Here is a 72,089-nt window from a genome sequence, read left to right on the forward strand (position 1 = left end):
TCTGTCTTCTACAGGAAGTATTTACCTTCTCCTCTTAATTTTAATATCTTTGCTCTGTTCATTATTTCCTATTTATCTAGTATATAGCTGGCTTTTTATATATTTATATAGCTGTTGTTTCCCCCAGTAGATTGTGGGTTTCTTGAGGGAAGGGACTGTCTTGTTCCTCTTTTTATATCTCCAAACCTTAGCATAATTACTGGCACATAGTAGATGCTTAATAGATATTGATTGATTGATTTCTTCTCCCCTCCTTTTCTGCTTGTCCAAGTTTTATGCCTATCATTTACGATCCAGCTCAAATATTATATCCCTTATGCAACTTTTCTCTGACCCTTCCTATGAACATTAATAGCACTTTGCACCAAAGTTTACACAAAAAAAATCAAACACCATATTATATTGTATTTATTTGTCCATAATTTATCTTCTTCAGTGGATGATAAACTCCTCGATGTTTAAGGCAACTAGGTGGTACAGTGAATTCGGTGCTAAACCTGGAGTTAGGAAAGCCTGAGTTTAACTACTGCCTCAGACACTTAGTAGCTGTGGCATATTGGGCAAGCCATTTGACCCCTCTTAGGCTTCAATTTCATCATTTGCAAAATGAGGATAATAATAGCATATATTTCACAGGGTTGCTATGAGGATCAAGTGAGATAGCATATGTAAAGTGTTATGCAAACTTTGAAGTCCTATATAAATATTAGCTTCTGTTGTGATGTTGTATTCATTTTGGTAGGGCATCTAGGTGGCATCATGGAGTTCCAGGCCTGAAGTCAGGAAGAGTCATCAAACACAGCCTCAGACCCTTAATGACTGTGTGACCCTGGGTAAATCACTTAACCCTGTTTGCCTCAGTTTCCTCATCTATAAAATGAGTTGGATAAGGAAATGGCAAATCACTTTAGTATCTTTGAGAAGAAAACCCCAAAAAGGTCATGAAGAGTTGTTTCAATGACTGACACAACTGAACAAACACAAATTCATCTTAGTACCTTGTCATAGTGCCTGTCATAGTGAAATCCAGGCATATTTTTTGTATAATTTTCTCTGTTTTTGAATCTAGAAACTCTGTCAAAAACAAACAACATTTACCTGGTTTAACTTCTATAATGTTTTCGAAATGTCTTAGAGCAATTTTAAGCTACTTAAGTTTAAATCTACTCTAAGACTTTTGGGACATACTAAACTGGATGAACTCATGCACCGTAGCAATGTTCCCAAGTACAGAAAAAATGTGTGTGTGTGTTTGATTGCTAAGGCACTGGTAGGGATCTTTAAAAATTGTGGAGAGTATGATTTGTGCCACAGAATTCAAAAGATGGTTATGGTTTCTTGTTTATTAAAAAAAACCACAACAAACTAAAAAAGCGGAATCTTTAAATGGAGTTGAAAGTGAAGTCTTCAAACTATGAGCTTGACTTTAATTGCTGATGAAATTCTAGAACATGCTATTAAAGTTTGGTTGAGAAATCTTACAGAGATTTTATAAGGAAGCCGTGGCTACTACAAGCCTGCATGGTTTCAAGTTGTGTGTGTCCCCAAAGACTTAGAGTAGATTTAAACTTTAGTAACTTAAAATTGCCCTAGTTCTTTTGTAACACCCTATAGAAGTTATACCAGGTGAACTTTATTTCTGTTTTTGACAAAGATATTAGACTCATAGACAGAGAAAAGCTATACACAAAATAAACCTGGATTTCAGCAAACCTTTTGAAAAAAGTCAAAACATACTTTTAGGCAATATTGAGTGAAAAGTGGTCCAGGAAAAAGTAAAAATAGGTTTATTGAGATTGACTGATTATGTTGAAAAACATAATATGTATCAGTGTCAATTTTAGTGCCCCATCCTTGGTATTGTTAAGTTGACCATTTTAATCAATAAATTGGAGGACAGCATAGATGGCACATTAACCAAATTTGCAGATGACATGAGTCAGGACTAGTTAGCTTATATATCCAACAACAGAATCAATGACCAAAATTTTCTGGACCTTAAACTGACAGTCTGAATCTATTAAGATAAATATTGATAGGGATAAATATGAAGCTGCTTTTGGCATGTTAAATTTAAAGCATTAAAGAGATATCCAATTCAAAAGGTCTAAAAATTGATGACATGGGAATGAAGCTCTGAAGAATGATTAGGGGTGGATATATGGATCTGGGAATCATATGCATGGATAATTAAACCTGTGAGCTCAGTGAAATAATACAGACAATAAAGAGAAAAGGATTAAATGGCTTGGAGTAGACAGTACAATGAACAGGGAAAATGAAATTGATCAGGGAGGTGTAAACAGTTACCTTGCTTCATTGGGTATCCAGTTGAGATTATATAGCATAAATTTGAAGGAGAGTTTCACGATTTCCTGTAGTTCCGTTTAAGAGCACATGAATAGGAGTTAATGTGGTAGGTTCTGTGAGTAAGATAGAATTGGGGTTTGCAAGGTATATTAGAAAACATACAAGGGGGCAAAGGATTATAGTGTAGAAGCTAGTGTCAGGTTGAACTGATTCATCAAGGAATTGAGAGACCAGGGAAAGATAGAATAGCCAGTATAGAGGTGATGGCCTGGAAAATAACTTAGAGGTAGGGTGACTGTAAGTCAATGTGAGGACGAAGAACAGGGTTAGGGGTCATACAGCGTAAGGACAGATGGAATGAGAAAAAAAATGATCAAATAAAGGTGTTATAGAATTCATAAACAAAGAAGCTGAACAATTTCTGTGTGATGGCAAGATCAAGGGTATGATCATTTTAATGGATTGTGGTTCCATCAAAGAAGTCATGAGAATTGTATAGATTAAGGAACTGGGAAGTCAGGGTAGTTAAGGGAGCATCAATATGTGTGCTAAAGTTCCCTACTGCAGTGGCAAGGAGTTCAGATAGAAAGAAAGACTGTGATCCAGACCCCAAAATCATTGAGGAAGGAAGAATGTATTTTTATAGATTATAGATTTTTTTAATAGATTATAACCCCCCAAATCTGGGTTGTGTGGTAAATACAGATAGCACAATCAGCAGAAGAATAGAGGTGGCTGCATGATGGTGGTACAGGATGGCGGCAATAGAGAGCAAAGAATATCCTGACTCCCTTCTACAACCAGTGAGTCTAGGAGCAGAAGTAAAAATGCAAATAATTCTGCAAAAGGTAACCTGAGATGCCATGTCATTAGAAAGGAGCCAGGTCTCAGCGAATGCCAGAAGATGGAAAGAATGAGAAAGGGAAATGTTTAAAATGAAAGGAAGTTTGTTAATTACGTATGTATTTAGGAGAACCAAGTAAATGGGACAGGTAGATATAGAATAGAACACTGGATGGCTGGCTGTCTGGCAGTCAAAACAAGCTAATATATCTTAGCTTGCATTAATTCCATTTTTTGAGAAAATTAAGAATTGCAAATTATTTGTTATTGGTAGTAATAAATACATAATATCCACAGAAAGAGAGACTGCAGTCCTACTATGCGCTAGCATCTATAATCACTATAACTTGTGGTTATAATCATTCCTGGAGTATCTTATTAAGATTTCAAAGCCAACTTTTAGGAAGAGCACGGGCATGCTTTAATGAGCAAAGAAAACAGCAATAGGAATACTTACAAGAATCAAAACTATCATATACATAATTGGTTTAAGAAACTGGAGAATTTAACTTGGAGAGAAGACTGAAAGGGATCTAATTGTTCTTATCAATAATTTAAAGTCCAGTTTATGGCAGGAGAATTGTTTTGCTTGAATTTAGCAGTTAAGAACTAGAAACAATAATCATTAAAAGTTTCAGAAGTGGAATTTTGCTCAATAAAAAACAAAATGAACAAACAAATTCCTGAGAATTAGAGCTGCCTAAAAGTAGAATGAACCACTTCATTAGATAGTGAGCACTTCTGCACTGAAATTCTAAAAATAGATGCTGGATCTTCCTTATTAGTGAAGTCATAAGATGGAATTTCTGCTCAGATTTGGACTAATACAATTGATAGTGTCAAGCCCCTGTACCAAAAAAAACCCAAAAAGACAAAAACACACAAAAACACACAAAACAAAACAAAACAAAAACTCTCAAGTGCACCTAAAGTAGATCAAAAAGTAATTGAGAAACATTTAATGAAATAAATAAAAATAATATCAAACAGATAATGTTAACTTGTGGTTTTCTAGGTGAATATGTGGCCTGCAGAGATCCATTTCTAATTTTTACACCACTAATACAAATGATCTTTTGCATTCTTTATAATTCTGATATTTTTATCATTCTATGATTCCATTTTTTTAGTTGAACTCATCTTAAAATTTTACAACTATGGTCTCTTATGTTATATATATATATATATGCATATATATATGTATATATATATATATATATAATTAAATTGCACTTGTCTAGGAAATATTTAATTTACTCATAAAGTCACATTTGACAAAATGTATGAATTTGCATTAATTTCCATCTTGAATTTAGAGAGAATGGAAGAGCATTTGTATATTGTATTTAGTCTTCGTTATTTAGACAGTTTGATTAGTGTTAGGAATATAATGCTTTGAAAATAATGTAAATGAGACACTGAGGTCTAAGGAACTTAACTGGTTCTCTCCAGTTTAAGAATTAAGAAAAAGGGAGCCTTCGCTGAAAGATAATTGGACAACCAAAGGGAACCATATGGTTAACTTGAAAATAATTTGTTAATTTGAAAAGCTACTAATAATCTCTCATAGGAGCAAGCTGTGCATGTCTTGAGTCAACCAGGCAGATATACCTTGATGTCTGATCCCATATGGACTCACAAGGATGTACTAGATAGATGACTCTTAAAGAGCCTTCTAGCCCTAGAAATATAGGGATAGGAATGAAATTTGAGATCTATAGTTGCATATCTGGAATTTTCATTGAGTAAGAAAGAAAATGCAAGTACATTAAATTTGGAAATTAACCAGATTCAGAATTCATCTGCCAAACTACTGACAGAAATTTATTTGCATTCACATCATGTTACTGAATAACATTACCTAGTAGTTAAATATAGTACCTTTCTTCCAAAAAGCTGAAAGTGCTTTACCAAAGTAGGTGGCAAGCATCATTATCTGTATTGTGTAGATAATTTAGTCAGTCAAAGATTTTATTGCTGTTCTAGATCTTGTGACTCCCAGTCTATCACCCCATCCAATAGCTCAACTTTTTTGGCCATTTATAAAATAAAAGGAAGCTGATTTATTGCAAATGTAGCCAAGTAAGTTCAAAACTTGTAACTTGAAACATCAGTTATTGTCCACAAAGTGATGCTAGGGACTATTCTCCCTTCAAGGAGGAGGGCTTTGTACGAGCCTTCTTCAGCACGGAGTGAGGACTCAATGACACTTGTTCATTTTAATGTGTGAAGAGTCTAGAACAAAAAATCCCCACACAAACAGGCAAGTGAATATGTGCTATGGAGCAGGAAGAAGATGTGTTTTGAGAATTTGCGTATCTCTTTTTTTCCTACTCAATTATTTTCAAATCCAGTTCTCTGTCCAAAGAAGTTTTAGGAAGCTCTCAGCGCCATGCAACTGATGGGAAAGAAGTCTCAGGAATACTCTGGTACTATTAAGAAGGAAAACTTCTAAGATAAGAAAAGACTGAAGCAGTCAAAGACAAACATTTCTAAGAGATTCAGAGAGAATTAAAGAAATTAGAAGCTCTTCCATTTCTGAAGAATCAGAGTCCTGGAAGGTTTTCCACTGAGTCAATCCTTATCCTCAGTGATTCTCATTTGTGTGCCAAGCTTGTGCAGGATGCTATGACTACTGCAATTTTGAGAAGAATATGAACATCTTTTAATCTTAACAGATGTTTTATCAATGAGAGGTGAGTGGGAACTTCCTTTCTCCTTTTCAATCATCTATTTGATCCTCTTTTGTGGTTCCACAAGTGAATGACCCTGGGGGTTATGTTTGTACTAGCAGGGTCTATTGAAAATAGGAGTTTCTCATGACCACAGGACATTAGACATTTAAGGTCAAACAGGTATATAGTTAGCACATTTCTTCCCAATTTTTATAAGTTAATTCAATACCAATCTTAAGTTTGAAGACTTCGTTCCACCTATACAATGTTTCTTACTTTATTGCGCTTACCAAGTGAAGCAATATCATTTAATCCCATGGGAATTGCCCTGTTCCCACACTCCAGCTCATAAGGTCAACATGGTCACATCTGCCTACATCTGTGAACTGTAGTAGATAAGCAACAGCTGCTAAACGCTGGCTTGAGATACATCATATCCTGTCCACAGGAAAACAGTCTTTGGTAAAACCACAAATTCCACATCTAGAATACCAGTTTTGTATTTTATAAAACTTCCCCAAAGATAGGCAAGAGATATGATCATAAGTTAGTGGGAATACAACTTGAATACTTCTAAAGAGTTCAACTTAAGAGAGACAATAGGACTTTTGTTTATGGCTAGATAACTTTAGCTAGAAAGTTTGTGTTTCTTTCTTACTCTATATTATGGGAGTTCCTGAGAAGGTCTTGAACAGTGTACATCTACCAGGCGGGCAAAAACTACCAAAGGAAACATTACATTGTAATCATCCATTGCTTTCTATCTATTTGTCTCCTAGTCAAGTTGCCCACTTCACTGTAGGGAATTAAGTGAAGTGTGGCAAAAACCTTACAATGCACTCCTGCCCTGACTCTGATTCTTTAGGGAGAAAAGTTTTCCAGGGATGTTCTGTCTTCAGGTCAGCTTAACTCACCACCTATTTGTAAGGGAAACACATTTCATAATCATACTGACATAAAGTTTCATTAAACAATGTTATATTCACCTATGAGGGCCATCAGCACACCAATAAGTTATAAGGAATTATGTCTACTGTGAATAATCAGAACAAGGAGGGTCAAATATCCATTAAAATGATATATCTTCATATTGAAGTCATCAATAAGCATTTATTAAGTGCCATGACCTGTCCCTAAGTTCCATGATGCTTTGTCTTCTAGTCATGTAAACTGAGAGGAAAACAAGCCTGAAGAAGTTTTTGTGTGAGACCCAGCTAAGCTAGATCATTCTAAGATCATTTATAGATGAAAACGGAAGGATAACGAATAGAAAGATGAAATGCCTGGCATTCACAGAATCATAGAACTCAGAGTTCAGGTGACCCCAGAAGCCATTTTGTCTAATTTTTTACTTGAGCAAGAGTCCCTTTAGCAGCTCATCTGGCAAAAGACTCATAGTAAATGATAAATGTTGGTTTATTGACTGATTGAAGACCGCCTGTGCCAGGGAACCAACTATTTCCTAAGGAATTATATTCCAATTTCATATAACTCTAATTGTTATGAATTTTTTTTCTCTTACATCAAACCTAAATTTTTCTCTTAAAGGTCCTACATAACAAGTCTGTATCCTACCCTTCCAATCATACAGCTTATTTTCCCCCTCCAAAAATCTAACCATATTTCTAAACAAAATAATTCTCTGTATCCATGAACATACGTCATTCTCCCATAACTCCCTCCTTTGCTCAGCCTGTTTCCTAAGCTTTAAAATGCACCCCATCACTCTTTAACTATTGAATTCCTACCTAGCCTTTTGAGTCTCAAGGGCCATGCTTTCCATCCCATTCCATTCATGCATGCAGGTCATCTTGGCATACTCTCTGACATTATTGCTTCCCTACCCTCAACTTGTTTTTTTGTTTTGTTTTGTTTTGTTTTTGTTTTGGGCAAGCCTCAAATCCATCAGTCAGCTAGCTAGAGGAATGTCTACCCCAAGTATATTAAGATGCTCCCTTGTGGAATGGGCAGAAGAGAACATTTGTTCCAAAGGCCATGAAAGTGGCTGAAGAAGGCATTGCAGAGGGCTTAGAGCTTGTTAAGACATCAAAGACAGCAAAGACATTCACGGCATCCTGGGCCATCGCTAGTCATTTTGACTTTTGTCTTGCCACTGGACTTCGATGACTCTGAAAGAAAGAGTGAGTCTGATGACTTTATGCAATTCTGTCTCGCTTAAATCCAATTCATGCACAAATGAAGACATCACCCTGTGATGCTATCAATCCTCTTTGAAAATGGACAAACAACCACATTGCTTGCCTGCTTCTCTTTACCTGGATCTATTATCCTGTGAACCAGACCTTTGGAAACTATACCCCAGTCCATGGAGACACTCAACTACTTAGCTTTAGAAATCCCATTGTGAGGCTAAAAATCATAACTGATTATTGAGCAAGTGCAAACTTGCCTAGCTCAATATACTCAGGCAGCCTCAGACCAGTGGATACTATGGTCCACATCCCTTCACTCCATTCTCTCAGTCTACTTTGCCATATGCCCTGCCACCCCAAATCTATCCTTTTCTCCTGCTGTCCAGCTATTGTTCTGTATGCACACACACATGTCCACAGCACCCTTGCCTTTGGAAAAAGCAGGCCAATTGATAATTGATTGCCTAATGAATCAATTGTATATCTGTGATTCTGCAGACAAAAATTCCCCAACCTGGTCATCATTCCTCTAAATGTATTATTTCATCCTATTAGAATGCAAACTCTTTCAGGATAGGGACTATCTCACATTTTTGTATTTGTGTCCCCAGCACTTATTATAGTGCGTGGTATACATAGTAAGAATTTAATTTTCGTTATTCATTCATTTGTCTTCTCCAGAATGCCTTATGTGATTCTGTGTTTGGTAATGTCCTTTCCTCGCAATTTTCACAAAATACAATTTTGTTACTCTCTTATACATTTAACATGAAACATTTTAAATTATAGCTATTTGTTTATTCTGTGGTTTCTACAAGACTGTTAGCTTGTTGAGGGCAAAGACTATGCCTTACCTTAATTTTGTATCTTCATCAGTGTCCTGCATTCAGGATATATTTAATGAATATTTGTTGATTTTCGTGGAAATGTAATAGAACTTCCAGTTTTTTCCAGAGTGATCTCTTTTAATCAACAATGACAGTGGGGGTACCACATTTGGATTCAAATACCTTACTAATCGGAATATACTATGTGAAGAAGTGACAACAAGACTTAGGAATGAAATCGGCATGAATGATTAGACCTGAATTATCCTTAATAGAAGAAAGTTTCCCTGATAGGACAATATTTTAAAAGTACTTGACACTATGCTTTTCTTTTAATAAATTTATTTTTATTTTTAATTTATGAAATAAAACAAGTATTTCCATAACATAGTATAATAAAAATATGATTGCACATGAAACTGAAAATCTATTATGTACAACTTGCTATTCCTTTTAAATGCATTAAAAATGATTTTGAAGCTCTGTGGTGTCGAGGAAGATTACAAAAGAATGGAAAAGATCATCTACCCAACAGCACAATTTTATATACTATTGATTCAGAATTGGAAGGGACCCTAAAGATTCTTCAGTTCAACCCACTCATTGTACTGACAGCTATTGCAGAGGAATAATTAACTTGAAGTTGTTTTGAACATGTAAGAACTGCAAGGTGACTTATTTCCTTGCTAAAAGTAACTCTCAAATACAATGCTGCCCAATCAGGTATGGAGCCTGGATTACTTCTTGGGGGAAGGTATACTGTACAGCATCAACCAGGGAAGGGAATGGATCAGAAATTAGGGCAGGGAAGACAATCAGAGAAGCAGAATTACATATTTTCAAAGAATCAGGAGATTGAAGATTATGCAGAGTTTCTGTAAGTTGAGGAATGCCTCTGTAGATAGTTGTAAACCCTAAGTTGGGAGAAAAGAAAAAGAAAGAATGCAAAAAAAAAAGCTAGAATAGGACAGTCTGGTTACTTTTTTTGGTTGGTCAGGGAGATGAAAAGGGAAGAGAAAGATGGAATGACAATGACAATTTTTATCACTGCTTATTTTTATTCTTAATCTTTACTGAATTGTATTTTTAAAAAGTGATGTCCAAGAAAACATTTGAAGTTACCAACCCACAGGTCTATTTTCTCACCTCATCAAAGCAGTCTGTGCCTGTTTTGAGCTTCTTTTTGATAAAACTAGGAGAAAGGGATAGGCAAGCTTTTATAGATAGTTTTCCTTTTTTTCCCAAGAAAAATGTTCTTATGTATTATTTAAAAATGTATCTTTAAAAATACCAAACAAACAAGCATTTATTGCCTCTTCCTTCCATTGCCTTGACCAGTTGAACAAAAGCAACAAAAGTCATTCCTCCCAATAAACATACACAGTCCAGCAAAAAGATTCCCACACTGGCTATGTTTAAATACGCATGTCTTGTTCTGGCTTTAAATTCATCACCTCTCTGGCAGAAGGTGAAACTTTTTTATAAAAGAGGACACTTTCTTAATTATAAACTGAGAGGACTAGAGAATGTAAAACCTGCTGTATCTATTTTTTAATTGATTCAAAAAATACAACCCCGTAGAAGTAATACAAACTTAAAGACTTTCTTCAGGTAAGGTATCTCCCACACACAAAATGATAAGAGATTCAATGACCAGGATATGACCAATTTGTTCAACAATCTGCCACTTATCAACATCAAACAAGACATCAAACATCAGGACATATGCTCACCAAAGGCATTTGCTGGTGTCATGGAAGACATCAAGCCCTCATTTCTTTGGCTATCTTCTCTTTGCATGGAGGAAGGGAGACAATGCCATCTGTGAAGAGGCCCACCTTACCTGGAACTGACATGTAGAGACTGATTGTGGACTTCACTTATTGAGTTCAGTTTTCATTCTTTCAGTTTAGGGAGGTTGGATGTGGCTATGACATTGTGGGCTTTGAGAGGGAAGGAGACAAATTATGTGGTTTTATCAGCTTCTATGGTTTCTATTATCATCTCTAAGCAGATGATTCACAAATCAATATTTTTCCATTTATTCAGTCCATTTATTTGGGTACCAGAACTATGTGCCAGGTCCTGTGCTTTTTTTTGTTAGTCATTTCAGTTGTGTCCAACTCTTTGTGACCCCATTTGGAATTTTCTTGGCAGAGATAGTGGAGTGGTTTGCCCTAATATATAATTATTGATGACATTTTCATTTCTCATCTTTTCTCCAACTCTAGTTCCTTGTCACTAACTACCCACAATATATCTCTATCCAAATGTCCTATAGGCATCTCAAATTCAATGTATCCAAAATAGCATTGATCACCTCATCCCTGCTTCAATTCATCTCTTCCTAACTAAACAATTTCTGTTAAAGTATCACAATGTTTCCAATGACTGGCTCATAAACTTGGAGCTACTCCACATGTCCAAAAAGTTGCAATAGAAACCTCATTGATGCTATTTTCACAACATATCTTGTGTTCTTCCCCTTCTCTCTACTCAAAAACCACCACACTAATTCAGACCCTCTTTATCTCTTACCCAAATTCTTTCAAAAACCTCCAAATCAGGCTCCTTGCCTACATTCTCTCTTCTTTCTTCATCCTTCAAACAACCACCAAGTTAGAAGGACAAACCACCTGGGGGTAGTCTGAGTGGCTGACTGGGGACCCAACTGGCCAGTTGCAGTTGGGCAACTCAGCTCCTCTCATCTCCTCTCTTTTCTCCTTTTCTCTCATTTGCTCTCCTCTCCTCTCTCCATGTGGGGAATCATGCCTTTACCTGAGGTTGCTCTGCCCAAAGGAAGGTAAATTTTGAAGGCTGAAGCCTACCTAGATATCTTGGGGGTTACTGGCTAGATTTCTTTGTTAAAGACCATGCCTTAAGCCCAATTCACTCTGGTACTTTAGAATTGGCCAACAATAGATCCCTACCAACCCATCCACCACTTAATGGTTATTATTTGGGCCCTGATGGCTCAGAGTGAATGTAAATAATAATTGTTTCTCTTTTGTCCAGAAACCCCGAGGGTCTTCCCCTCCCAGTTTGAGTCATTCCTTAGCTCACTTCTTAAACAGTCCTAATCACCAAGTGGGCATTGCCTCACTCAAAGTGAGGACTTGGAAAGACCTTAGCTTTGAAAGGCCAAGGTCTCCCACTGGCATTTGGGCCATCTCCAGTTGTCCTGATTGATATCTGTCCACTGGACCCAGATAGCTCTGGAAGAGAAAGTGGGGGCTGGAGATTCTGCACAGCGCTTCCTCACTTAGATCCAACTTACTTGTAAGTCATGGCATTACTGTCCTGATGTCATGACCCTCTTCAAGAATGAAGGATGAACTACGACCGCCAAGTGGAGATTCCTGAAGCACAGGTCTCTCCTTGTCATTCTTCTGCTCATGAAGCATCAATGGTTTCCTATCACCTCAATGATCAAATAAAAACTTGTCTATTTAGTTTTTAAAGCCCTTCACAATCTGGCTCCTCCTCATCTCTTCAGACTGATTTACTGTTATATCTCACCTTATACATCATTTCTGCTGACCTGGCTTACTTGTTCTTCAATGTGACATTCTATTTCCCATCTCAATCCATTGTTTTTAGTCTCCGCTTCTGCCTCTTGGACTGCCTCCCTTCTTCCAAGGCTCATCTCGAGTTCATTTACTTACAGGTTTTAATTCCCTTGGCTAACAACTCCAAATATAGGGCTCTTCCCATGGCACCACACACCTCTATGCGATTCTCTTTTAAGCTCTTTAGAACTCAGTATTATGTTTCCATAAGGAAAAGATTCTTTTTTTAATCTTTTTTTTGGGGGGCAATTGGGGTTAAGTGACTTGCCCAGGGTCACACAGCTAGTAAAAGATTCTTGAACTATGTCTATATGGAATTTTTACCTCATTGGAGGAAGTCACTAAATAAATGCCAGTTCAATTAATCTCATTAGATATAATGTACTCTTTTAACAAGGTAGGCTATTGATAGCTTTTTTTTTTTGATACATAGGTATTTGTTTTCAGTCATGTCCAACTCTTCATGACCCCATTTGGGTCATCTTGGCAAAGATACTGGAATGGTTTTCCATTTCCTTCTTGAGCTCATTTTTGACAGATGAGGAACCTGAAGCAAACAGGATTAAGTGACTTGCCCAGGGCCACACAGCTAGTGAGGGTCTGTGGTTGGAGTTGAACTTAGGAAGATGAGTCTTCCTGACTACAGGCTTGGCACTGTATCCGCTGCATCACCTAGCTGCCCATGTAGAGCAATAACAGTAGTGTTTTGCATAGATTAAAAGTGATTTCCTAGGGGCTTTGCTGCTTTTTGCAACAGGAAATTATGGGAGCAGGCCTTTCTTCTATTCCCATTGCTAAACTCTCAGTCCCAGTCCATATAAAAGAAATGTACAACTCCAGGAAGAGCTAATCTTTCAAGTGCCTTGCAAATTACTGATCTGCTTCACCAGTGATCAATGTGGCTAGCAATCAATACCAATGGAAAAGATGCCTGAAATGAACAGAACTGCCAAGGTGAGGCTTGCTTTGCCTATGGTACAGAGACATAGCCTTCACGCAAAATCATTAAAAGAAAAAAGTCATTATCCAGTATGCTCTTAGACGACCACTGTTTACAGCCATCATGACTTATTTCCTATTCTAACGAATAACTTTGTGGCTTCACTTGGAGAAAGTGAAGTCTTTTCTTTCTCCCTGAGGTTGTCCACCAACAACAATTATTTAGCTCTAATTGGTCTACAGGAGGTCAGAAGCAGTAGCTGAAAATGTACTTTAAGGATTTCAGATTTCAGCTTAGTGATTAAATAATAGCATACACTCTCTCCTTATAGTAATATTGTGAAAATGTCTGAATTAGACCCACTGCATTTTCCCCATTTTTTTTCTGAGGAGTTCCAGTCCATTAATAAGGAACAAACTGCAGTGTATGAGTATGCTGGCATTAAAAATGATTTTCCCTTCCATTTCCTTGGATTTCTCTACTTTCAACTCCTTGTTTCTGGACTTGAAACAACACTCCTTTTCTCCTTTCAAAAGCATCTTATAGGTTTTGTAGAATCTTTTATTGTTCCCCTCAGTTCTGGCAAAAGAAAATCCTAAAGGAACTAAAATAAGCTTAAATCCTTGATTGCCTTATGGTCATATAACTGGCTCTTTGTTTTTATAAAAATAGTTTTTGTGTATTTTTCAGTTCAACAAGCATTTATGGAGTTCACTCCATGTTCAAAGCATGGTGCTAGGTGCAAGGGATCCAAAGATGAAAGAGAGAGAGAGAGAGAGAGAGAGAGAGAGAGAGAGAGAGAGAGAGAGAGAGATCATTGACCTCAGGGAGCTTATATTCTGGGGTGGAGAACCAGGGGGAGGAGGGAGAAATGGAATACAACTAATAGACTAGGAATTCTTTTTTTTTTTAATTGAGTCATTTGCTCTTGAAGTAGGACACTCAGGAAAAAGGCTGCATGGGAGTAGCACCAGAACTGATTATTAAAGGAAGCAAAAGATTCAAAAGGAGCAGGTAGGTGGTGCAGTGAATAGAGTGCTGGGCCTGGAATCAGGAAGACTCATCTTTGTAGGTTCAAATCTTGCCTCAGATAGCTACTATCTGTGTGACCCTGGGCAAATCACTTCACACTGTTTGCCTCAGTTTCCTTATCCATGAAAAGAACTGGGGAAGGACATGGCAAACCAGTCCAGTATCTTTGCCAAGAAACCTCAAAAGGGGTCATGAAGAGTCAGACATCACTGAAATGACCCAACAACAAAAAAGATTCAGATTATCAAGCAAGATGAAAGGGAGTTTATGACAGATAGGAACATGGTATAATTCATTCAAAAGTACAGAGAAAGGAGCAAAACATTGAGTTTGAGGGTCAATCAGTAAATCATTTTGTCCAAAACAGAAGTTCACTTATTTTGTGTCATGGCCTCCTTGCATTCTGGTGAAACCTATGGACCTCTTTTTCAGCATGTTTTTAAAATAATGGAATGAAATGTTAAATTTCAATTAGAGATTAGTGAAAACAAAGATGTATTTTGTTCATCTAAATTGGTGGACCCCCTGAAATTTCTTGCTGAGCACTCTTTTATAATCCATTAACTTAGATTCATAAGGGTAAATGTTTAACAATCTGCTTTCTGAAGACACACAACTCACTTTCAAATGTAATCTGCATTAACAACATTTTCTCCCTCATTTCTTAAGTTTTAGATAATCAACAAGATAATAAATCAGGCCCTGGTTTATAGTGTTTGCCAATGTCTGAATTGCTGGGCTCACACTGAAAATGTAACAAGTGACTCTCTCCAGCAAATAAAAACATGTTCCAATCCACCCTTGTATAGATCTGGGGGCAAAACTCCCTGGTCTAGAGTTCGTGGAGTAATATGAAGTAAGATTGGAAAGGTAGGCCAGAACCAGGTTATGGAAAGTTTTAAATATAATAGATATCACATAGTCAAAAGAAATTGTTTAATGTTGGCAGCAGGAAAAAAAAATTGGAAATGTAGATCCATAAGCAACAAATACATTTGATTTTGTAACAGGTATGTGAGATACCATAAAGTGTAATGGATAGAGAGGGCTCTCAGCCTGAGTGCATCCCTATTCTGACACCTATGGCCCAGGTGGCCCTGGGTAAATCCTTTAAGTTTTAGTGCCTTAAGCAACTAAGACTCTAAATTAAAAAAAAAAAGTGCCCAACTAAAGTGGTAGTAAGAGAGCATTTCCTTATACTCATTTAAATGAAAAAAATCATAGGTCCAGTCTTCATCTTTATGTAGGCCTTTCATGAGTATGTTATTTCACAGTAGAACCTGAGGCTTTTCCTCTGTTTCTCATGAACTGTATCAAATTCTGATATTTCAAGAAAAATTTTAAAACAATTTCAAAACAAAATTACAAGGAAAATTATAATTAAGTAATATTATATTTTGTCTTTATCTTTTCAGGGGATGATTGGTTCACTGATCATTACCATATAAGAATTGGGTTATATGGTTTAATGGATAAAGTGCTTGCCTGGGAGTTGGGAAGACCTGGATTCAAATCTCATCTTCTGAACATACTACCTGTTTGAATTTCACGGGATGCTTAAATTCTCTGAACTTTGATTTCCCCCTTTAGAAAATTGGGAATGATAATACCTGTAATGAGGCAGCTAGGTGGCTCAGTGAATAGACCACTGGGCCTGCAGTCAAAAAGACCTGAGTTCAAATCCGACCTCAGATATTTAGTAGCTGTGTGATCTTATGCAAATTGCTTAACCCTATTTGGCCCAGTTTCCTCATCTGTAAATTGAGCTGGTTAAGGATATAGCAAAACTACACTAATATCTTTGTCAAGAAAATCCCAAATGGGGTCATGAAGAGTCAGACAAGACTGATATAACTGAACAACAATAAAATATCTGTAATTGGTAGTTCACAGGCTTCTTGTGAGGTCTAAATGAGATAATCTATGAAAAGTACTTTGGATACAAACAGGCAGTTTTCTAATGAAGAAATAAAAATAATTCATAGTTGTATGAAAAAAAATGCTCTAAATCATCATCAGAGAAATACAAATTAAAACAAGCTTGAAATATCATTTTATACTTATTAAATTGGCTAAAATGACAGAAGGGGAAAGCAACAAATATTGGAGGGGATGTGGAAAAATTGGGACACTAACTCATTGTTGGTGGAATTGTGAATTGATCCAACTGTTTTGGAGAGCAATCTGGAATTATGCCCAAAGAGTTATTAAACTGCCTATACCTTTTGACCCAGCAATGCCACTACTAAGTCTATTTCCAGAGATGATTAGGGAATAAGAAAAAGAACCTATATTTTATAAAATGTTTATAGCAACTCTCTTTGTGGTGGCAAAGAACTGGAAATTGCAGGGAGGCCCACCATTTGGGGAATGGCTGAACAAGTTGTGGTATATGATTGTGATGGAATACCACTGTGCTATAAGAAATGATGAGCTTGATGATCTTAGAAAAACATGGAAAGGTTTGTATGAAATAATGAAGAATGAAATGAGTATTACCAAGAGAACGTTGTATACAGTAACAGCAATATTTTTTTCAGAATGACTTTCAGTGAATAAGTCATTTTGACTAGTATAAACACCCAAATTAATGATAAAAGACAAATGAAGAAAGATACTAACTGTATCCAGAGAAAGAACTGATAAATAGACATGGTTCTAGAATAGTTTTACATATTTATCTGTATCCATATCTATATCTATATATCCATGTCTAATGGTAGCCATTTCTAGGCCACGGAGGGAGGAAGGAAAGAAAAAAAAGAAATTTGCACAATAACTTCATTATATATTTAAAAACATAGCAAGTTGTACATAATAGATTTATAGTTTCATGTACAATCTTTTTTTTATTATACTATCTTACAGAAATGCTTGCTTTATTCCATAAGTTAAAAAAATAAAAATTAAATTAAAAAAGGAAAGGTACTTTGCCAACTTTAAAATATTATATAAGTAATAGTTATTGTTGTAATTACTAATACCAATAATTATGTGAGTATGTCTTGGTTGGTTTTGTTGTACTGAGTAGTTTTTGTTTAAGCTGTTTCCGTCCTTTTGTTAAAAGTCAGACTTTTCCATATGTTGCCGTAGGGTGATATCTCTGATTCTTTTTTTTTTTTTTTGCAACCTCATGATCTATTAACCTGAACTCTCTGTATGTAATTCAGGAAGCGGCTTTCTCAAAGCTGAACTTTTCCCATTTAATCCCTAGTTAACATGAAGTTCACTCAGAATAACTTTATTACAAAGAAGATTACCCTTTGGGAGAATCTTGATCCCAGAAGCTTACATAGCATAGTAGATTTGAAGTTAAAGGACTTGTGTTCAAACCCTGACTTCTACTTGCTTAACCACGTTACCAATCCATACTTTGATGATGTTACAATGCGTACCTTTTATTATTTATCAGAACAAGTATTAGAATTATTGATTGAATAATCAACTGTACACGGAAAATTCTTTCATTAAACATTTATATTTTTAAAAAGTAGAAACAAACTTACTAACTATAAATATACAGTGAATTGCTAGTTGAATTTTGTGGAGTATATGCAGTATTCAAGGGCTAGTATGGCTGGTGTGAGGGCTTGCCAAGCTCTTTTCAGGGCTGCTCATTCACCTTTGGTGTCCCTCTGCCACCCAACTCTCACCTATGGCTCCAAGAAGTTGTTGCATGCCCAGCGGCCACACCCTTGCAAAACCATCTCAGCATATGGGCTAAACCAGGTTGAGTGTAATTGACAGGCCTCAAACCTATCTGTGAGTTAGGGGATGTCTACCCTAAACAGATGAAGATTTTCCCTGACAGAATGTGCTGAAGGGAACAATTTGTTGCAATGGCCATTGAAGGGAGCTGAAGCAGGTGCTGTGAAGAGCTTAGCGCTTCATCAGGCATCAAAGACACCAAAGTCATCCACCACATCCCAGGCCATTGCCAGTCATCCTGACTTTTGTCTTGCCAGTGGTCTTCAGTGACTCTGGAAGAGAGAGTGAGGCTGATGAATTTGCACAACTCTCCCTCATTTCAATCCAATTCACTCACAAGTCAAGCCATGAGCCTGTGATGTCATTGATCCTCTTTGAAAATGAAGAATTAACAACAGTTGACTTTGTGCATGTGAGAATGGAGAGAGAGAGAGAGAGAGAGAGCAAGAGACAGACAATTGGACAGACAGAACTAGCTCTGTGTTCCCTTTTTTCTCTCCTCATTCAGACCTAGCTAATCCACATTCACACAAACTCTTTGTTTAATTAAGCACCCATTGGATAGGATAGGAAATGTAATCAGAGTACAATGGAAAACAAAACCAAACATATTTAGAACAATTGTCATTTCAAACCCCAAATTTCTTGCTACTCTTTTGTGTCCTGTTATCCACATCTGTCAATTAGCTCACCACATACCACTTAACCAGACCTGGAACGCAAGCCCACCTGCATCTGAATGGTATTATCTGTTGTACAATCTAGAAATAACTTAAGATGTGGAATGGAGAAAGAATTTCGATGGGTCAGAGCCCACAGACTTGAAAAATGAAACCCAGCCAAAACACTGGGGCTAACACTCTGCTCTTGCTAAGAAAATGCCAACGGATCTTTTCGCAAGAGTAACTCGCAGATTGCAGCACAGTTACCTTAGCAGGCTCCTGATGTGCTGTATCACACCACATTTAAATTTCCATCTGTGGTGTCTGGAACTACTGTTCTTACTGTGAAAATGTTTGTGCTGGAGTAAGTGTACAGGATTTCAGAGACCATGGGATGAACCTCCTTTAGGGGGACAAACAACTGGATATAAAGAACTTGCAAATAAAGATTCTAGTGTTTTCATAAACCACAGGCTATCATCTTTTAGCCAAGGCAGCAAATTAATGTGTACAAAAATATTGATAGAAGATGAGACACTTTAAAGGAAGCAAAAGCTCCTACTTTGTGTAGAATGAAGTTTCTATTTTGAAAAGATAAGTGTGACCTTATTCCTTTCACTTTGGATCCTGCGAGGATATCACTTTTCTGAGGATGATTCTCAACTCATCAATGACATATATTTCCTAAAATATTACTTGATGAATTATTTTTTAGAGATAGATAGATAGAAAGATAGATGATAGATGGATAGATGGATGGATGGATGGATGGATGGATGGATGGAAAGAAGGATGGATGTATAGCTAGCTAGATAGATAGATGGATAGACAGGTTTATTTTCCTATAAGATATCTGATTAATTTTTTGTATGCTTTCTTTTTATGCTTGGGAGAGGAAAACACCTCAGTGCTACAGTACAGTTCTCTAATATCACTGAATGAGAAGCAGAAAGTACATTGGCCTAAATTATGTCGACCCAATCCTATAGGAGGATCCTATGAACACAGATTTAGAGCTGGAAGGGACATGAGAGACCAGCTAGTCCAATCTTCTTTTTCAGATGAGGAAACTGAGGCTAAATAAATTTCCTAAGGTCACACAGTAGTCAATGTCTGAGGTGGAATTTGATGTATCACTGGCCTCCTGTGTGGACAAATCAGTTGCCACTATTATGCTTTAGCTTGCCCTTCTTTAAAAAAGAAAGAGAGGAACCTTTCCTCTATATGATTTGCAGGGAAATTAGTGGGCAAAACACTTTAATATAATACAAAAAAATGCTTTGAGATTTTTGAAGAGAAGTGTGATGTATTCATATATATATACATACATTGCTTCATAATACATTCTTTACATATATGAAATATAGATATCATATATATTTGTATTCAAAAAATTAGATAAAATTGTCCTCTTTTTTCTCTGTCTTCATAGCACTGTGATCTCAAACCATATTCTCCTCATTTCTTTATTTCTGTAGGTATTATTCTCTTCTCCTTTACATTTCCTACTCTTCCACATTATCTTTTCTAGCTAATTTTAAAATGCCAATCTTGGCCTTCTTCTAGGTCAGGATGTATATTAAAAAGTGGATTTGGTGATGTGGGAGTGTTATATTATATGGGAGGCCCTTGAAATCATTAGCCCAGGAAATAAAAGGAAAGAAGTCCTACCACTACATTCCATAGCTTGTTGCTAAGCTACCAAGCTTGCCCATCTCTCTCTGTTGTCAGAGTGGTGGGGTGAAGACAGTTTGACAGAACTTTCTTGATAAAGCCACTTGGCTTCGTGAGTAGGCATTAGAATGGAAATTCTCTGGCTTTGCTTTATAATCACACTTTGTCACAAATCAGTTGCATTGCTGATCAAGCAAATTATTTAACTTCCTTGCAATTTTTGTCTTTTGTCTTCCAATAAGGATTATGTAACAGTGCAGTTATTAATATGCCTGGATTCTATGATAGAGACAAGTAACTGGCAAAGCAAATTATTTTAAGGCCATTGCTTTAAATGGATGTAATAAAGGTGAAGAGGAAAAAAAGCAAGGCTCTTTAGCCACACAAGGTTGAATTTGTATTTTGCTGGTTTATCTTCCAGTTCTTTTGAGAAAAGAATGGCGGATGTGATTAACAAGGAACTATATACATTTTCAAAGCCAATACTTATAGTTATGACATAATGCATTTCTACAAATAAAAATGTCTATAAAGATGCATGTTATTTCTGTAGGGATAGAAAGGATGAGTTTCATACTATGCCGTTTTGATGAACTTGAATCTAGTTTCTAATCAACAAGATTGCCCTATACAATAAACTACTGATTGTGACTGCTGGCGTTAACAGTAATAGGACAAGAAGATGTGTAGCACAATTTTCTCCATTCAGTCATTTATTTTCCTACAGCTTCTAAGGAGTCTTCATATCCGTATGCTAGTTTTCAAAGTTAGCCTTATCAATTGTGCAAGTAAATGTAACCAGTGCAGTATAGGAATTCACGAAAAGTTTTGTGGATAGTCAAGCAATGCACATTTGACCTCCTCCATTCCTCAATTCTTTTCATGTTCTGGAAATATGTTAGGATACAGGTTGTTTGGGTAGCAATTAAAAACAGTGATCTCTACTGAGATCCCTCTTAGTTATCTGCTCACTAGTGTAACATGAAATAGATGTACACAGAAGCTGATGTCCCCAAGCCATATTATCTCTATTTCATGTTTCTGAACCCCGCAATTCATTTTTTCTTTGCCAGTGCTAATTAGAGACCATATGATGTGTTGTGTTCTATTGGAATGAAAATCTTCTGAAGAACAAGGAACAGGAAGGAAAGCAGCAACAAACCCTTTACTTTTGTAATCTTTTCATACTTTGTATTTCACTAGCTCTGACGTTTGGACTTAAGGCTCAGAGAATCTATTAAGCTGCAGTGAGAGTTGTTTATCAACTTCAAAAAGGCTTTCATTGGAGGACTCAGAGTTGCCATTTTCTTAGCAAGTTTATAACGTGACATAAATGTCAAGGCTGCAGAACATTGAAATACAGTATGGATATGTATTTGACAAACAAAAAAGCACTTTACAAATTTCAAAACGTGCTGCTTTACTCCTTTTTAAAGAATCTGTCAGCCAAGGTTGTTGGATTGACTAAATAATACAAAGTTTTCTTGTGATAGATTGCTATGTTCATCAAAGATGCTTATATGTTCTTCCCACATTCCTCTTTATTATGGTAGCAGTTGTTTGTGTGACTGATATTATTTTAAGATTGTTTTTGCTGACATTCTGTTGAGAGTACAGTAGGGCTGGCTGTCCTCAGAACTATATTAATTATCTATAATCTGTCTAAGGTACTTCAACTACATCTCACTGAAATTGCCACATATGCACAAACACACTCTTTCTTTCTTTCCCACAGCAATAGTTGCAGAATGCTCCTTGCTTTTCTAAATCTCAATGATGGAGACACTGTCAAGTATCAGGTACCACTTTCTAAGGATGAAAAGTGAGATGTTTTTTTAAAAAATCATAAACTAACTAGTTTTTCCTCCCCTTGCATTCTCTCCCCCGCCCTTACACAGTTCCTTGAAACCATGGCAAACAATGCGGGAACTAGAATTAACTCTTATGAAAGCTTTCACTTTTGTCTTCATCTGAACATGGTGTAGTGGGAAAGAATTCTAAAAGTGGAGTTAGAAAACCTGGGTTTAAATTCTGTCTTTTCTATACTTCCTAGCTTTTTTTTTTTACTTTGGGCCAGCAACTTTCCCTCAGTTTTCTCAACTGCAAAATAAGAGCAATCCACTGCATGGTCTTTAAGGTCACTTCAAATTCTGCATGCATTAAAAATGTAATGATACTTCTTAAAATCTAGCCTTTCCTGTCTTCCCTTTCTAGGTATAGAAGCAGGGAATATGCAGTATAACCTGATATTTTTTCCCAGTCTCAGCCACTGAAAAGATTGTATTTGGTTGAATGTCATGATCCTAACTTTGCAGAAAATGAACTATAACATTATTGGAAAATCCTCTTGAGAAACTATTTGCCTCTCACTGGAAGCCAGAATGTTTTGATGGGGAAAGTAAGTAGATGTCTTAGATGTGGGTTTTAGATATTTACAGATTCCATTGAAAAATGTCACTGAGAGCATTTCTGCAGATATTTGGGGGGAGGGATGGTAGGTTGCTATGTTTTATCAAAAATATGATCTGCATTCCCTCCCACTTTTGTTTTCTATGGAAACAATTGTTTGAGTGACTGATATTATTTCAAGATTGTTTTTGCTGAGATTTTTGTGGAGATTACAGAAGGAATGAGATTTTATGTAATTCTATTTATTATAGCAATAATAGCTAACATTTCTTGCCATATTTGCCATTTAATAATAGGACTAGGTATTATATTTTACAGTTTAAAAATGCTTTCTTCACAACAACCCTTTAAGGTAGATAGTGAAGGTACTATCATTATCTCCAGTTTGGAGGTAAGAAATATGAAATGTTGAGAGGTAAAGTGATTTGCCCGAGGTCCCATAGTTACTGTAGTTTGTGGCAAGGCCATGATTTAAATTCATGTCTTCTAACTCCAAATCCTGGATCCTTTTCTTCCACCTCAGTTATTCTTGTGGATTACTCAAGATCTTTTTAGAAGATGCACATTTTATAGACACTACATTGAGCATAGGACTTTACAAGTAGTGCTGGCATCCTTTTTACCAGTAACCAATGTATTCTGGTCACATGTATAATTGTAAACTAATAATACTTTGTTAGTTTAATTTAACAGCAATGGTAAAATTTCCACTGGAGAATTTGTCTTCCTCATCAATTTAATGAAAGATTTGAGGAAGTACTTTCAATTACCCACCAAAATCCTATAACATAGAAAGGATCCATGGTACTGGTGAGATATGAGCAATTCTTTTTACTATGGATACATTTTGTTGTAACCTCAAGTTTGATCCTGTCCAGTAAATAATATCCTTTCCCTAAAAAAATGCCTAATACTTTCTTCTCTCTCTCTCTCTCACACACACACACACACACACACACACACACACACACACAGAGTAGCAAAGTATTAATTAGGACTGATGATTTCTTTTAATAACATTCTACTCTCAGATAGCTTAACGGAATGAAAGGAAATGTGTTCTAACACCAATCATCTGGAATCAAAATTAGTCATTTAAGTGGTATTTTATTATCTTTTAGCTATGTCTTTATTCTCAACATTGTATTCATTTTGTAGACTATTATTTTGCTTTGGCTTCATTAATTCTTCATCAGTCAGTCAAAATCTTCCTAAATTTCTTTTCATTCTTTATATTTGCCACTGAATAATATTCCATGGCATTTGTATATTATAATGTGTATAGCTATTCTCCACTTTTTTGGCCAGGATCTATGATTTTGTTGTTATAAGGAATGTTTGGTAAGGAAACTACCTCAACCAATGTAGATTGTCCCCTGCTCCTTAACATATAATATTGTTTGCCTGAGGCACTGTGATGTTAAGTGACTTTTCTTATAGAGAGTTTTGCTTTTTGTCACATAATTCTAAATAATTTAACAAAATAGTTACACTAATCCTCTGTCTCAAACAGTAGTACAGCAATATATACATCTTTCTTTCCATGGACCCTCCAGCATTGACTCTGGCCACTGTTATCTTTGTTGATTTGATGATTTTGAAGTAGTAGCTCAATGTTATTTAAATTTGCATTTCTCTTCTTAGTGTTTTAGAGCATTTTTATAAGATTGTTAATATCTTGAATCTTTTTTCTTGGCAAACTTTCTTTCCCTAACTTTTTTTAAACTTTTTATCCATTGGAGAATGTTCATAAATCTGATTTTTTTTTACTAATCTCATATATTATGGGTGCTATACTTTCATTAGATAGCCTTGATGCAAAATTTCCCAATAAGTTACTTTTCTTCTTAATACAGTAACTGATTCAGTCTATATAAAAGCTTTTTGATATTATATAATCAAAACTATCTGTTTTGATTTTTATTAATTCTTTTTTCTTTTTGGCTAGGCAATGGGTTTAAGTGATTTGCCCAGGGTCACACAGCTAGTAAGTGTTATGTGTCTGAGGATGGACTTGAACTCAGGTCCTCCTGAATCCAGGGCATAAATTCTTCTATAACTTTTCCAGTAATACATTTTTCTGCTAACTATGCTGAGAAACCTATGACCCCCCCCATACTCTTCTATTTCTTTTAATATGACCATTTTGTTTAGATACCATTTCTACATTGGTACATGTAGTATAAGTTGTTCATCTAAACTAATTTGCCACCAAATTGCTTTTCAATTTCCCCTTGTCATATTAGGAGCCCCTCCACTAGTCCTTTGCAACCTTAAATATAAAAATTTCTGGACTGCTGTAATCATTTGCTTCTAAAGTTTTCTTACCTAGTCTATTCCATGGTTATTATTTTCTATTTTTAATTAGTACCAAATAGTTTTGATGATTACTCTTTTATAATGTAATTTGAGATCTTTTCCTATTAGGTTCTCATTTTCCTTTTTTTTTCTTCTTTTTTCATCATTTTCAATGAAATTCTTGTTTTTTCTTCTGCCAAGTGAATTTCCCTATTTTTTACATAGTTCAGTCAAATATTCCCTAGTGTGATGTCAAATGCAAAATATGTAGATTGATTTAAGTAATATTATCATTTTATTATATTGGCATGGACCAGCTATATCTCTCCAATTATATAAATACTCATACATTACTGAAGAAACTGTTTTGTGGTAGCAATTACATAGGTCCTGTGCGTAGCATAGCAGAGTAACTCACAGATATTTTATGCATATAGTTATCATTGTAAATGGAATTGTTTTCTATTTTTTCCTGTTTTTTATTAGCAACATATAGAAATATTATTGATTTTATGGGCTTGTTGGAGAAGTTATTAATCTTCTCAATGAGTTTCTTCATCGATTACCTAGCATTTTCAATGTGCACCACGGTGTACACAAATAGAGACAATTTTAAATCTTCTTTATTTGTTCAGCCAGTGAATGGGCACTTATGTGCTTATTATATGACAGGCACTGTGATAAGAGCTGGGGTAACAAAAAATGATAAAAATCAAGGTGCCTATTTTCAATGTTTTTATTCTCTTAGGGCAGAGGGGAGGGGAGGAAGATAATATGACTTATATACGTAGAAAACTTATACATACATAGTACACAGGAAGTACTCTGAAAAGAGAAGGATTTAGAAATTAAGAGGTTGGGAAAGGCCTCTTATTGAAGGTAAGGTTTGAGCTGAGACTTGAAGATAGGCAGGAAACCAAAGAGGTAAAGGTGAGGGGACAAAGAGTTCCAGGCAAGGGGGACAGATGTCCAGTGTAGTTACAGAGGTGAGAAATAGAATGTCATGTTCAAGGATGTACAAAGTAGCTATGTTATACACTGGATATAAGGGAATAAAGTAAAAATAAAGGTAGGAAAAGTAGTAATGGTTTAGCTTTAAGTGATAGAAAAGGAGTTTTTATTTGATTCTGGAGATAGTAAAATATTGCTAAGTGAGCAGGATTTGAGGGTGATGTGATCAGATTTACACTTTAGAAAAACCACCTCATTATGTTGAGGATAGGCAAGGGAAGAGACATGAATTAGTGAGATAAATTAGGAGGCAACATGTGATGAGGTCCAGAATTAGTGTTGTGCCTGCATGATTGAATAAAAGGGGACATATGAGAGACAATGTGTGACCTTGGGTAAATCACTCTATCTGTCTCAGTTCCCTCAACTGTAAAGTGATGTTTATAATAATAATCTCCCAAGGTTGTTGGGAGAATAAAATGAGAAAATATTTGTTAATGCACTTAGTACATTGTCTGGTATACAGTAGATGCTTAATAAATGCTTATTCCTTTCCACCTTGATGCACATGTTGTCAGTACCAGTAACTGTTCAATTTGCTTTCATTGCTTTTATTTTAATTATTTTTATAAGAAAAGAGTCTATTGAAGTAGGATATTAGAGAATGACAGCAATATTTCAAACTCCTCATGAAAACATTTTAAAAGTTTTTGTCATTTAATGTTGAAGTTCTTGAGCTTATCGTGACATTTTGGGAGTGAATTGAACATGAAAATTTTCTGTTAGTGATATATAGACTTTTTTAGTCTCTACCTTACCTTCTTACTCAAATAATATTTTCTAAATTATGATATTGTCTTCTTTTTAAAATTGTTTTTCTGACAGATTTCTTTCAGAATTCTTCAGAAAAAGCTCCTTAGATTGTTTCTGCAATTTATCTTCAGGATCGGTTCCTTTGGCTTACAGAGATTTCAGGTATTTTTCCAATTTTATTGTCCTGTGAAATTTTTTGTCACATTTTTTCTTCCATCTCCGCATTTTGAATGTCAGGTCTCTTTTTAAGTGAATCTATTGTTAAATAAGTTATCTGTTTCTTCTAAGTAACATATCCTGGTTTTTACTTTCAATTTTTTTTTGAGAGCCCAAATTTTCACCCTAATCTCTTCTTAATTATTTATTTTTGTAATTTTCAAAATAATCCTGGATTTCATAGCAATTGTTTGGGGGACTTTTTTGTTTTGTGGATTTAGTATTTTTCTCTTTTCTCTTGTCTTCTGCACTGTTTTACTCTGTAGTATTTATTTATTATATTGGGCAAGTCATTTCTCCTTTCTGGGCTTTATTTTTCTCAAATCTGAAATACAGTTGCCTTAATCTTTAATGACCCTTCTATGTCTATACATTATGATCAGAAATGTATCCTGTGGCCCAGGCAGGAATGAGACTCAGCTGATTTGCATGGCCTCCAAAAAAGGAGGTTCTGAGAGGAACCATCCAATCAGAGGCAGAGGCTACCTGGCAGAAGGTACTTCCAATGAGTCAATTCCATGGCTAGAATGAAGCTTTAGGATGTTGAGTTGGGACATGGTAGAGGAAGTCAGCAGTTCAGGCAGAAGAGGAATATTTTCCTTGCCCTTAAGAGAAAAAAAAAAGTAATGTAATTCATCATGATAAACCATTTTCTCCAATTACTTTTTCTGCTGCAGATTTTTTAAATGATAAACATTTCTTAATTCTCAAAGTTCTAATGGTTTATACTGGAAAATTAATAGATTCTATGACTGTTCTCTTGTACCCACTAATAATTGTCTTGTAATCCTTAATCATAAAAATCTTTAAAACATTTGCAGTTTTGTGATTAGACAAAATGACTAGTGAGCCATGTCAAAATTATCTTTTTATGACCCAGAGCACTTATCAGGGTCTCACACAGGATAGCTGTTCAGTAAATATTTGTACAATAAATAAATGATAGACTGCACGAAAAATGTCAAGTTTGACTGGAAAGAAAACACCACTGAGGCAAAAATGGAATTTTCAATCCTGGCCTGGTGAGAGGATTCCACATAATGGAAGCAAGACTTTTATAAGACACTTTTTTTTCAGACCAGTATTCTTTATTATTCTTTACCACTATCAGAAGCAGGAAAAATGCCAGAATCAAGATCCCTGGAATAAATTTGAAAGGCACAATTTCATTTGATGGAATTAGAGTAGAATCGACTGTTTCATATTAAAACTAAGCTCTGGCCAATGAAGTGAATACATCCAGTGATAGTGGGCACATGCTTTCCTTCAAAAGTTCCTTAGCTCTTGGCACTGCTGCTTCCATGGTCTCTTTTCTTCTGAGATATGATAACATTGCAATGATACTTAAATGCTGACACAACAGAAAACCTTGCCAGTTTGGCTCTCAACTTTGGCAAGCTTTTTGTTATAGTTGCAACCCAGAACACTCTGTGAGCTGCATGAAACTTGCATATCTCCTACAGAGTGTCTTGCAAAGGGGGCTGAAGAAGAGAAATAGGAAAGATGCTAATTTTAGAGGGGGAGAATAGTAAATAGGACAACAAGTGAAAGCTCTCTTTTGGCACTTGGAACTTTTTTTTCTTTTAAAAGTGTGATTTCTTCTCCCAAATGTTGCACTAGATTTATTTTTAAAGGTGTAATCTATTTCCATTCCACTGCTATGTCATCCATAATTTAAATTTATGAGATAAATCTTGAGGTTCTCCAGTGGAGCAGCTGGAGGATTCTAGCCACTCTGCCATTGGAAATGCAGATTTACTAAAAAATTTGAGTCTGACAAGCCCCGCTGAAAGAACCTTACTGCCTTTCCTGACAAGCATCCATCAGCATGTAATATTTATTCCTCTGTTTTAGTTTCACTACAAATAATTGGTGGTCCCTCAGCAAGAAGACAATTTCCTGCTGAGGCAGCACCACCTGTACAGCCTTATCAACCCCAGAACAAATACTCTAACATGGGAGCTTTCATGGGACTGATGGAAAATGAATGAGAGATATTTACTAAAATGAGGAGAAGTAGCATTTTCTACTCTAGCTGTGTCATTATTATAGGTTTTCCCCTCCCTAACCCTCTATCACTATCTGAATAGCAGTCAGCCAAAAAGATCTATGCTTTGAGAAGCTGTTTGTCAACAACAACAAAATTTTGGTGGCTTTTGCCCTTTTTCTTCACTTCAGTCCTTCTAATAGGTAAAATGTATGTCTTTCCTGACTGAAGCAACATATTCAAACCCCTGAAGAAAAACAAAGCAATATAGTACAATTCATATGATTCTCCTAATGTAATAAGTCTTTACAGAATTTAAAGTTTTAACATATGGCAAGAGCGAACAGAGTGATTTTGGCCAGGCTACTTGGGAAGCTTTACAGAAGCAAATTAATTGAATCATATTCACCGCAGCATTGACATTTTCCATATAACCCATGGACCTATATTCTTAACCCTTTGTCAAAAGACTCTTGTTTGCATTCATTTCAATTCAATGAACATTAGTGCCTACTGTGTGCAAAGCCCTGGATGAGGTGCTGGGAATACAAAGACAAAAAAATAAATTGTTTTTGACATTTAGCAGCTTACATTCCCCTGGAGCTTACAATGTTCTGAAAAGCAGAATCAAGTAAAGAAGAAGGTATATATTGAAAAGATTTTTTTGAGATCTTGGGCACAAATAATACGAATGAATTCAAAGTATTAAACAATACACTATAAGATCGAATGTGGCCCAATTCATCACCTTACACTGTCTAATAAACATTATATAGAAACTTTTTATAGAAGTCCCAAATAGAATCTCCCTGATGGGAAACTGACTCTGTCAAGGGCAAAGGCATAAGGAGCCCACAAGTAAACAGAGGCATAATATGGCTATTGTTGAAGATTCTATCACTACTAAGATATTTTTTTCTTCTTTACCCTTATTTAACTTTTCATTAGCATGTGAAATCATACTCTATAACAAAAGTCACTGTATATAGTAGATAGTACTGCAAGTTTTTTGAGGGAAGAGACTTCCCTTTTCATCATCAGAAACTAATAGTATGCTTTGTTTTGCACATGGAATGTATTTAATAAATGTTTTTAATAGAATTAAATTTCTTTTTATTGATATAAAAACCAAAGTCCTCCCATCTTCAAAATAATATACATATCTTTTACACTTTGGAAAAGAGATAAATGAAAATAATATAATAAATATGTTAGAATCAATAAAAAACTTAAATTTGGGATAAATTTTTAAATAAATTTTAGAATGTTATAAATTTCTAGATCTACTGTCTACAACCTGAAATGGGTATAAGCTAGGGAAGTACATTCTATCTGCAGAGGATAAAAAATAATTTTATAAAAGTTAGTATAGATAGCCTGGACAGGAAATATTTTATCTCATAGGGTTGTGAGTCTCCTATTGCTCTATATGTTCAAATAAATATTCGGTGAACACTTGGCATGTGGCACAAAATAGGCCCTTAGTAAATGTTTGTTTACTTTATGACTTCTTGAGGATTTTAGAGGATATTGCTTTTTGGGCACAAATTAAACTAAATGATCTCCAAGGTCCTATCCAATTCTATGATTTCAGGATTAAATACTTCAACAGTAGAAGGTCTTTTTAAGAATAGTGGGTAGTTCTGAAAAGGTAGAGTGATAGACTTTCTTGAATGCCAGGGTATTAGACATGAATTTTATTATGTTGGTAACGGGAAACTACTGAAAGTTTTGGGAAAAGAAAGTGATGCTTTTGGGAAAAGAAAGTGATGAAATGCTTTAAAGCTCCTCTTGGCTTTAGAAAAAGTGGAGGTTGATTAGGCATGTGTGGAAAACATCTTATTAACAAATAGCCCCCTAAAGGTAACGTAGTGAATACCAATAACTACTTACCTGTATGCCTACATTGTTATTTATAAAATCTTTATGAAGGTCAGCTACACAAAATTTGAAGTTATTTTGGATGAGGTTATTAGTACGGAATAAGCAGACATTTGCAAAGTATATTCACAAATGGACCACATCTTTATCTTCTCACAGTTTAATAAACAATATAGAGAATAGACAATACAGTTGTGCTCATTGTGTGTTGACTGTAAAAAAGCAAAAGATTTAGATCAAAACACAGTCTTACAAGCTCTTTTACAAATGATTGTTGACTGCTTGTCTAGGATGTTAGAGGAGGTTGCTTCTTGGGCACAAACTGAACTAACTCTTTCCTAAATTATTTTTGAACCCAATAATTCCAAGATTAAATGATTCTATAGCAGAAGTCTATGAAAGTGAACGGCAGTATTTACTTTTGGAAAGGTAGACTGATATACTACTTGGTAGAGAGATGTATTTTACAACCAGCTGCCTTCCATCTACATATTAAGATCATTCAGTATTGTTTAGAAGATGTAAGACAGAAACAAAACAAAACAAAACAAAACAAAAAAAACAATACCCTGCTCAGTAGCCCTCTACTAATAAACATGGTGAGATGTAAAACAAAGAGATGTATACTTGAGAAAAGTTTTTCTCATTGTGATGAAGGAAATCCTACATAAAGTCTAGGTCAAGGATAGAGTCCCTGTGGATGGTAATTTCCTTCAGATATTCCTGTTTTTGGTTAGCCAGAGTCCCCCACTGTTACCCTCACAATGTAGGGAGAATGTAAGGAAGGCCTCCAATTTATTGGGTGGACCTCTGCGGCAAACTTTTGGGAAGACATAACTAAGAGTAGCAGAGGATGGTTATGTATGTATGAATTGTGATCATCACTGAAGGGAGCTTTCAAATTGAAGAGATAACTGATCTAGTTGACATTTACTGGTGAATCAATAAGAAATAAATGGTCGGTCAGTAGCAGTCAAGGCCTCATTGAAGTGAAGAAAATTACAAGAGGGACAAGTAATATAACATCCAAACAGGTTTGGGGTGTTAATAGCAGATAAACTCATTAGCATTACCTTTCCCCTTCTGCATCATCTTTGTTTTTTTATTTTCCTAGTGGCCATGCCCCCTTACTTCCCTGCCTATCTGTGTTTCTCTCAACAATAATTAGTTAAAAATCAATAGATGGTTAGAAAGTTATACTCAGAACATTATAGATAGAATATTATACTGCTTATTTGAGGATATTAGTTAGTTTTATATCCCTTAAGTCCATTCCCTTAAAACTGATTGCATTTTGAAGTAAAAAAAAAAGTATCCCATCCAAATAATAAATGATAATAATATGGAAAGCAATGGTTCTGCAGGGCTCTCCCGTTTCCATGATGCTTTCATGAACCCAGACCTTTAATTTAAAATTAAATATAATTAAGGGTAAATGTTCAACATTCTCAGAGGTTGGTTTTTGTTCATTCTTTACACTAGAAGAGAATGAGGTTTGGGTGCATGGGTGAATATGAATTAGCAGGCAAAATCCCTCATCAGACTCCCTCCTCCTCCATTCTAATTGCACTGGACCACTATTGCTCAGACTAAGTCACGTGAACCATTGCTTCTTCTCCATCCTGGTTGAGGTCTTTAGCACTTTTTGCTTAAAGTCATAAATCATATCCATTTGACTTTGGAGAAAAATCTCTACCAGCAGAGGCTAATTAAAAGTCTTTGGTCTTATCCAGCTTTCTGAACCTTTGATTGGTAAATGTGTGAGACCACTGAATGACATGTGCAGTTTCCAATACCAAGAAATTGTAAGATGCCTGACTTTTGCCAGGCATGGACTGTCTGGCTTCAGGCAAACCCAAAGCCTCTTAGATGTATCTAGGATTTGTATAAACTTCTGAAACATTTTGTCAACCTGATTTCCTATTACAAATCAAAATGGTTCCCACAAGAGGCAGGAAATATGAAAATACTGCTTATTGACAGACCCATGCAACTTGGACTGCCCAGGTTTTTTTTTTTCTTTCAGTCAGGTCAATTCTGCCACAGTACGTACATAGTTAGACAACATCTTCATTTCTTGCAGGCATGAGAGAGGATTAGAAACCCTTATCTCACAAGGGTTTACTGAAGATTAATTAGTTAGCATTGGCAGGCCAAAGGTGCAATATATCTGCTAAGTATTATTATTATTGCCATCTCACTTATCTTGAAAGTATGTTGTTTCTAAAGCCATAATGCCTAAGTACCATCTGCTCACAGCAGCCTTTACCATCTCCCGACTCAGCAACTGAATCCGGTATCTGAATAAATAGATGTGCTCAAAAAATCTATCACACCTCCATCTGTGCCTACGGAATATGATTTCAGACATAGGCAGAAATGCAAATCAATCACAAGTGGTGAGGATTCTCCAATGTTCAGAATTGGAGTCACATTCTAAGATTTTGCTCTAATATCTTTACTTTTCATTTGCTAGTCGGCTAACACATGCAATCCTTCTGTTCCTTTCTCTTTTCTTTCTGTATCAGAAATAGGATGACACATTAGAGCCCTGCACTGCCATCTCTCTTGTTCCTAAGAAGTCAGAAGACAAAACTTCCCTTGAATACATTTACTGTCTGATCTTTTGCAAAAATTAGCTCCTTGGTTTTTTTTTTAGTGTTTTAGATACTAGTATAATTATCAGAACCTAATGAGTTTTTAAAGGTTTCCATATGAAACCTTGGTTTTAAAACTTCTCTTCTGCCAGAATTATAACTAGGTTGCAGACAACATGACATGATCTATGACCTATTTTTACTAATGACTAAAGAATGAAGATACAGATCCTTATGAATAAGCACTCTTTCTTGAACATGACAGGGCAGTGAGACTGTGAAAGCTCCGAGAAGCTTTGCTCAAACTCTGAAGTAAAATTATCCAAACGCCAGTGAAGTAATTGAAGTACTGTTCTTTGCTGCTGAAATAGCTGCTGTTATTACAGTATCATTGTAGAATTCAAATATACTACCACAAAAGGAGTTCTGTGGTCTGATACTCTGTCCCCTCCTCTCGTCTCTTTTTTTTTTCTTCTCAATTTTTCTCTAGTTTAAGTTTAGAAGGTTAGTTAGGTGGTGCAATTGACGGAATGCCGGATGGAGTCAGAAAGACCTGAGTTCAAATCTGGCCTCACATAATAACCGTGTGATCCCGGGCATTTAATTTCTGTGTATCTCAGTTTCCTCAACTATAAAATGAGGATGATAATAGCATCTACCTCCCAGGACTGTTGTGAGGATCAGTTGAGACATAATATCTGTAAAGCACTTAGCTCGGTGTCTGGCACATAGCAGATGCTTAATAAATGCCTGTTTTTCACTTTCCCCTGCTTTAGGTGGTCCTGGGCTGTCTCACCACTACCGTTTTAGCAAAGTAGAAAAACCACAGGGTTTGGAGTCAGGAGACCAAGGTTCATTTTGTGGCTCTTTGGAGAGCACTCACCCTGTCTGGACCTCAGTTTCCTCCTCTGAAAAATCAGAGGGTTGGACTAGATCAGAAATTACTCATCCTTTTGAGTTATGGGCCTCTTGGGCAGTCAGGTGAAGTAACAAATAAATAAAATAAATTGCATAGAATTACAAAAGAAGCCAATTATATTGAAATATAGTTAGTAAAATATTTTTAAAAAATAATTGCATAACTTAACATTTAGACCAGATGATAACTAAGGTCCCCCTTTTTTGGGGGGAAGGGAAAATGAATAAACATTTCTACAATGCTTCCTATGTGCCAGTTAATATGCTAAACACTTTCCAAAAATTATCTGAACTGATCCTCAAAACAACCCTACAAAGTGGGTGCTGTTATCCCCATCTTGCAATTGAGAAACTGAGGCAAAAAGAGATTAAATGAAGCTGTTATTGCTGAGGCTGAATTTGAATTCAAGTCTTCCTTACTCCAGGCCTAGGGTTCTATCTACTACACCCCCAGCAGCTTTTTAGCTGTACTGTATTGTGCTCCCTTGACAACCATTTTATTTATTTATTTATTTTAGTAAGACTCTGGATTTGGCTTTTAGAGAACCTGGTGCTTTTAAAAATAAATCCCCTGCTGCGCTGTAATGCTATGTCCTCAAGTGTAACATTGCTCCTTCTACTTCTTATCCTAAAATAATCTTGTGGCCTGGAGACTTGAGGTGAGGCCCTTCTTTAGGGACTATGATCCAAAGGCCGCTCTTAAGATAAGGCTTCTCCTGAGGTTATTCTAGATCTTACCTTCTGACTCTTCCTAGTTGCTCCTGGTCATTTGGCACAACCAAGATGGCACACTCGCAGCATGGCCAATTATCACTGGGAGCCACTTCCTGGCCCAGCTATGTGCTTCAACTGCTGTATTGTTCTCATGATGTTTCTTCACCCTTGTCCCCACACTCCACTTCCTTCCCACCTCCAGGGCACCACTTTATTAGGATTCCTCCTTGTAAAACACTCTCTCTTTCCCAATAAATGAAGATAATTATCCAGATTTCAGAGCTTGTGTCTACTCATTGGTTTAATCTCTGTAGCCTCAGTTTCCTCATCTCTAAAATGTGAATTATAACATCTGTAGCACAGTCATTGTGATAATCAAATGAGATATTTGAAAAACTTAATCCAAACCTTAAATCGCTATATCAATGTCAGTTATTTTTTAGTGTTATTAATTATTATCATGGCAGTATCTGCCAGAATCACAACACTGCCACCAACTATTTAATGTATAATATTTCACATATAGGTATGGGAATGGACCTGTGATTTCATTGATAGGAGAAGGAAATTATCTATATCAGAGCAGGTAGGCATCTTCTCTGTAATCTAGAGTCTTGGAGAGTTACCAAAAGTCTCAAGAGGGTAAGCGACTTCCCCAGTTAGAATGTGTCAGAGTTTCAACTTGAACTCAGGTATTCCTGAATTGAGGGCTACCATTCTATCCAGTAAATAAGAAAAGATATTTAATACATGTGCTTACTTTTTCTTCATTGTAAAAACACCAAATCCTCTGAGTCTGTGATAGTTTCCTATCTAGTTCTAGGTACACTACAATTAATGACGTGATAATTCCTAAATTAATGGGAACAAGAATCCAGTACGATACCCACATTAGTTAGTTAGGGCTTTTAAATTAGTTGGCCACATATAACCTCTAAATGTAACAGAGAATGTATGTCTTTAAAGTCATTTCAGCTCCCTGATACATTGGAATGCTTGACTGAATTATGCAGACAGCACCTCAATAGGTGTGTTGTTATGTAAGAGCCAGAGTACTTCTATCTCAGTAATCCCCTGGCTCTATCCCCTAAAGAATGCTAATTATAAAAAGGGCTTGAAACAGAAAGGTCTAAGGAAACACTATGATATCACTTAGAAAAAATAGTGTAATTTGTTAGTGCTTGAATCTGGGCTATTAAAACATTGGGGACAGGATTCCCAGTGAGCTTATTTTGAAACCTTATATAAAATTAAACGCTTTAACCATTCCATGATTATTAAATGGAATATGATGTACTCTTTGAAAAATAGATTTAATTGATAAATTTTGTTTTTATATCACCTATATTTTCTAAAGTATAAACTACCTCTTATAACAATAAATAAGCAAACAAATGAATGAATGAATGAATGAATGAATAAAAGAGAGGGAAAAAAAGAGTTCTTCAAAACTAATTATTTCATGCAGGAAAGTCCAATATTTTATGTCTGACACACTATTCCTCCACTTCTGAAAAGATGCTTTTCTTCAGGGTCAAGCTTAGTCATTATAATTTTTACAACATTCAGCTTTCATGATTAATTTTTTTTTCTATTTGCATGGTTGTAGTATTGTGTATATTGTTTTCTTGGTTCTACTTACTTCCTTTGCAACACTATTCATCTAAATCTTTCCATGCTTCTTTGTATCACTAAATTTGCCATTTCTTAACCACAGTATTATTTCATTAGATTAACGTACCACAACTTGCTTTAATCATTCCACAATAAACATGCATCCATTTTGTTTCTAGTTCTTTGCTACTACAAAGATTGTTTTTATAAATATTTTGATGTAAATGGGGCCTTTCTAGTTATTATTTATCTCCTTGGAGTAAATGCCTAGAATATACTTTTAAGACTTCTTGGCTCCAGTTTTGTATCAACTACAGAGCTTCTTTTCCCTAAATCCTATGCCAGTCTGTAGTGGTGGAGACTTGATGCCATCCCACATTAAGTGAATTGATAGCTTCAGTTAGGCTTCCTTATCACAAATGGCAATAGTACATACATTACTAGAAAGACTAAAAGGCTGAAAACTTCTTGCCCCTTGGGAATAAGAATGTGATGGAGTGGGGCTTTAAGATAAAGTTCTCAACATGACTACTTATGCAATACCTTCTCTGTTGACTTAAAAAAGAAAGCCTAGGCCCTTGGACTGCAAATTTGGCATTGTTCATGAGTTCTAAATTGACTTTAAAATGAATGAGGTAATGGAATACTCAGACAGGAGGCTCATCCATTATAGAAGCATACCTCAAATTGTGCCTTCTTTTGGTAAAGACTACAGAGTGCTTCTAGTTAAAACTTGGCAAGCCATCTGCTTACTAGGCTTGCTAGGGTTTATGTCAAATGCCACTGTGAAAAACTTTTCCTATAAAATTAGTGATGTGATGAGCAAAAAGCCAACATATAAAAAAATGGACATCTCTAGTTAGTTCTTAACTTTACTGAGCAATCTCTTCAGCACCTATATTTCTATTGTTGTAGCCCACCTCAGACTGATTATCTTCTAGATAGGGTAGTAAAGGGACAATATGACAAAAGCCATTAATCTCACACAAAAATTCTACCTTTGTTATTAGAGAAGTATGTTGGAGAAAGGAAGGAAAATAGAGCTGTAAAAGATAGTCAAAATTACAAAGAAAGGACGTAAGGAAAGAAAATACATGTTCCATATACCCCTTATATTTTTCATCCTGTTTACTTTTTTTTAAAACAAAAAAATATAAAAAGCAATTTAAATTTATTTAAGTTGGGCATAGCCCATATATATATATATATATATATATATATATATATATATATATATATATACCTATGTAATCTAGCCATACTGGAGAGGAATTGCTTAGTGCACTGAGACTCTACTATGTTGCATGTGGTTTCCATTCTCTTGTTTTTATAGCTTTGTGGAATTTACTTTAAATCTGTTGGGACCTCTAACCATTCCCCAGCCTGACAGACAGAATTTCAGCCTGTTCCATTTGGAGGACTTCATTTAGATATCTGTCTCCATGTGTTGAATCTACTAGAGATTTCAATATTCTTTGATTCTAAGCATTGCAAAATTAACTGCCCATAACTTCCCACTTCTTAATACAATAATCTTCTTATAGTTGTGTAGACCACATTACAAGAGATTGTTTAACTTTTCTCTACTTTATCTCTTGGATTATTTTAGCCTTAAGATGGTAAGGATTATGGTAAAAAGATAAAAAGAAATTAAAGTGTTTTTATTATAAGATTTGGATGATTTTGAAAATGAGAAGATGATAAACTATTGAAATGCTATAGAAGGTTGGCACAAATGCAAGTAAGTTTGTATACATACATACACATATATGTATGTATATATGTATGTGTATATATATATATATATATTCTATGATACTTAATAAAAACCTTTTACTGCTATACAGTACAATAGATAGAATGGCAACACAAATTGTCAGGTAAACAAGCATGTATTTAGCACCTTCCATGTGCCAGGCGCTTTCAAAATCACTGGGAGATAAAAAAGGGGGGTCAAAAACCATCCCTGTCTTCAAGGACTTTACCATCTAATAGAGGAGACAATAAGCAAACAACTGTGTATAAGCAAGATACATACAGAATAACTACACCAAATTGAAATTACAATAATGCTGAATTTTGCCATACAAGGATAAATATTCTTTTGTGACATAATCTGCTTCTATTGCTTTAGTTATCACATCTATGTAGATCAATTTTCACCAATCTTATAGCATATGATCAACCCCACCTTTTCCAGTCTTGAATTTTTGACTGCTGGCAGACTAACATCTTAAACACATGTCAAAAATTAAACTTGTTGGTTTCCCCTCCCCTAAAACAGTCCTTTCTTCTTAATGTCTACTTTTTTTGTTGTTGATACCTTATTTTTCCAATCATTGACATTTAACACTTTGAAATCATCTTCAACTCTTGCCTCTCCTTCACTTTCCCTTCAGATTTATTCTGTTGTCAGAGTCCATCAATTCTACTGCATGATGGCACTTGCCTCCATATCTTCCCTTCCATTCCAATGACCTCCTTCCTAATTCAGATCCTCATTAATTCTTGTCTAGACTATGATAATCACCTCTTAACTGATCTCCTTGCCTTCAGACTCTTCTCTCTCTAATCCATCCCTAATGAAGAAATTATTTTCTAATGAATAGATTTCATTACATAAATTTCCTGCCAAAAAACCATTAATAACACCTCAGAATCAATAGGATACAGTGGAAACTCCCTGTCCCAGCATTGAAGACCCTCCACAGTCTAGCCTCAAACTACCTTCTAGCCTTATCTCACAGGAATCCCTTTTATGCACTCAGTCTTTTAGCCAAATTGGACTTATTCCTTGTTCCTTCTTCTCATCCTTCTGTCTCCATGTGTTCATTCAGGCTGTCCCACATAGCAGGAATGGACTCTCAACATCATTGCCTATTATAATTCCTCCAGCTCAGTTTTCAGTAGTCTAGTATAAAACACTGGTTTTAGAATTGGACCTGGGTTCAAATGCTAGCTGGAATGCTCATTAGCTATGTGACCCTGGGTAAGTCATTTGGCTTCTCTAAATTTGAATTTCTTTACCTACAAAACAGAAATAATGATACTTGTACTGAATAATGATAATTGTTAAACCTACTTCATAGGACTGAGCTGAGGGAAGCCCTTTGTAAATCTTAAACTGCTATGCAGATATGAACGACCTTTACTATTTCTTGTCTGTCACCTGGCACAGTGCAAGCACATCTAGTAGAAGCTTAATAAATGCTTATGGAAGTGAACTGAATGGAGTTAGATTCAAAGCCATGTATTCTCGTTTCTTAAATCTTTATTCCCCCCGCATCTACCTTATTCATCCCTGACCTGGATCCTGTACTGCTTGTCTTCTATTGACAGCTGGCACTTCAATGTTTACAACTTTCAGTAACTTTACCAGGTTTACTATATGCATAAGCATACCAAATCAGGCCTTCAGGCTATTTTGCAAACAACTTCTATTGTAAATTCACTTGTAATGACCTGAAATTATGTTTGTAGCTTTTAGAGATGTTATGTCTTCACACAGAGCTTGTATACTCCCTCCTTAGAATGCAAAATTCAAATGTTACTAGTATAATTAGTGTACATGTGGAATTTGTGTCACAAAAAGTGTAATTGGTTAAAACAAGCTGAATCATTTTCAGAAGCACAATTTATTTTTTTTTCTAAAGAGCCACATTTTTCAGTCTTTCATATTAAGGTTGCTTATAACCACAATATGGTATGATCAAGACTTCTATGATCTTTTTTGGCTTTTCACACACGGAACATCAATCTGATACAGGTTCCTTGAGTCTATAAACAGCTTTCTGGATAAGAATTTACTATAAAAAATTGATTATTCATGATATTTAATGAAATTAATAGAAGAATTGCCACAATTTTTTAAAATTTGGTAACAGGAACACTCTATTGTTTCATGCAGATTATATTTAAACTGCACATGCTGAAGATGCTCTATTTCTCTCAGGCTGAAGATAAAATTATTTAACAACAATATTTTAAAGGTCTTTCTTAGTTATTACCCCCACCCCCTCCTTCCAATAGACATATTTGTCTCCTTTTAACCCTTTTCATTCCTCCATCAGCCTTTTCTTCTGGTTTTCCACTCAGTCCAGATAACAATTTCTAGATTTTATGTAGGACTTCAAAGCTTGCAATTTGTTTTTACATACATAGTCTCTTCTGATTCTTACTATAATCCTATAATGTTGCTATTTAGTCATTTTCAGTCATGTTTGATTCTTCATGACCCCATTTGGGGTTTTCTTGGCAAAGATCCTGAAACAATTTGCTATTTTCTTCTCTGACTCATTTTACAGATGAGGAAATTGAGGCAAATAAGGTTAAGTTTTCCAGGGCCATGGAGCTAGTAAATATCAGAGGTGAGATTGAACTCAGGAAGATGGTTTTTCCTGACTTCAGGCCTGACATTTTATACACTGTGCCACCTAGCTGCCCAATCCTATAATCTAGGTCAGGGGTGGGGAACCTGCAGCCTTGAGCCACATGTAGCCCCCTAGGTCCTCGACTTAATCCAAACTTCACAGAACAAATCCCCTTAATAAAAAGTTTTATTCTGTAAAACTTAGACTCAATCAAAAGACTGCACCCAAGGACTTAGAAGGCCAAAGGTGCCCTCAAGGCCATAGGTTTTTCACGCCTGATCTAGGTATTATTAATATCTCTGCATTGCAGATGATGAAACTCAGGCTGAGGGAGATTGAATGACTTAACTCAGGGTCATCCATTGAATGCAGCTGAAGAAGAGGGGTTAGAAATGAAAAAAAATGGGATAAGAATTATGGAAAAATGGATGTGGTTTAAAACATATATGTTGTAGTTTTGTAATCATCTGAATTTCTATTAAGTCAACTAAGTCTATACCAGTTTTATGATTCAAGAAAACATAAACACTTTAAAAGCCTCTTTCCCCACTTTCTATTGACTGTGCACTGTTGTCACTCACTCTCACTATTACCTCTACTCTTACTTTCATTACTTCCTATTCACATCCATCCTTTCTGACCACTTGGTCCTTCAAGTGCTGTGTTCAGTATCCTGTGCTCCTTTCTTCAGAAAAAGCAGGGAGCAGGAAAAATATAAATAGCTATGCCAGGGCCAGAATACATAGACGTTTTAGTACTGTAGGCAAGATTTAAAAGTTGCCCTCCCCATCCATTGTCCCCTCTGGACTACTGTCACATGGTGGAAGGTTTCAATGTGCCACATTTGACTAACATTAAAAAATACAGAAAGCATCTTCTGGCATCAAAAATAGGTACAATTGCCTCCTCCCTCCATGATGTTTTAAAGGTACCTTTCTTTTTTCTTTTTTTTTACTTCCTTTCACAGAGTTCTCTGAAAGAATGTTTACTTTGTATATCCCCAGTCCTAGGTATGATCATTATTCTACAGTGTCCATTTCTCATTTTTATCTCTAAGGAACAGGCGATAAATGTCTTTTCTTTTGTTCTCTTCAATTAGTCAAGCTTTTCATTGTGAATCCTAAAATTGAAGGAAGACGTGTGTGTGTGTGTGTGTGTGTGTGTGTGTGTATGGTGGACAACCCTCTACCCACTACACAATACTCCCTCTTTCCATTTATATGACATGTTATTAAAGATAATAAGGTAAAACTCCCATTTTATAGGTGAATAAACTGAAGAAATTAAATAGTTAAATGGCCAATGTTTACACAGTTGATGTTAGAGCCAACTCAGACCTTCACTAGAAATCCAGAAATCATCTCACTATATTACAATGTTATCAATGAAATATTTGGTCTCTCTTTCACAAATATTAGGGGTTGGAAAATAGTACCTTTCCTTTTTTTTTCTTTTGTATTCACTACCTTGCAATATGAAGACTTTCTTAATGCATGCCCTGAGGTTCACTGCTGAGGCCTTTGCTCTGATATTAACTTGCATTTATATGTTTAAATGTTTTCTTGTTTAATGTTTCAATTTGTTTGTTTAAATGTTTAATGTTTGTTTAAATGTTTTCTCCCTCATTAGAATGTGGGCTCCTCGAGAGTAGGGACTGCGTTTTTGCCTTTTCCTATTTCCTGGTGTGATGCCTGGCACACAATAAGTGTTCAATAATTGTTTGTTGATGATGAGGATGCATATGGGATGGGAGTGCTTGCATCCCTGACCACATCTGGCCCACATGCTACGTATTCCTTTCATAGCTTGCAACGAAGCAAGTCTAAGGATGAAAAAAAAAATCCTTGATACACTGGAGTTACTGTAAATAATAATACATCCTTACCATCACCATCCACCCTTTAGTGATAATAAAGAAGTACTGAAGTAAGACACCCCCCCACTCCCCTCCTTTTATCACAAACTGGAAATAATGAAGGATAAACATTCTCTTCTCTGAGAAACCAGTCCATTAGCAAACAGATTTATTCCAATGCTCAAAAAAGCCTTCTGCCTGAGGAGGGCCAACCAAAAGGTAGCACCAGTTGCATTATGTAATTTGATGTAGTGTTCCCTGTTCAATGCCGGAAGCAGAAATGATTCCTTAATGAGAGAGAGACAGAGACAGAGACAGAGAAGAGAGACAGAGAGAGAGACACACACACACAGAGAAAGAGAGACAGAGAAGATAGAGAGACAGACAGACACAGAGAGAGAGAGACAGGCAGACAGAGACAGTGAAGAGAGACAGAGAGAGAGAAAGAGAGACAGAGAGAGACAGAGAGACAGAGAGAGAGAGAGAAAGAGAGGGAGGGAGAGAGAGAGAGAGAGAGAGAGAGAGAGAGAGAGAGAGAGAGACCGAGAGACTGAGAGAGTTATAAAGAAGAAATATACACAATAATCATAGGGGTAGGGGACTTTAAAATTCCTCCTTAACAGTTGGATAAAGTCAAGTCAACAAGCATTTATTAAATTGCTACAATTTATTAAATTGTTACAGATACTATGCTAAGCCCTTGAGATACAAAGAAAGACAAAAACAGTCCCTGGCCTCAAAGAGTACACAGTCTAATGCAGAAACCATTTTAAACAACCACATACAAAGAAATATATACAGCATAAGTTGGAGATAAAATCAGAGAGAAGGCTCTCACAAAAAAAAAAAAAGATTGGGAAAGGCTTCTTGTAGTACGTGAAGTTTTAGCTAAGACTTTAAGGGGTACAGGGAACCCAGGAGGAATATTGAGGAAGGACCAAATTCTAGCCACTGGGAACAGACAGTGAAAATGCTTGTAGTTGGGAGTTGTTATGTGAGAGGAAAAGAAAAAGAAAGATAAATAAGGAGGAAAAGATAAAAATAAAGATAATCAGATTGTTGCATTAGATTATGATTTCCTTTATGTCAGGTAATGTTCAGGCCTTTTTTTTTTTTTGGTATAAACAGCACAAAGCACCTTTCTTGACACATAGTAGGTACTCAATAAATTCTTGTTAACATCATCATTGTCATCCTAATAAAAGCAATCAAGAGCACAAGCTCTAGCTTTAAACAAATGAGAAATGACATCCTAAAATAAATGTTAACTCAAGGGGAAAAATCATAGAATTATCTAAAATTGCTTGGCTTGGAAAGTAATGGAATCACTTTCACTTTAAGTCTCAAAGCAAAGTCTGGATGACTATTTTTCTAGTCTGTACCTTACCAAAACTCACTTCAATGAGTCTGACTAGATAACTTCTAAATGTAGAGATATATAGGTAAAAAAAAAAAGATTCTTTGAGTTAAATCACATGTGTAAATGATTGCATGTTTATTTACCTGTTCTAGATCGAGAAAAGGAACCGAAAGTAGTTTCAAGATGCTAGACTTTCTGAACAAAGAAAACATGAATAAATTAGCCTACATTTAATTTACTCAGCCTTAGTGTCTATCTTCCAAGAGGGAATCTCAATCATAATTTTGTTAGCATTCTTTCCTGGTGGACAATCATTTGTTGCTACTTAACCACAATGTTTCCCTCATTCTAGGCAAATCAATCCTTGACTTTCCTTCACTGGCGCTTTCCTTATCCCTAGTTCTGTGCCTTTAAAGGCTTTTGCCTTACCTAAAATTGTATCCCTATTCTCTCTCTTCACAACTAAGGAATAATTCACTTCCATTATCCCTTTCAAGATTGAATTCAAAGAGCATCTATTCCCCAAAGTCTTTCGTTCCTAATACAACTCTACGACATCACTTCTTTACTCTCCTTCCTCTCAGTCTTTGTGTTCAACAAGCCTATTTATTAGCTGTCTATTATTGATAAGAAAGTATTGTCCATTTGTTGAAATTGGTCATGTTGTAAGCATTTATATATTCATTTTAGGAATACATTTTATTCACCCAACTTTGTTGTTCATTTTTATTAGTGAGACCATGTATTCTAACTGGAGGTACTTAATAAAATATAAAATTGTGATTGGAGTAATATCAGCTGGGTAGGCTAGGCTAAGTTTTCCTTAAAAGGTATTGAAACTATCCTCAAGGTTTAATTGACTTAGAAGATAAAGACTGGGGCTATTTGCATAACTTCCTACTGGGCTGAGGACACAAGAATGTCCACTAAGAGAGAGGTGTTGTTTCTTCCTCACACTTGTAATGTGAGATGAGAATGTCCAATACAGAGACAAGGAAACTGTGCTCAGTTGTATCAACAGTGTATCCTACCTGAATACCCTTTCTCTAATATAGCTAAGTGAACTGCTTTTGTTATTTTTGTTGTTGTTAAAATTACATAAATAGGTTTAATAAATTTTGTTAAATGGTTATTTGTTAACTGTTAGATGGTCTAACAGTATCTCATTTAATTTCCTTTCCACATCCTAAAGCACCAGAGTGGCCAGAATCAGACACAAATTACAACAAAAATACATAAAAGACTTTAAATAATTACTTATTGAATGAATTAACATAATAATAAATGTTACCTAAAGATGATCTCAATTCAATGTGTCACTACATTTTCCTGTGTATCATGAATGCAATCCAGTCTGGGAGCTGACTGAGAAGGAACTGAATTTTCATCTTTTTCAAATGTGGAATAGGTTATGGGCACTTAATGAATAATAAGTATAATAACTACAGTAGACTACTTAAACAAAGAATTACATGCAGAGACTGACCATTATATTGTAGCTAGGGAAATGAAGCATGAATTTTCTGTTTGGAAATGGAGACTCAGTTTTCTATTACTGCAAAGATTCATCAGCTGCTGCAAACAAACAAAGATGAGTCAGATAAATTAAGTGGAAAATTTGAAACTGAAAGTCCCCCACATAAAGCTAATGTTTTAAGTAAACATTATGAGACATCTAACCCACCTATATGGGCTATAATTAAGAAAATCTTTAACAGCTTTAAAGCTGAATTAGATTTTTTCTCCCCCAATGAGGATAATACCAATTTTAAACATTCTATTTCAAGGGGATTCAAACTTCCATTAATATGTTCAACATTTGTGTAAATGACTGGTACTATTTTTCCCTGAATATTAGAAGAGAGACTGTTATGGTAGTTGATTTAGAAACATCAATTCAAGTTCACCAAAACAGAGAAGTTAGAAAAAATGAGAATCTAGCCACTTTGTTCTGTCTTGGTCATGCCACATATAGAGAATTTTGTTTCATTCAAAGGTCCATATTTTAGGAAGGTCATTGATAAACCAAAGAGTATAAGGATCAGTTGAAAGAACTAGGGATGTATAGCCTGGTAATGCTTGGTTTCAGGGTGGTAGTCATGACAACTATCCTCAAGTATTTGAAGACCTGTCATGTGGAAGAGGTGGTAGACAAGATCAGCTTGGTCCCAGAAATGAGAAACAATAGGTGGATGTTACACAGATGTGTCTTAGAATTGAAGTAAAGGGCGGGGGGGGGCAGAATTCCTGAACAATTAAAGTTATCTCAAAGTCCCTGAGAATTGGAGCTATCAATCTCATTCGAGATTTTTAAACTAAGGTTGGAAGACCACTTGCCCCGTGTGATACAAAGGGACCTCTTGTTCACCTATGGGTTTGCAAACATACAACTGAGGGGAGAGGGGAAATTGTAACAGATAAAAGGCTGAACAGTTTACAGTTTATACATTGTAGATAGCTACAGAATCATAGATTTAGAGCTGGAAGAGACCTCAAGAGGATATCTAGTCCAATGCCTTTACTTTAGAGATGAGGCAGCTGTGGTCCAGAGAAACTAGAGGACATACCTGAGGTTAGAAAGGTAGTGAGAAGCAGAAGCAAAACTTGAATCCAGGTCCTCTAGCTCCAAAGTCTGTGCTTTTTTCCACTAACGTGCCACAGGATGTTTAGCACTGCTCTGTTCTTATCTTCTTCCTGATTAAAGTTATTTTTAGGGCAATCCTTGAGATCAATTCATTTCTAGTTCTCTAATTATGGAATAGGACAAGCTTGAATCTAGGCCTAATCAGCAATTTCAACTTGGTAGCTTCTCCAACTCCCTGATCTGGGTTTGGCATAAGAAAGTGTGTCCATTCCCCAGAACACTAAGCTACAAGGGACTCTTCTTGATCTGGGCCCCAAAGCTACCATTCTCTGCCTTTCAGGTCTCCACGGCTCCTTCTGAAGGGCTCCTTGGCGTCATCTGAAGGGCTCCAATCTGGACCCATGGGGAAGTTGATTGCCTTCTGACCTCACTCATCTCTTTTTTTTATTGGTTCCATAAAGCAGATTCTAGAAGCCAAATCATTGGCTGACTTCTTCTACCTCTGTCTTGAATCTTGGCTTTTTGGATCACCATCTCCTTCTCTGAAGCGCACTTTTCTCCAGATTTACTTTGCTTCCTTCTGACTTTGAATCTGAAATTCAGTGTAGACCACCCCAGCTTTCTATTATTGACTGACTTAAAATGACAGATGCATCCAAGGTACAAGAAAGACTGGGCATTTTTTCCTAGTTCTTAGCTATAAAGACAATCTTTTTTTTTAACCTTAGGGTTATGAATTACTGAAAGTGCTTAGGTCCCTAACTGCGGGATAGATTCTATTTGTGTGGAGTAAATACATGTGTATATTGTTTGATATATTGTAATCTGTTTTAAATTTCTCTTATTTCTGTTTTTATCTACATAGATAATTGTGTTTATTTGCTATTCATTATTTGTGATTATCTTTTGTATAACTAATATTTTATGGGGAGTCAAGCCTTACTATATGAACTTGGAACATTTCTTTCCTTTTGTAGGAGAGGGACCAAGAGAGCTTCTTGAACCTGAAAATCAAATAATTTCCCGTAAGTGAGCAATATTCAGGGCATGAGAGAGAGGCAGATACAATTCTTGTCTGGAACTCCCTCTCCCTCTGAGGATTCAAGAGCAATCAGGCTCATAGTCTCAATCCCCTGCTTCCCTTTGAGCTGATGTTTAGTCATTTCTGACTCCTTATGACCCCATTTGGGGTTTTCTTGGCAAAGATACTTCAGTGGTTTGTCGTTTTCTTCTCCAGCTCATTTCACAGATGAGGAAACTGAGGTTTAGGGTTAGGTAAGTGACTTGCCCAGGGTCACTGAGCTAGTCATTGTCTGAGGCCAAATTTGAACTCAGGTCTTCCTGACTCAGCCCTGGTACTCTATTTCCCCTGTGCCACCTAGCTTCTGTCTGGGCAGAAATCAAAGTTTCCATTGTAAAGGGGTGGATGAGAGTCTAGACATATCTCTATTCACACTTTCTTGTGAGGAATATTTATACCAAATGATGTATCTCTACATATAATCTACACTGATAACACACACCTTACAGAAATTGGTTTCAGATGCATGTAGAAATATTAAGATATTCTTCCTATCATCTTCATCAATAAATAACCAGTATAGTGTTTTTTGTATACCTTAAAGCAATAACCAATGTTAGCTTGTAATAATAGTAATATAATGGTAATAAAATAAAATCTATTCACATTATTTAAACAGAGAGGCAACTTTGTGTGGTGGATAAAAATCTGGCTTCAGTATCAAGATGAGTTGGGTTCAAGTCTAGTCTCTGATACATACTGGCTTTGTTTACCTGGGCGAGTCACTTAATCTTTCAGTGCTCCTGACAATTCTTTATGCATATAAAGCACAGAGAAAGTGCTAACTTGTATCTGTAGAGGAAATTCTTCCTATGCCAATGAAACCAAAGGATAGTGTTTGGGTTCAAGGATCCAGTTATGGGTGTGGCCCTACTTGTCCAAATCCCTTTCTGCCTCTGAGCCCCATTATCCACATTTTTTACAGATGAGGAAATGAATACTTGCACCACATACCTCATGAGGTTGCTGGGAGAAAAGTGCTTTGTGAACCTTAAAGAGATATAGAGATTTGATTTATCCTCCTCCTCCTCCTCCTCATTGTTATTGTTATCAATTATTATTAGTGTTATTTGTTTTCATAGAATTTGACCTATAGTTCTGTTTCTCAATTGTGAACTTTCACAAAATGAATTTTTGAACGTAGAGTTTTTTCTAATTACTTTGGTCATCCCACAGCAATTCCCTCCCAGTGGAAGCTGATTTTTTAATTTCCCTCTAATAAAACTCAGTCCTCACCTGAGAGAGCAGGTGAACTGGAACAGATTATATTCCAGAGCCATGTCCTGGCCATTGCTTTACTTGCTTTCTGCCTCCGTTTACATTTTGACCCTAGATTTCTCTGCAGAAATTATTCATGGAGCTCTTTTTTTTTTCCTTCTTGCTTGCGAAGCAGCTCTCGGGCTGTAAGCCATAGAGCGGTGTGCTCATTATGCATATATTTAGCACCCTAATCTTTGCAACCAGTTTTAGCTGCTTGTTATACTTTTCTTGACATTTTCTTGTATGCTTTTTGACATCTGCTTGCAAACTCCTGCAGCCTTTTCAATCCTGATATTCACTTGTTTCATCTGATGTTGTTATCATGCTCCTTAGATATGCAGATGTGTTGCTTTCCTTCAAGTCTTGTCTGTTCAGTCATACTGGGAAGTCATTTCTGGAGGCCCATTCTCATTGCTGATTTCATGTGTGTGTGCGCGCGCTCCTGCGCACGCACATGCATATGAGTGTGTCTGCTTGTGCTGCTTCTGTGACTCAAGCCTCCAGGCTTTTGTAAGTGGCAACTTTTTTTTTCCTTTTTTTTTTTTTACCTTGAGAATCCAACATGTATGGACAATTTAATATAATAAAATACTTTCAGCTGATTTTTAAAATCTATAATAGAAAGTATGCAAAAGATAATAGTATTTCACATTGATTTTCTCAACTGTTCTGAAAACAATTGTTGCAAAGGCTTCTTTTGCAAAATCTTTCCTTTCTGGAAGTCTTTCTTCACCAACAGTGAGTGGTTAGTAATATTCATGAAATGAACACTTGTTGGAATTGATTTTATAGACTTAAACAATTAGCAACCTACAGGCTTCCTCATCATATAACATTAACGTTTGTCAACAATCATCCTTTTGTATCATCAGAGCTAAATTAATCATTTATGTGCTGTCTGTTATAGCTCTTTGATGCAAGACTGACTCCTAGAAATTTGGTAAGAGATTTCTAGCATAAATGCAATCTTGTTTTTTTAGTCTGCTAAAGAATCTGGAGGGCCACAACTTCCACGAAGTATGCAACACATGTTTTATAATTTATGTCCTTGGAAAAATCCTTGCAGGGCTCTGAACCTACAACATCTATGATTCCAGGTGATCCAAAGCAGGTGTTTAGACCATGCAATCATCTCCTGTCATTGTCCAGGGATGCATGAAAGTTCACCGTTAATGCCAAATCACTTCTTTTTGAAAAGAGGAGTTCTTCTGTTTCTAGGTCCTGCTTACTGGAAGACATTTGGTAGTAGCTAATTGGTGTAAATCTGTCAGTGCTGAAGGTGAAGCAGTAAGGAGCTCAGTTTTCATCAACGCAGAATGGTGTGATGTGATACCTTATACATAATATTTTCAGAAGCTTACCTCTCCCCATACACCATGTCTAATGTAAAATAAATCACCAAGACTATATTATGAGATTGGTAGGTGACTCCTAGATTCAGGTCTAATGTAACTGCATTAATGTGTTTTTCAAATAGCATTAAATAAAACAATTGCTTATAAATATCAGCTTGACACTGGTAAATAAACAACCCCCTCCCTCTGCTCTCTCTGTCTGTCTCTCTCTCTCTGTATCTCTCCCTCTCTCTCTGCCTCCCTCCCCCCTTTTTTCCTCTCTCTTTTTTGTTTGTCTCTCTCACACACAGACACATCCCCCAAATCAAACCCAGACTTCTCTTTGATAGCGAGACAAAAGATTCTAGGTGTGATGACAATTTATCAATGATTCAAAAAGATAATGAGCTACTCAGAATTTTTTAAATATTTTTTTCTGGCAATGATGATAATGAAATCTTTCTTGATAATAGGGTGAGTAAACCTCTCTCATTTAAAATACTGCTTCCATACTTTCCCTCTGAACTGTATTCAATGATAAAAACAGGCAAAGGGGAGAGATGGTTTTCTGGAGAAATTGATACCTCCCCAGATCCGTAAACATTGAGCTAAGTATATGACTTATGGTGGTGAAATAAGTTGCTTTCAACAGTTAAGATATCATTAGTAATCATACATGCAATAAATAACAACATATGAATTAGTTCCTAAGAGATATATGACTGCAAATTGTAGCAACAAATCACAGCGTGTGTAAAAAATGCTCATTACTCTAGTGTGTACAGAAGCTGTTTTAACAACTGTATTCTTTATGGTGAAGCTCACCCTAATTAGCCTTGCAGATTCCTTAGGGAATGTCTGTGCAACGTTTGACATTGTGATGTTTGAGCTAAAGTCAGGGAGAGGATTATCATTTCTAAACCTGGAAAGCACCAGGCCACAAGTTTGGTGCACAATTAGGTCACTTGTCTTATTGCACGCCTGTGTGGTGAAGGTAAATAGTCCTTTCATGCAAATAGATAATAAGGGTGTTTGGAATTAAATGGCTAATTAAATCAGTATGATCCTTCTAAGCTAGATGCCATCAGGACTATCATTTTATTCCTCAGCTGTATTTCCAATACAAAAGAAAAATAAATCAATTGCATATGTCTGTTTTGACTTCAAAAACCAAGGTCTGTGGCAGAACGAGCAAGAAGAACTCACTCGGCATTCTCTATTGTATTTGAGGCAAATGGCAATATACATTTAAAAATCAAAGAAAAACAAGGTTGGAGCATACAAAAAAAATCAGCATGTTATTTTTCCTTTCAATGAAACATTATATGAGAATTCTGCTGCTCTGTTAGCTTATAGCTTGTTACTAAATCAGACCTTTCCTGCAGTGAAAAAAATTGCATCTTTTCGTTGTAATCCTTGACAGCTTAAAGTTTAATGGAAGCGCTTTTTTTTTTTATAAAAAGGTATATAATGGGCTGACACCATGGAAGGCTGCTGAGAGCTCACAAACTCAGAAATAGCATAGAATGCAATAAGAGCAAGATCTTGGTTTTTTTTTTAAAATCATAATTTCTTATTCTTGATAGAGGGAACAGAGGAAACGGTTGTTTTTTTGGGAGTGGGAAGGTATAAGAGGGATTGTTCATTTTGGTAAGATCAGATATTTGCCTAACCCATTCAGATAATGCTCAATTGTCCTGAAGGAAATACTCAAAAGGGACGAATTAAAAATTATAAGAAGCTGATAAAGTCATTAATGAAAAGCAAAATAGAATTTCATTTGCAAAGAATGACATATATAATTTACCAAGGTGAGGATTCATTCCAGGAATTGGTTCCCCACACCCCCTTTGAGGAGAGAAGAAATGGGCTGGAGTATATATGTACTGTAGTGAAAATATTTCCCCCCACTCCCACCCATGGGCCCAAACACGTGCTATGTCAGTAAGGGTGGGCTTGGTTGTGGCATATATTCCCAGATTCCCACACACACAGAACCCATATGGCACATTTAGCTGTCTGGGGATGTTTAGCCTAGAAAAGAGAAAACTTGGTGGGGGTCAGGGAGGTGAGAGGGCCACTACCTTCTAGTATTGGAAAGGTTATCATGTGGAAAATGGATTACGCTTGTTTCCATTGGCCTTGAAGATAGATGAGGACAACAATGGGTATAAGTATCAAAGCTGTAGATTCTGGCTCAATTTAAAGGGAACTTCCTAAATAGTAAGTCCTTAAGTAGAATGGGCTACCTTGAGAGAGGATATATTTGCCCTTAATGGAGGTCTTTGAGTGGATAATGGAAGACTACTTTATGGAGATTTTAGTTGCTATTCATGACTTGAGTAGAGGTTAGATAAGATTAGGGATTATTAACATGGGGTGTCTTCTGGTCCCCAAGGAGTCTGCGATTAAAAAATCTTTTAAAAATCTTTTTAAAATCCATGAGCTTGGATAGAGAAAAAAAATCTTTATTCTCACTAACTTCTAAATGAAATTTAGTATTTTCTTCAACTAAGAATTTTTTTAAATTCTGAGAATAGGTTTCACTAGTCTATCGAAGAGGTCCCTGATACACAGTAAAATTAAGAGCCTTGGATAAGTGGACCTTTCACCGATGTCTACCTCTTTACCCTAGTGGGTAGGCCTCATGAGATTTTCTATCCTCAAAATGGTATTTATTATCTTTTTTTAGGTAAGAAGATACAGAAATCTTCTTGTTCATCATTTAGGGCCTATACTATGAAACAGTATGCTATCATTTTAATTAAAACTATAAATTAAACAAATATTTGGGTTATGTTTTCTTTAAAAATACATGGACAAATAATGAAAGCACTTTGAAGCATGGAGATAATATTTACCCATTTACTGGAGTGGAAAATGGTTTCAAATATTAAAATTTTAATAGTGTATGTTTCCGCATATGGGATGTGTAGCAGGTACACAGTTATGCATGTGCATTTCTAGGAAAGGGATGCTGTTCAACATTAAAAATAAAATGTCTCTCTAAAGGAATTGTCTAAAATATTCTTTAAATTTGTATTTGGAGAAACTTACAATTAGATCTCTTCTATAATTCTTATACATTTGCTAGTTTAGGTTAATTTCTTGAGACTATTTCTTCTGGTGTCAATTCCATTAAGTCCTTTTGATGTGATGAACTCTGAGGGTAGCAGGATTTATGATCTGCTGATAATTATAATGTTAATTAGTTTTTAATGTTGGTTTTGAAAGCCAATTGGAGTGTTGGGTCTCATGTATACATGATCTTTCTCTACCATGCAAAGAAGCTTAGAGAGTATGCTGAAGTTAAAATAAGCAGCTTGAGGAGTGATAAAAGCAAAACACGAGGATCAATAACAGTAACTCTCCCACTCCCAACAGGATAAAAAAAAAATGACACTACAATAATACCAAAAGATTTCACATACACATTATAATTTGAGTACAGGGGAAAGACTGATCTATCCTGTTTATAGCTTCAGCAATAGCCCAGTGTGCCTGGTCAGAAACTTGGCATTATGAACAAATCCCCAAGTGCTCATCCCTTTTACTGCTATCTCTTCCCATTATCCTAGTTCCCCATCTCTGGAATGTTCCCCCTCCTCAACTTCCCCTCACAGAATCCCTAGCTTCTCTTACAGAACATCTCAGATCCCACCTCCTAAAGAAGGCCTTTCCCCATTCCTTTAGGTGTTAAAGCCCTCTCCACCCTTGGAAATTACTTTGCATTTACTTTGTATATTTTTCATATTTATTTATACCTGCATGTTCTTCACTAGAAGAATGTAAGCTCCTTAAGGGCAGGGTCTTTTTCATTTGCATCTTTATTTCCCCAAGGAATGTTTGGAAAACAAGGCATGATGCTTGGCACAAACTGGGTCAGTCAGTCCATCAACAAACATTTATTGAGAGTACATGGTTGTATGCCAGGCACATATGCTCAATAAATGTTTATTGAGTTAATCAAATTATAAAGGTGGAATAAACAATTCTCCCTCTTCAAAATCCAGGTTACTGCCCCAACCTTACAAAAGAAACCCTTATGGTATCTTTCTATTCTTTTTAAAATACTGAAGTTCAGTGAAACAATGGATCCATGACTTATTTCCCCAAAGGAAAATGAATATCATATTACTATTCTGACCATTTACTTTTGAAAACTTTCATAATTAACCTCTAACTTTATTAAATGACAGTATAGTAATAAACATATCTATATCTATCTATCATCTATCTATATCTGTGTATGATACATGTATATCTGTATATGTAAATGCATGTGTGTATATATGTGTATAGGACAGCTAGGTGGTACAGTGGATAGAGTGCCAGCCCTGGAATTAGGAAGATTTATCTTCCAGAATTCAAATCTGGCTTTAGACACTTACTAGCTATGTGACCCTGGACAAATCACTTAACCCCATTTGCCTCAGTTTCCTTATCTGTAGAATGAGCTATAGAGGAAAATGGCAAAACCACTCCAGCATCTTTGCCAAGAAAACTGCAAATAGGATTATAGTCAGACATTACTGAAATGACTGAACAATAATAACAACACATGTGTATATGTACATATGTGTACAACTGCACATATTTGTGTATGTACATAGATACATACACATGTAAATATACATGTATGTGCATGTATATATACACATGTGTGTATATGTGTGGATATATGTATGTGTATGTATATATATATATATATATATTTTTTTTTCTTTTCCCTTTAATTTGGGTTTTCTTTTTTTTGGTTTATATGTTGCTGGTAGTTTTGACCTTAAGGATATTTGCCTGTTCTGCTATTTGTGATGGGGAAAAAAAAGAGGAAAAGAAAAAAAGTTATTTTTTATAGCATGGGTCAAAATTACCTCTTTTGGATTACCAGTAAAAATAACTCACTTTGGAAGTTCCTGGAGTTTTTTTTTTTTAATTTCACAGGTTAAAAGGGAAATCAGCTAATGCTCTAGATGAGACGAAAAATTCAGTATACAAATTATTGTTGAATTTGAAACAGGTGTTCCCTTCCCATTTAGGAAGCTAAGAAATGAGAAAGCTGCCACGGAATTGTTGTTGATCCAAAAGAATGTTCCCAATGTCAGTAAAAATATACTTCTCAATGTTGTTCTTGTAAACTTTCCTCCAAGCAAAATCCATTTAATATAAGAGTTTGAGGAACACCAGGAAAAAGAGAAAGAACTGAGAATGAAGAACAACATTAGCAATATTTAAAGCCCCCCATAAGATGAGTCAGGTGGCTGGGGAATCCAAGCGACAGATTTCCAAAAGGAATCTTGATTTGCCACAGGAGCTGGTGATTCCAGATTAATGGAGTTCGCTGTGTCTGCGGGATTTAGCAGGTGCCCAATGTCATCCCTTCAAGGAATGCAGACTCTTTCTGGTGAGAGGAAATCAAAGATTCAGGCCCATTGCCATGAGCCTTCTCTCAGAGCTTTTGCTTCTATAACTTCAAAGGGGAGGGAGAGCAAGCAATATTACACATAAATCTGTTAGTAGGAATCTGTCCTCACAAAACTCTACTGTTTTCATGTAACTATAAGAGCTCCCATGAGGTCTAGATAAAAGCATAAATTCCTCTTTTATATGCATTCACTTAGAAGAGATTCAAGGGCTCAACTTATTCCTGAAATCTCAAACTGACCCCTTAGAATAACACAGTTTGAGGCATAATTCTCTACAAAAGGATTATAAGCATGTGACTTGATTTTCTTCTGGAATTCCCCTTTGGAACCCAAGCTGCTATTGCTTGACAGTGCTGGTGCTCTAAATGATGGGGAAAAGACCAATATAGGGAAAGATTGAGTCTGAAATTTGCATGTATTTAATTCAAATTGAATTGTAGTAAGGAGCTAATGGATGTGGTGGTTAGAGCACTGAACTGAGATTCAGAGAAAGGTTTTAGTTTTGACTGTCAGGAACTAATTGTATGCTCTTAAACAATTCAGTTTATCTGTCTGGGCTTAATTTTATTTACCTGCAGAACAAGAGGATTAAAATAGGTAATCTTCAAGGTTCATTTTAGCTCTAATATTGTGTAAGTTTAAGAGTTAAAAGTCAAGTAGTAAGAGTTATATATGATGGGCTTACACAAAATGTTGCTCATTAACACCAATGGTGACCTCCAAAGCAACTCTCTATAGTTACCCAAAATAACTTACTCTTAAAAACAGTTATTTGTGGCAGAGCCAAGATGGCAGAGTAAAAGCAGTGACTCGCTTGAGCTCTCCCCCAAACCCCTCCAAATACCTGTAAAAAGTGGCTCTAAAAAAATTCTAGAGCAGCAAAACTCGTAAAAAGACCGAGTGAAACAAATTTCCAGCCCAAGACAACCTGGATGGTTGATTGGAAAGGTCAATCATGCCTGGCTGGGACAGAAATACAGTTTAGCATGGGTGCTCAGGGAAAACAGGCCTCAGTGAACCTGGAGCAGGCCTCAGGGGACTGAATCATGGGCAGCTGTGGTGGTTTCCAGACTTCTCAACCTACAAATGCCAAAGAGAGCTTAGAAGGTCAGTAGGAAAAGTCTGTGACTGCAGTGAGAGAGAAGCTTGGTTCCAACCCCAGTCCTGGTGCAGCCTCAGGGCAGCAGCTTCTTCCTGAGCTCATCCCACAGACACATTGTGTGGCTGATCAGAAATGGATTGCAGGTATCTCTTTGCTAGTGCTGAGCCAAGTTTCTCTTGCTTTGCCCATGCTTGGATCTGGGTCACAGTTCTGAGTGGGGGTCCTGGGGTGAGGAGGAGTGCTGGCATGGTGGTGAGAGAGAATCCTCCTCGCAGTTCAAAGGCAGAAAAGAGTGCTCATGGTCACTCATAGAGCAGAGCACAGACCAGGAAAGGAGTAAACACCTCACCCTTGATCATACCACCTTGGAAGTCCCTAAAAGTACCTCTGAAAACAGCTGCACAAAACCCCAGAAGCTTGGGGCAATACATTCTCCACACTGGAAGCAGACCTCTACCTTAACAAAGAGTTCAAAACTTAAGTAATTGGCTAGAATCATGAGCAAACAGTGCAAAAAGAGTCATACCATAGAATCTTTCTTTGGTATGACATACAACCAGAAGAAAATAACAAAGTCAAAGCTTCTACGTCCAAAGCCTCCAAGAAAAATATGAATTAGCCCCAGGGCATGGAAGAGCTCAAAAAGGATTTTGAGAAGCAAGTAAGAGAAATAGAGGAAAAACTGAGAAGAGAAATGAGAGTGATGCAAGAAAATCATGAAAAACTAGTCAACAGCTTGCTAAAGGAGACCCCCCAAAAAATACTGAAGAAAATATCACCTTAAAAAATAGCTTAGGCTGGAATTCTTATAATCTAGCCACTGCTTAGATTCTTATAACCTAGCCATGGCTCAGATTCCTAAAATCTAGCCACTGCTCAGATTCTTAAAATCTAGCCATGGTTTAGATTCTTATAATCTAGCCAATAGCTCACTAACATTCACACTCCTTAGAGTCCTCCTAATATGAATGATGGATGTTCTAATAAACCTTGTCTTTGGCTGAAAGAAGGTTAGGGTCAAATTCTGTCAGGCAGGACCCATGTGTTGTGATATTGGGATCCCAGCACTCCTGAACCCTAAACTGCATCATTTTGGTGGCCCGCATGGGCAAACTGCCTAACCCCAAGTTCTTCTCCAGCCAAGACTGGAAGGTATGTAAACCTTACCTGCCTCCTTTCTTGCTCTGCAGTTAGGGTTGCTCTCCAAGCACCAAGGCTTGGAGGTACTTTTCTGGCAGACAGCTACAAGGCTGTCTCTCACTCAGCCTGATGCTCTCAGGTTCTTGGTCCTCTGGGTCAGTTCAAGGCCATGGAGCCGGGTATACTTTCTGCAGCATAGAGGACAAGGACGGATACCTTTTCTTGAAGTGTATGCTCAGTTATGTTATTTCCTTTCACTAGGAAATTTGGGGAAACTGCAGTTGCTTTTTGATTACCTGAGGGTTACTTACTCTCTTCCCTCTGTACCTCTGAATCCTCCTTCATGGAGGTTACAGGGAAAGTTAGAACAGCTAAAAATATCTTGGCAGATTCTGGAGGCTTTTTGATTGATCATTAAGGAGTTTTGAAACACCTGTACAACCTGGTCACTCCCTTCCCTTGAGTCAGGAGGGTATCTGTTAACCCCGATCATAGGAGAAGAGAATTTCACCCTTTACCCCATACCTTTGATTTCACCCTCCCCCACCTGGGAAGGGAAGGAGGGGTGAGGGGCAGCAGCTACGGTGTGGGCCTCCCTGGCAATGGCCTTGGGCCCTAGGGCAAGCTTTGCCTGGAAGCATCACCCAGGTTCAGCACATCCTGCTCAAGGTAATGAAAATAGCCTTTGAACTTGGGTAAGCATGCTCTTTTAAAGTTTAGTTTTAACTGTTATGATGAGATGTTGATTCTCTGTGTAAAGTAATTTGGAAGTGCATTTAACAAGACTGAAGTCACCTGATTAGTAATGGGTTTGTTTCAAGTTTCATATCGGTGAACTTTCTGTATCAGTTCTGTCAAGCACCTTTTCATAATTTGGTTACCACTAAAATAATTTAGCTATTGTTGGTTATTGTTTTAATGTGTAAACTACCCAAAAAGTTTGTTTGGGTTACTTATGGCTTGCTGAGAATTTGCAAATGTATAGATATCTCTAATGATTGGCTTTTTATACCAGGACAAATTTAAATTTGAGTTGTAAATCTTGGAAAAGTTTTTCCTAAGCTGTGATTAGTAAAACTTGCTGTTTGAGGTAAAAGCTCATAGGATTTTATTTTCAGTCGTCTGATGGGTCATAATCCATTCATAATCAATAATCTGAGAGAAATGCCACAAACTACTCAGAGAAGGTGATACTGGTGGGAAGTCAGCATTGGGAAAAGCCAAGAGGACAACCCCTGGCTCAGTTTCCCCATTATGTTCCTTTGAAAGGGAATGTTACCCACCTGGCTATTCCTGAGTCTGGCTATGAGGTGGATTTGATATGTTTTATCCTCTCAAAGTTGGACCCTAAATCTAGTCCCTGCTTTATATCTGGGCCACGCAGTTTTTTCTGTCAGATTTATGTCTTCCAGACTATGGACCATTCACCTACAGTTGGTATCAAACAGTGAGTACCAGCCAATGTCCCCACATCGTTCCCTGGATGCAGCCTGTGCTCAGTTCCGGTCAACCTCCTCTTTGTGACCCGCTCAAGGCAGGGACAGCTCTATGCCCCTTGCCAGCAGGAAGCAGTTTCAAAAGCCAAGACCTTCACCCCTTACTCCAAAAGAATTTGTGTCCCATTTGTTTGAGAGGGGAATGATGGGGTTGGGATATGGGCCCCAGAAAGAAAACACCCTGGAATTTCCCACATGGCCAAATCTCTGGTTCTCCTGAGGCTATAATCCCATCAACTGGCCTTTCACTGTGGCTACACCCAATCTCCCCTCCATTGTCCTCCATTTCCCTCCATTTCCTTGGAATTCCATTACCTGATAGACTACTTGGCTACTCCTGGATCCCTCCCACAGGCTTTCTGTATATAAGGTCCATCTTGTCTCCATTAAGACACTGGGATTCTTACAATCTATCCACTGCTTAGATTCTTAAAATCTAACCATGGTTTAGATTCTTATAATCTAGCCGATAGCTCACTAATGTTCAGACTCCTTAAGAGTCTGCCTATTATGATGGATGTTTTAATAAACCTTGTCTTTGGCTGAAAATAAAATAGCCTAGCCCAAATGGCAAAGAAGGTCCAAAAAGCCAATGAGGAGGAGAATGACTAAAAAGGGAAAATTGGCCAAATGGAAAAAGATGTCCAAAAGCCCATTGAAGAAAATACTTAAAAATTAGAATGGTGCAATTGGAAGCTAGTGACTTTATGAGAAATCACGACATTATAAAACAAAACCAAAAGAATGGAAAAATAGAAGACGATGTGAAATATCTCATTGGAAAAACAACTAACCTGGAAAATAGATCCAGGAGAGATAATTTAAATTTATCTGAAAGCCATGACCAAAAAAAGATCCTAGACGTCATCTTTCAAGAAATTATCAAGGAAAACTGCCCTAATATTTTAGAATGGGGGTGGGTTAGGATTAAGGGAAATATGGTTAGTTTTCCACAACATGACTACTATGGAAGTGTTTTTCATGACTACACATGTATAACCTGTATCGAGTTGCTTGCCCTCTAAATGGGATGGGGTGGGGTGGGAAGAAGGGATAGAACTTGGAATCCAAAGTTTTGAAAACAAATGTTAAAAATTGTTTTCAGGGGCAGCTAGGTGGCGCAGTGGATAGAGCACTGGCCCTGAAGTCAGGAGGACCTGAGTTCAAATCCAGCCTCAGACCAAACACTTGACACTTACTAGCTGTGTGACCCTGGGCAAGTCACTTAACCCCAATTGCCTAAAAATAAAAAAAAATTGTTTTCATATGCAACTGGAAAATAAGATATACAGGCAATGGTGTATAGAAATCTATCCTGCCCTACAGGAAATAGAAGAGGAAGAGGATAAAAGAAGGGGGCGGAGATAGAAGGGAAGGCAGATTAGGGGAAAGGGTATTCAGGATGCAAGCTGTCTTGGGGCTGGGGGAAGGATGAGATGAGGGAGAAAATTTGGAACTCAAAATCTTGTGGAAATGAAAGTTCAAAACTGAAAATAAATAAATTAGTGGAGAAAAAAACAGTTAAATCTGGAATGAATAAAGACTTGAAAGTGGTGAGTGAAACAACTTTTTTGGGGAGACATAGCACAATACAAAAAAATTTCTCACAGATTTGGTAGATAGGACAAAGAATCCCAATGACTTCAAATGACTCTTCATTGTCTTTATTTTATATTAGATATTTGAACATTAATGTGTTTTGTCAGAGCTATACTATAAAAGCATGTAATATTGAATAAATAAATTCACATTAATAAATTTCACAAATAAATTCCATTAGGTGGAAGTTCAAAATTGAGCCAGTTTATAATGGGTTCACCTTACAGATGGTGAGTTATTTTATTAGAAACTTTGTGTGTGTGTGTGTGTGTGTGTGTGTGTGTGTGTCTGTGTGTCTGCACATATCCTAAGTGTAATAACTCATATATTGTGATTGCTCAAAATATTTCACTCAATAGTGTCATCAAATTTATATTAATATATTCATGCCAGGCAAAATATAAGACTAATTATCTGGTCATTTAAAGGCAAAGATATGACAATTTCAATTTTTTGAGGTTTTGAAGTCTCAGACAAATGGAAGTAATGTCTGAGTGAACAATGTTTGTTTCACTCTCTGTATAAGCTAGTTTTATCTTGACCTCACCCCTGATGTACAGCCCCAGAAAGGAAAGCATTTCCACTGGCCCAGACCATGCCAAGTAGATTGTAGGAAGTGGAGTAGTACAATGGAAAGAGCAATGGCTCTGGAGCCTGAGGACCTGGATTTGAATTGCTTCTCTGATCCTTACTACCTGTGTCAAGTCATTTCAGATCTTTGGGCCTTGACTTCCAAAATTTTAAAATGAGAAGGTTGGACTAGATGGCCTCTGACATCCTTCCCAGCTCTAAATCTATGATCCCATGTCAGAAGTAATGTTAGATAAGTGAGTCCTTTTCCAAGAAATTCACCTTGACGTTTGATGCTTCAAATCAGTTGAACTTCATTAGAATAGGACTTGTTATAGTCAGATATATACTGCTTAGTGTCATGTTTTCTAGAACACAACAGTTGTATTAATGGGTGATTGTGACACTGAAATGTAGAAAGCTGGGTGGTGCAGTGGGTAGAATGGCAACCCTGGAGTCAGAAAGACTTATCTTCCTGAGTTCAAATCTGGACTCAGGCACTTGCTAGCTGTGTGACCCTGGGCAAGTCACTTAATCCTGTTTGCCTCAGTCTCCTCATCTGCAAAATCAGCTGCAGAAGGAAATGGCAAACTACTCCAGTGTCCTTGCCAAGAAAATCCCAAATAGGGTCATGGAGAGTCAGACACAATTAAAAATGTCTGAACAACAACACCACAGCACAATATGGTAGTACAGTAGGAGGAATGTTGGATTTAAAGACAGAACCTAGGTTAGAAATCTAGTTATCACTCTTAGTACTCATGTGTTCTTGGGAAAATTTTAGTGTTGTAGATAGATGTAATGCTGGAAGAGACCTTCAAGATCACTGCCAACCTCCTTATATTACAGAGGAGGAAGTTGTGGCTAGAGAATTTCAGGTACTTGCCCAAGGTCAAACAGGTAATAATTAGTGGCAAAACCAAGATTCAAACTCCAATTCTTGCCCCCTTTTTACTGTACCACAGCATTCTTTAACCTCTCTGGGACTCAGTTTCCCCATTAGTTTACAAAAATAAATAAGTGGTTGGACAAGATAAAGTCCCTTCTAAGTCTAAGGCTTTGATCTTATGATAATGATTTCACAATCCACACAAGAAAAAAAGCCACATTATCTCATAGTGATACCCATCATAGTCACTAATAATATGGGTATCTGAATTGTTTCCAATGGCAGTATTATAAAGGTATACGATTGTATTTATCCTCAAATGTGTGTGTGTGTGTATGTATATATATATATATATATATATATATATATATATATATAAATATATATATATATATATATATATATAATATATATATAATATATATATATATATATATATATATATATATAAAACAAAGTATGCTGCCTATCATAGCATGGATGGTCATTTCCACTCACCAGACTGACCCCACTACACAATACTGAAAAGCCCAGTATCTATTTGCAGTTCAAATATGTGCAACTGTAGACAGAAGCTTAGGCTTTGCTTACATTTGAAAAATAAATGACCTTGTCTGGAAATACATGATTTTTAAAAGTACAAATATGGAAATTCTGTACTTACCAATTTTTCTGGAAGGAACAATGATTTTTAAAAAGCATATCTTTTTAAGTAGATGATAATGAATGTAAATCATTCCTCAAAACAATGCAAGCTTATTTTCACATTTGTTTGGGATTAAACTGCTTTTCTAAACTTCTTCCACATGTATGGTAATTAGCTCTGCAGCAAAACCCAACTACCCCACTATGAAGATCATGGCCAAAAGCCTTATAAAACCATACCTACTACATTTAAAATCTATCTCCACAGTACTGGTCAGCAGGGCCCCATTGTGGGAAAGTCTGTTATGGAATAGCTGGCTGTCCTTAATCTGGTGACTGGCTAGGGAGTTTCTCACCTGTAGGAAAATAATTTGAATATAAACCAGACTGACCCTGACTGATAGTGATTATGATCAGTTCATTGTGAGTAGTGGATAGAAACAAAAATGAGTTAGTGGTTTCCTAATAAATAAGTTCTAATATTAAAAAAAAATCACTTTCATGTTGGCATGAATTAGAACCATTGCTGATAGTCCCCTCAAGGCCAGGCAGTGAATGGACAATGAGAATTAGACTATCTTCCCACCCTCACAGCTGCTTCATTTGGGCCAGGTATTAGCCATGCAATTGTGAGGCTGGGAGGTGTTTACAGGCTAGGGTCTCTGCCCCATCTGCTTTGTGTGGAAAGGGAGGCATGATTCTACTTGATGAACAGCAGAGACATAGGTCTGGAGAATAACAACATAAAGACAAAAACAACATTCTGTGTGTGTGTGTGTGTGTGTGTGTGTGTGCGCGCACACACACACGCGCGTATACATGCATGCACTTGTGTGTGTGCACATGTGGCCCCATACTCCATATGTATTGCATGTAAGAGAGACAAACAGGGGAAGGGAATAAACGCTTATAGCTCCTGTTCTATGGTACCATGCTAAGCATTTTTTTAAAATATATTTTATTTTTTTCCAATTGCATGTAAAAATTTTTAGCTTTTTTTAAAATTTCAAGTTTCAAATTCTTTCCCTTCCTCACCTCCCCTCTTCCTGAGATGGCAAACAATTTGATATAGATTATATGTGTGCACTCATACAAGACATTTCTGTATTAGTCATGTCATGAAAGAAAACAAAGACAAAAAAAAAAGAATTTTTTTTTTTATATCTGATCTGCATTCAGATTCCATCAGTTCTTTCTCTGGAGGTGGATAGCATTTTTCTTCATGAGTGCTTCATAACTGTATTACATCATTTTATACATAGTTGATCATCATACAATATTGTTGTTACTGTGCACAATGGTCTCCTGGTTCCATTCACTTGACTTTGCATCAGTTCTTGTTAAGTCCAGGCTTTTCTGAAAAATATTCTATTTGCCATTTCTTATAGTATTCCATTATAATCATGTACTCCAACTTCTTCAGCCATTCCCTATCCTCTCAGTTTCCAATTCTTTGCCATCACAAAAAGAGCTGCTATAAATATTTTTGTACATATAGGTCCTATTCCTTTTTTTTTTTAAATCTCTTTGAGATACAGACCTAGTTGTGTTATTGCTGGGTCAAAGTGTATGCACAGTTTTATAGCCTTTTGTTAATAGTTCCAAAATGCTCTCCAGAATGATTGGATCAGTTCACAGCACTACCAACAATGCATTAGTTTACCAATTTTCCTACATCCCCTTCAACATTTATTTTCCTTTTCTGTCATATTAGTCAATCTAATAGGTGTGAAGTGATACCTCAGAGTTGTTTTAATTATGCTAAGCATTTTTTTTACAAATATTATCTCATTTGATCCTCATAACCATCCTAAGAGATAAATGTTAAGTTATATTCCATTTTTACAGTTGAAGAAACTGAGGCAAACAGAAATTAAATGACTTACCCAGAGTCACACAGTATCTTAGGCCATATTTGAATAAGCTACCCTGAGAGAGAGGAAGAGAAAAAGATACATAGATGGGGGAGGGGGAGAGAGACAGAGACAGAGATAGAGCTAGTGAAAGAAAGAGACAGATAGAGAAAGATACAGAAATAGACTATTTTAAAATTTAGATCATCGTATATCACCAACTGTCAATAAAATGGATTAATATGCTTATTACTATGTGCTTTTTTCATTTGTGTCATTGTTCATTTTGCTTAGCAAATAGCCATCTTCAGGGACTTAGTGTTAGTCTGACTTCATAGAATTAAAATATTAATCAGTTCTTTCAAGATAATTTGCTTCTCTGAGATCTTTGCCCCTTACCCCAAAATAGTTTGAGTCCCATTTGTTTGAGGAGGGAATGACAGGGTATGGGCCCAAGGAGAGACCTTTGCCCCTTTGCCCCTTATCCCCCCAAAAATTTGGGTCTCATTTGCCCACAGGCTCTACAAAAACCCCAGTTTGGACTCTCCTTGAACTCCCACTTGATCAAGAAAGTCTCTAGTGTTTGCCTGAGGCTATAATCCTAACAACAGGCCTTTGGCCCCATCTCCTAGTTCTGGGTTACCTTTAACCTAGCCCTGCCCTCCATTGTCTATTACTCCTGATAGCCCCTAGCTACTTCAGAGATCCTCTATAGATGCATCCTCCAATCACTTCAAACTACTTGGCCACTCCTAGATCCCTCCTACAGTCTTGTTGTACATAAGGTCCATCTTACCTCCATTAAGATGCTCATGTCCTTTAAGAGTCTAGCCAAATGCTTAGATTCTTAAAATCTAGCCAACAACTCACAAATGTTCAGATTCTTTAAGAGTCTAGCCAATATGGTGGATCTTTAATAAACCTTGTGTTTGGCTGGAAAAACAAAAAGATAAAAGTTGCTTCTAAAACATTTGCTTTTGCCACCTTGTTATATTTTTTAACAAAGATGACAATGTGTGCTTTCTAATAGAGCATTCTAACGATAGTTGCTGCTTTTGATGTTTATTAAAATAGTTATTTTTTAGTTCTAATAATTCATAGATCCTATGGAGCCAGGTTACCTACCTGAGTTAAGTAAATATAACATATTTGACTTCTAATCAAGCAGGGAAAAGGGAGAATCAGAGGTCTGTGTGATGTAACAAAGCATGGCAAATCGACATCCAAGAGAACAGCTTTGAATATTGGCCCTGGCATTAACTAGGTGTCAATTGGTAAGCCAATTTGCCTCTCTTGATCTTTGTTTTCTCATCTGTAAAATGGGCAGATTTGACTAGACCAAGGGATCATAACCAAGGGTGTCCATGAACTTGGATGACACCTTTTTCTAACCTCCTCAGATTATGACTCTAGCTGTGGATTCTCTGGATAAAAGAAGATGGGCGTTTTTTACTCTATAGTTTTCATGAATTACAGAATTAAAACAAAATGAACTAAAGAACTGAAACAATAATGAAGATTATGATAGAAAATAACTTCCATGTTTCCCCTCCCTTCCCAAAGGCCTCTCTATTTTAAGAAATTATTTTCCTTTTACGTACCCAAATATTTGGCTCATTTCTTCACTTCATTTTGTTAGTATACAATTGACCACTAAGCAATATGAGACCACAGAGTAAGAGAATATATTCTTTAAGCTACTCTAGTTTTGAAAAATAATTTGGGTTGAGAGAAGAGATAGACATTTGGGACAATTTTTAGCCTATGTCACATTCTTTACTCCTAAGAATTCCATTTACCTATAGAACGAACATGTTGAAGAGACAAATCTTGGCCATAATTGCTATCTTCCCCACCAGAAATAAAAGGCATTTATCTCATTGGGCCACAAGGAACCACGGAAATAGGTCTGAAAGGGCCTGAAGCTGCTGACAAAACTGCAACACTGGGCCCAATTAACAATCCCCATTTTTAATTAACAGTCTTGGACTCTTTGCCATTGAAATATTCACACACTAGGTGTGAAATGGCAATCCCCATTTGTCATCTCTGTCAAAATTAATGTTGAAATTCCATGGTCTTATTTCCACTGGATAGAAGGGGAAAATGTACTTCCAACCTGTCAAAGTTCAATTCTAGGACAAAGACCAAGAAAAGAAAACCAAGAGAAATGAGTGGGACAGCTTTAATTGAGTGTGCCTTGCGTCGTCTATCTTTGTAGTATTTGAGAGGAATATGCTGGGATTGATTCTCACTGCCTTCAGACTGGTCAAGGGTTTCTTACATAAATATTTGAGTTCCAGTCATTCTTCTGTTTCTTTGGGGTGAAAGAATAGGAATGCTACATATGCACCCACAAATGTGAATGGGTAACATACTTAATGACAGTAATATATGTGTGCTGACCGAAAGTGCTATGGGTAGAGCTAGAGCCAAAATAGAAGGAAAGTCTGGGAACATGTTAATCCTTATATTACCCAAGGCATTCTTTTGTTTCCTTCCATTTAGACTCTACATATGACTTATATCTATGATATGGATGTTCAAGGACAATTCTGCCTGAGAAGAGTTTTTTTACCAACATTTTTGGAAGCATTTACTCTTTTTTAGAATAGCATACTCATTTGGAGAAAGAGATAAAAAACTGAAGTTTAAGGCTTCAAAGTATAAGACTATTATAAAGAATATAATAGTAGCAAAAGAAGTAGATAATTGTACAAGGTTGATCAACCCAGCAACTATACTTTTAAATAGATGAGACAGAATATAGCATATGTAGAAGACGTGGTGAGTGGTCTAAGGCTGGCAAACTCCTTCTCTCCATTTTCCAAGCCCTAAGTGAGTAAAGAGGACAATACTGGGAAGAGGCATGAAAAAGCCTGCTTTACTCTCATAATTAGTAGATACGTAATTGCTAACATTAAAGGAAAATTAGAGCAAAAGTAAGAACATATTCAAATTTTACAGTCTAAGATGGAAGGTAATTTTCAAAATATGAGGTGCACACTAGGAAAGTCTGAGGTCTACTGTGGATAATCTCTTGTTAATAGAACATATGCCATAGAATCCTAAAGATTTTCATATGTATCACTTAGAAAAAGACCATAGTAATCTTGTACTTTTAATACAAAATAAATATCAATAATAATTATAGCTAAAGGCATATTCAGCATAATTTTTAAAAACTGAATATACTAGTCACTTATTTTTGGCTTATGTAGTGAGTTTGAATTCAGTCATCCCACAACAACCTAGAATGTATTCTGTTCTTTGTTGTGGTTGCTGAGTTATTTTTCAGTCATGTCTGATTATTCATGACTCCATTTGGGGTTTTCTTGGCAAAGATGCTGGAGTGGTGTGCCATTCCAGCTCATTTTACAGATGAGGAAAGTGAGGCAAACAGAGTAAAATGATTTTTCAAGTATCATACAGCTAGTAAGTATCTGAGGCTGTATTTGAACTCAGGAAATGGAGTCTTCTGGCCTTCAGGCTTAGTACTCTATCCACTGTAGCACCTAACTGTCATTCTGCTCTTTAGAAGTCTAATCTTTGAAACACATTTTGGTCAAATGAAAAACTTGAAATAATTCCTGTGAATCATCTTCCTTTATGCTGTTTGACTGATAAATGAAGATGATTATCTGGGAAAAGTATGAACAATGCTGGTTCAAAGTCATTCTAACTTGTAGGTGTGGTTAATTTTCATAATTCCAGGATCACCTGAAGACTGGTGAGAATTACCCAGTAAAAACCATTTTCATTCCTGGAAGCAAACATATAAGAAATTCAAAGATGTGACAATGAACTATAAGTGGAGTGGGGACATATTTTTTACAAAACAGAAGCTAGACATTAGGCTAACAGAGTTTCAAAGCCCCTTATTATTAAGGTAGACAGATGCAAACCAATTCCAAAATCATAAATTTGAATCTCTAAAAAGAAAATTATCTTCTATCACTGTATATTTTCAGGTTTTTCCAGGACTGATACAAAGAACTTTTAATGAAATTTGTATAAAAATTACAACTTGTGTAAAAATTTCGTATATTTATGGAAGATGCTCTGCTTCTGAAAATGAAATCACTGTCCTTTCACACTTTTCCTGATACAATAAGTCCTGAGCAGAATCTATACAGAGTACAAAGTAAATTCTAAAGAAAGTCTTCTTTGATATAAATTAAAAATTAGGTTTGCTCACAATTCACCTCAGTATTTAATATATACTAGGTGGACAACAAACATTTGTCAGTAAAAATGACTAACTCTATATTCTGTGATAGGGCAGCTGGGTGGCAAAGTTAGAAGAACAATGGGTCTTGAGTCAGGAAGATTTGAGTTCAAATCTGGACTCCAGACACTTATTAGCTGTGTGACCCTAGACAAGTCACTTAACCCTGTTTGCCTCAGTATCCTCATCTCTAAAATGAACTAGAGAAGGAATGGCAAACTGCTCCAGTATCTTTGCGAAGAAAACCCCAAATGGTGTCGTGAAGTTGAACATGACTGAAACATCTCAATAGCAACATGCTGTGCTAACATTCAATAAACATTTATTAATTGCTCACTATATGCCAGATATTTTGCTATACTTTGGGAAGGCAAAAAAAAAAAAAGCAAAAACAGTCCCTGCCTTCAAGAAGCTAACATTCTAATGAGGACACAACATGTAAATAATGAGCTGGGGATTAGGGTACAGGTTGGTTGGGAATGGTTTCTTGAATATTTGATTTGAAGACCTATTCTGCTTTTTTTCAAAATACTGTTTTAAAGGTTATAATTTTGACTTGGGCACTTTTATGATGTGATAAATAACATGTGTATTGTTTCTACTTAACAGTTGGAGAAATGACATTATGCCACTTTTTTTAAGTAGAGCATAAGCATAAAGAAGAGAAATAACTCTCCTGAACTAGAGAGTTGACACCTGGCAATGAAGTTGTTTCATTTTTTTCAGACATCAAATCAATTAATGAAGTAACCAAGAAAGTGCTATCTAGAGCAGGAGTGTAGAACTTGCTTCCTCCAGGCCGCATGTGCCTTTCTAGATCCTAAAGTGTGGCCTTTCGTAAAATTTGGATTCAGTTAAAAAGCCACATGTAAGGATATAGAAGACCACATATGGCATTCTGGCCTCAGGTTCCCCATACCTTCTCTACAGTAACCACTCAAATGCCATAAAACTCTATTAGGTGCTGACACTGTTTCTTCACAATGTCCACTTCTTCATATTCAAATAATTGTCTGATCTCATCAATTTGAGAGTAGAATTCATCTAATAAGAAAAATCACAATCATACATGCCAGCTCATTCTACACAATTCTCATCATGTCCTCCCCAAAGTATACCACAAAGGCTCTACCCAAGAAGCTGGAGGCCTTCCTAACTTTTTCCTTCCTTTGAGACAGTCATGGTGGAGAATTCCAGATTTACACCTGTCATTTGTCCTCATCATCACACAGCCAGCCTATCTCATCCTATTTATACATTTCCTCAAAGAGATTGTTTTCAATGTTTCTCATTGGTTCTATGTTTCAGTCTCCTCACATTCACTGGGTGCCTACTTGTTGCCTTTTGAGATTCATTTTTAATTTGTTAGAGAATGTTGTATTCTACTTATTGCTGTTATAGAGCTACACCAGTAGAATCTTATTATTTAACATACAGAACTTTTTGTGGGATGTTTGTGGTCATTAAAGGGGCTGTTCATTTTCTCAGAGGTAATTCAACTTTTAACTCCTTGTATGAGACAAATTAGAACCCAATATTTAAACCAGAAAGAGTTAAGACAAAGAAAGAGAGTTGTAGACCAAGTTACTAATTAATATTGATGTAAAATATTAAATAACATCCTAAAAAGAACAGAGATATTCTCACATCCAAAGCACTTACTAGTTTTTAGACTGATTTAATTTATTCTGTAGACATTTCCCCCCTTTTTAAGTGTTTATCTTTTTTCTACTAGGATAAAAATGTTTCTAAGATATAGAGTAATTTAAAAAAAATTCTAGTCTTCCTCCTTTTTTTACGTTCATGATTTTTGATGCCCCCAATTAACATTTAACCCCATTGGTTTGTATGGCAAACATCCCTAAATTCTAGGTTTCTCCAGCAGGGTTTTGTTTCTGGTCTGATGAGTATATCATAGGCTCCATGCAGGTTTCCCTTGTCTTTCAATAATACTTGAAAGCATGGTGAATTGAATAGAATAGATAGATAGGTAGATGAGTTATTTCATTATACATCACTTCTAGTTTACTTGGGTAGAAGATTCTTTGATAAAGTCTGATTTTCCTTGACTCAAAAATTTAAGTTCTGTATTCTGTTTTCTAAGCTTAGTTTTATTATATTATCATAATTGTTTACTGCATTTAATCAGAGTTTAGCTGCATTTTTGTCATTTTGGTTCATAATATTGCAGTCATTGGATATTATCTAGCTTCTTCCCTTACTCTTTATATCAGTGATAGGTTTCTCTGACACCTTTATACTCATCATTTTATGGCAGAATCGCATCCTATGATATTACTATACTAAAATTTGTTCATTCCTCAATTAGGTGATTTTCAATTATTTTTATTACTAAAATTTGTCATATTTTAGTATATAATGAAAGTCTCTGTGCTACAAGCCTAGTAGTGGAACTAGTGAGTCAAAGTTTAGTTACTTTTCTCATATAATTTAAAAATATTTTTCTGAATAGTTGGACTCATCTATTCTTTCTCCAATAGTACAT

This window comes from Phascolarctos cinereus, unplaced genomic scaffold, assembly GCF_003287225.1.
Source record: "Phascolarctos cinereus isolate Bilbo 61053 unplaced genomic scaffold, phaCin_HiC Scaffold_4;HRSCAF=312, whole genome shotgun sequence".
In the NCBI taxonomy this organism is placed as follows: domain Eukaryota; kingdom Metazoa; phylum Chordata; class Mammalia; order Diprotodontia; family Phascolarctidae; genus Phascolarctos; species Phascolarctos cinereus.